Source organism: Leucoraja erinacea, chromosome 17, assembly GCF_028641065.1.
Source record: "Leucoraja erinacea ecotype New England chromosome 17, Leri_hhj_1, whole genome shotgun sequence".
Lineage (NCBI taxonomy): Eukaryota > Metazoa > Chordata > Chondrichthyes > Rajiformes > Rajidae > Leucoraja > Leucoraja erinaceus.
The window spans coordinates 31,752,966-31,825,054 of NC_073393.1; the positions used below are offsets into that span (position 1 = coordinate 31,752,966).

At 42.8% G+C, this 72,089-nt stretch overlaps 1 protein-coding gene across 2 annotated transcripts; it reads left to right on the forward strand.

Moving 5' to 3' along the window:
* Positions 1-1,662: 1,662 nt before the first annotated feature.
* hsbp1b (heat shock factor binding protein 1b) lies at positions 1,663-17,684 on the forward strand. Of its 2 annotated transcripts, none has more exons than XM_055648928.1 (4): positions 1,663-1,841; positions 11,037-11,103; positions 14,030-14,127; positions 16,970-17,684. In XM_055648928.1, the coding sequence occupies exons 1-4, from the start codon at positions 1,791-1,793 to the stop codon at positions 16,979-16,981; spliced, it is 228 nt and encodes a 75-aa protein (XP_055504903.1). In that variant the 5' UTR covers positions 1,663-1,790; the 3' UTR covers positions 16,982-17,684. The 2 variants fall into 2 exon arrangements, with proteins under 2 accessions (XP_055504903.1, XP_055504904.1); XM_055648929.1 differs by having other exon boundaries at positions 1,668-1,835.
* The last annotated feature ends 54,405 nt before the right edge of the window (positions 17,685-72,089 follow it).

Genomic DNA, 72,089 nt, shown 5'->3' on the forward strand with positions numbered 1-72,089 from the left:
TGAATGTCTCGTGGAGAGCTCCCTTGCGAAAAATGACACACTCTCCTTACCCCATGTTTTCTCCTAGTGGCTAGAGGGAGCGATTCCTTGAACGATATAATAATCTGCCACTATAGTTAGTGTCTTCCTTAGTGACCTGTTTGTGACAAAGAGTGACAAAGTACCTGTTCAACTCTGCTGCCATTTCTTTGTTCCCCATAATAATTTCACCTGTTTCTACCTTCAAGGGACCCACATTTGTCTTTACTAATCTTTTTCTCTTAACATACCTAAAGAAGCTTTTACCATCCTTCTTTAAATTCTTGGCAAGCTTACCTGCGTACTTCATCTCTTCACCCCGTATTGCCTTTTTTGTTACCTTCTGTTGTCCTTTGAAAGTTCCCCAATCCTATGGCTTCCCGCTACTCTTTGCGATCTTATTCACCTTTTCTTTTAGTTTCATTCCATCCCTAACTTCCCTTGTCAGCCACGGTTGCCTCTTATTCCCCTTAGAATCTTTCTTCTTGGTTGCCTCTTACTCCCCTTAGAATTACCTTCTCTCTGGTAGGCTCCAGTACAAGCTGCACTAAGAATCCATCTCGGAGGCACTCGACAAACTCCCTTTCTTGGGGTCTAAAACCAACCTGATTTTCCCAGTCTACCTGCATATGGAAATCTCTTATAAGCACAGTGGCATTACCTTTGTTACATGCCAATTTGAACTCCTGCTGCAATTTGCACTCTATACCCAAGCTATTGTTTGGGGGCCTGTAGATAACTCCCATTTGTGTCTTTACAATTCCTCAATGCCATCCACAGCGACTCTACAACGCCAGTCCCTGTGTCACCCCTCACAAGGGACTGAATTTCATCCCTCACCAACAGAGCTACCCCACCTCCTGCCCACCTGCCTGTCCTTTCTATAGGACGTATCCTGAATATTCAGTTCCCAGTCCCAATCCTCCGGCAGCCATGTTTATGTAATCCCCACAATGTCATATCTACCAATCAACTGATTCTCAAACTCATCCACTTTACTTCTTATACTTCGTGCATTCATATATAATCATTTTAATCCATTACTCACCTCACCTTTCACATCAATTCCTATTTCACTTGGCCATACTCTCCTATCCCTTTGTGAGCTTTCTGCCCCGTTAATTGTGAGCTTTCTGCCTTTCTTAACTTTTCCTTACTCTCTTTCCCTTTAACTCCATCCTTGGATTTCCAATTTGTCTTACACTTCCTTATCTAAACACTTCCTTATCTATGTTTAAGAAAGAACTGCAGATGCTGGAAAATCGAAGATAGACAAAAATGCTGGAGAAACTCAGCGGGTGAGGCAACATCTATGGAACGAAGGAAATAGGCAACGTTTCGGGCTGAAACCCTTCTTCAGACTATACCTCCCATTTCCCTGACATCAGTCTGAAGAAGGGCCTCAACCCGAAACGTCACCCATTCCTTCCCTCCAGAGATGCTGCTTGTCCTGCTGAATCACTCCAGCATTTTGTGTCTATAATCTCTCGTTTCCCTTCCCCCTGACTCTCAGCCTGAAGAAGGATCACCTATTCCTCTTCTCCAGAGATGCTGCCTGAATTACTCCCTCCAGCACTGTGTGTGTGTGTCTCTCCCCTCCTCCATGGTTCACCTCCAGCCCAGGCCCAGGCCTACAACACCCAGAAGGCAGTAGAAGGTTCGGCAGTGACGCGGTGGAAGGGCCGTGGCGCCGAGGAGGGTTGGTTGTTGTGGTAACCGGGCAGCGGCTGGAAGGAAGGCTGAGCGTCGTGAGGGGGCTGAACACACTTGTGATGTCGGACACCGACCCAAAGACGGTGCAGGATCTGACCGCCGTGGTGAGTGTGAGTGAGAGAGAGGGAAGACTGGCTGGGTGCGGGGCCCGGGCGTGAGGCCGTGGCGACCGGACTGTGCTGGGGCTCAGGCTCAGGCTCAGGCAGTGAGCGCAGGCCGCATTCTTCTCCCGCATTTGTTTCCTTGGCTGCAGCTTCACTCAAACACACCCCGAGCCCAAGGAAACGGGGCAGGAAACACATTGCACCCGGCAGACCCGGCCACGTAAAGTGATCTTAAAAAAATGCGCAAAACAATAATATTTCTGCAAAATGTTTTGGGGAAAACACCCAGACACAGTTATGTCATTTAATGTTTGTAAAATAAAGCAGTGCTGACTTCCACTTTCATACAACCTTTTATGCACCTTTTCACTTCCTCCAGGTTGATTCTAATCTGTGAACTAATTTGTAAAACCATTGTAAAGATATATTTTTGGTGAATATAAAACAATTGTACTTGTATCAAATCTTGCTGGCTGTTGATACTATTTACCTTTCTGTTAGATGTATTCCAGGTAGTTGAGTGTCTTTTTTTGTGGTGTTGTGCAGCAGTCGCAAAATTAATAAGATCCTGATAGGGGCCAGAGAACATATCTATAGTGCCCTCCATAATGTTTTGGACAGACCCATCATTTATTTTTTTTGTCTCTGTACTGCACAATTTGAGATTTGTATTAGAAAAAATCACATGTGGTTAAAGTGCACATTGTCAGATTTTAATAAAGGCCATTTTTATACATTTTGGTCTCACCATGTAGAAATTACAGCTGTGTTTATACTTAGTCCCCCCATTTCATAATGTTTGGGACACATGGCTTCACAGGTGTTTGTAATTGCTCAGGTGTGTTTAATTGCCTCCTTAATGCAGGTATAAGAGAGCTCTCAGCACCTAGTCTTTCCATCACCTTTGGAAACTATTATTGTAGTTTATCAACATGTGGGCCAAAAGTTGTGCCAATGAAAGTCAACAAAGCCATTATGAAACTGAGATACAAGAATACAACTGTTAGAGACATCAGCCAAACCTTAGGCTTACCAAAATCAACTGTTTGGAACATCGTTAAGAAGAACGAGAGCACTGGTGAGCTTACTAATCGTAAAGGGACTGGCAGGCCAAGGAAGACCTCCACAGGTGATGACAGAAGAATTCTCTCTATAATAAAGAAAAATCCCCAAATACCTGTCTGACAGATCAGACACACTCTTCACGCGTCAGGTGTAGATTTGTCAATGACCACTGTCTGCAGAAGACCTCATGAACAGAAATACAGAGGCTACAATGCAAGATGCAAACCACTGGTTAGCTGCAAAAATAGGATGGCTGGGTTACAGCTTGCCAAGAAATACTTAAAAGAGCAACCACAGTTCTGGACTTGTGGACAGATGAGATGAAGATTAACTTATATCAGAGTGATGGCAAGAGCAAAGTATGGAGGAGAGAAGGAACTGCCCAAGATCAAAAGCATACCACCTCGTCCGCGAAACACGGTGGTGGGAATGTTATGGCCTGGGCATGTATGGCTGCTGAAGGTACCGGCTCACTTATCTTCGTTGATGACACAACTGCTGATGGCAATAGCATAATGAATTCTGAAGTGTATAGACACATCTATCTGCTCAAGTTCAAACAAATGCCTCAAAACTCATTGGCCAGCGTTTCATTCTACAGCAAGACAATGATCCCAAACATACTGCTAAAACAACAAAGGAGTTTTACAAAGCTAAAAAAAAGTCAATTCTTGAGTGGCCAAGTCAATTACCCGATCTGAACCCAATTGAGCATGCCTCTTATATGCTGAAGAGTAAACTGAAGGGGACTAGCCCCGAAAACAAGCATGAGCTAAAGATCGCTGCAATACAGGCCTGGCAGAGCATAACTAGAGAGGACACCCAGCAACTGGTGATGTCCATGATTTGCAGACTTCAAGCAGCCATTGCATGCAAATATATGCAACAAAATACTAAACACGACTACTTTCATTCACATGACATTGCTGTGTCCCAAACATTATGGTGCCCTGAAATGGGGGGACTATGTATATACATTGCTGTAATTTGTACATGGTGAAACCGAAATGTATAAAAATTGCCTTTATTAAAATCTGACAATGTGCACTTTAACCACATGTGATTTATTTATATTATAAATCTCATATTGTGGAGTGCAGAGGTAAATAAATAAATGATGGGTCTTTGTCCCAAACATTATGGAGGGCACTATATATAGGATGACAGATGTACAACACAGAACCCAGGATACTTGGCTCAATTGGTGCATGTTGGTGTTTATATTCCACTTAAGCCTCACCATTTTTGTCTTCATCTAAGTTTAACAATTTAATGCTCATTTTCCTTCTCCCTCAAGGTGTCCAACCTTCCCTTCAATCCATACTGTTTGCTGTCTAGGCAGTGCTGACAGCATTTCCCAACCAGACACAATGGAATATCACCTACAGGTACCCCTCCAAGTTGACTGCTATCCTAACTTGGAAATATATCCACATTCCCTCATTTTCATTGAATAAATCCTGGAACTCTCAATCCTAATGGTATTGTGGGAGTACCTTCATCAGACCCTCTGCAATGGCTCAAGAAGGCTGATCACCACTTCTTTCTCTGAGTCATTTAAGGAGGACCACATATAGAATCAGAAAGTCGTGCAACATGGAAGCAGATTCTTTGACTTGCTTTGTAAAATACTTATTCATCACTAATCTCATTTTCTATGTTATGAAGTCTCAAAAGGTCATCAAAGTACTTTTTGAATGCAGTCGAGGTATCTGACTCCACAGCAATTTAACACATTCCAGATTGTAGCTACTGGCTGGAAATAACTCCTCTAATCTCTTCTATATCTCACCTTTAATTTAGGCCATCAGGTTGTCAGTACCCATGGTAAGGGAAATATTTCTCACATTAACCCTACTTGTATACCTGGGGTTCATCTCAATTAAATTCTCCCTCGACCTCTGCTCCAAAGAAATCATCGCAGTCTTCATTCCAGGCAACTTCCTAGTCAATCAAAAAAACAAACTGCCGGGGGAACTCTGCAGATCAAAAACCATGTGTGGAGGGAAATGGACGGACAATGTTCCGGGTCACGACCTTTCTTCAAGGCTGGAGTAGAGGGGCGATAGCTGATTAGAAAAAAATTGACTAGAGGAGAGGGCGTGGGGTGAGAGCTGGCAAGTGATAGGTAGAAGGTACACAAAAATGTTGGAGAAACTCAGCGGGTGCAGCAGCATCTATGGAGCGAAGGAAATCGGCAACGTTTCGGGCCGAAACCCACATAGGTAGATCCAGGTAAGGATTCATCAGAAGAGGATGGGTGGAGAGAGTGAGAAAAGTTGGAGGTGATAACTGGAGTACACGAGGACCCGGCAGGCCATGGCCAGTAGGGGGGAAGTGACAAAGCCAGTTCCTGTTCGACTGGAGACCGGAGAGAAGGGAGCTGGCGCTGGCAGACGTGAGGAAGAAGGGCGGTAGGAGTGAGAGTGCGTTCCACGCCCTCGAGGTCTGCTGTAAGAGGGACCCTGGGGCACAGAGGTGGATGCGTGAGGAGAGGGACATTGGTTTGTTGGAGGATCTGATTCCCAAGGAGGTGACGGCTGAAGGCCCTGCAGCAGCCTGGGGCTCGCCTGGATCAGGCACACTTATTAGACCCAGAGTGCATTCTGGACTTTGAAAATGGCGGCAAAAACATGGTGCCTCTTGCATGTTGCATGCGGTCAGCGGACTATTTTTGCGAATTTGGGGAAACCACTGTTCATGCCAATGGGTTGTAAATTATCCAAATGAAATATGAAGTGCTGTTCTTTCATTTTGTATGCAGCCGCATTCTGATGGTTGAGGATGCCCAGGACAGCCAAGTTGGTATGGGAAGGAGAATTGAAGTGACTGGCAAAAGGGAGCTCCAGGTGGCACTACCCTTGTTTTACCACACTCTCCCACATTCCCATCATCCCTATCATCCCTTCCTCTGTTTGTTTTGTGACAATATCCCCTCATCTTTCTCCCACCTAACTCCTTATCTGGATTCATCTATCATTCGCCAGCTCTTGCCCCACCTCTTCTCACTTTTTTTCTAATCAGCGATCTCTCTACTTCAATCTTGAAGAAGGGTGCCAAACCAATCCAACTTCTATCCATTTCCCTCCACGCTGCCCAAATTACTGAATTTTTCCAGCAGTTTGTTTTTGCTCATGTTTCCAGTATCTGCAGTCTCTTGGCTCCATCCTCTGTTCCCACTAGTGTAAATTCATCCTTCTTCAATTGTGAGCCACTCACCACGAGTTATGGACAAACTATGAGTTGTCAAGATGAGTGATAAAATCCAGTTGTATGCACACTGTTCCAAAACCAAATTGCTTTGTATGTCTAGAAGGATAAAATAGTGTGCAAAAGGAGTCCCTTTTGCGTTTCTTTGCAAAACTCAAACTAATAGATATCTCCTTATCCATGTCTTTTGAAGTTTTCCGTTTTGAACATTTGAACATTTCAGTTGAAAACCTCGATCACTTCGATCAATTTACTACCCCACTCACTGTCAGGGAGTACGATGTCAGACGGGTGCTCCTGGCAGTGAACCCCAAGAAGGCTACCGGCCCAGATGGAGTACTTGGTAAGGTGCTCAAAGCGTGCGCCCACCAGCTCACTGCCATCTTCACCAGAATTTTCAACCTCTCCCTGGACCAGGCAGTTATTCCGTCCTGCCTAAAATCAGCCACATTCGTCCCAGTGCCGAAGAAGTCTCCCATCACCAGCCTTAATGACTACCGTCCTGTGGCCCTCACTCCGGTAATCACGAAGTGCTTCGAGAGATTGGTCCTCCAGCACATCAAGGACTATCTACCACCAGACTTCGACCCCCACCAATTCGCTTATCGCCAAAACAGATCCACAGAAGACGCCATTACCGTAGCTCTCCACTCTGTGCTGAGCCATCTGGAGCAGGGGCAGAGCTACGTCCGGATGCTCTTTGTGGATTATAGCTCAGCTTTCAATACAATCATTCTGGACATTCTCATTGGTAAACTGGTCACTCTCGGCCTCCCCACTCTCACATGTGCCTGGATAAAAGATTTCCTCACCAACCGGCCCCAGACTGTGAGACTCGGCCCCCACCTCTCCTCCACTCGCAGGTTGAGTACCGGCTCCCCACAGGGCTGTGTGCTAAGCCCCCTCTTATACTGTCTCTACACCTACGACTGTAGTCCGGCCCACAACAACAACCGCATCGTCAAATTTGCTGACGACACTACTGTAGTCGGACTTATTTCAAAGGGAGACGATGCAGCCTACAGAGAGGAAGTCCTGAAGTTGACAACCTGGTGCTCAGAAAACAATCTGGCTCTGAACACGAGGAAAACAAAAGAGCTCATTGTCGACTTCAGGAGGCACAGCACCGACTTAGTCCCCCTACACATCAACGGCGAGTGTGTGGAGAGGGTCAACACCTTCCGGTTTCTCGGCGTCCATATCGCTGCTGATATCTCCTGGACAGACAACACGACAGCGGTCATCAAGAAGGCTCAGCAGCGGCTGCACTTCCTGAGGGTCCTCAGGAAGCACAACCTGGACTCTAACCTGCTGCTGACCTTCTACCGCTTGTCCATCGTGAGCCTGCTGACATACTGCATTACAGCATGGTATGGCAGCTGCACCATGGCAGACAGGGAGAGGCTTCAGAGGGTAACTAGGACAGCGCAGAAGATCATTGGTTGCCTTCTCCCCTCCCTGATGGATATCTACACCTCCCGCTGCCTTAGCAGGGCAAAGAAGATCATCAAAGACAGCTCCCATCCTGCGTTTGGACTGTTCGACCTGCTGCCCTCTGGAAGGCGCTATAGGTGCATCAAATCCAGGACAAATAGACTCAGAAATAGTTGCTTTCCGAAAATTATAACTACTCTTAATTCAAATTCACACATGCACTGACTGCACCGCCCAACACCCGGACTTCCATCTGTATATATGTATATAGCGCGCCGCAGAATTGTGCACCTATATTCCCCCCCCCCCCCCCCCCCCCCCCCCTTCTTCTGTTTTTTTTTGTTTTTCTGTTTCTTGTTTTTTGTACTAAATTATATGTATGCACTGAGTACGAGCAGCTTTCAATTTCACTGTACATGGATAGTGACAATAAATGGCATATCTATATCTATCTATCTCGATCACTTTGCACCTTAAACTTCTAAATCCCAATGAATACAATCCTAGTTTATGTACTCTCTTTCATAATTTAACCTTTGGTGTTATCCTATTAATTTGTTAAATCTATGCTGCTCTAACTTTGTGTAACATGTAAATTAGCCTTTAGGTCAAGTCTTATGGAAATTAATGATCTATTTGTATAGACTAAATTGGAATTCTATTGCTTTTAGCTTTTTACCATTCGGACAATACTTTAGGCTTTTTTTTTGGGACCATAATAGAATAACATTAAAATGGATAAGTATTGGGATCTGAAACCTATGTGAATCTCTAGCTGGAGTATCTGTATTGTCCTTGACCTTTTCCTTAAATTATGGGATAGAAAATTTTATACATACCACACTGACTTGTCACTTTTGTCCATCAACAGATTTACCCAACTTACTATGGAAAGTGGCTGTCAGGTTTTGTTGACATTAATTTTCACTAAATCTCAAACCTGGGTGTCTGTTTCATACATTTTATTTTTATATGTTACGTTCAACTTTATCCAATCAATATATTACAAATATTCACGCAATGTCAGGCTGCTAACTAAACTAGGCTCATACCAAATGTATTTTGGCCATCTCCCCTGTTGATTCAAGGATGTCTTGTGTTAAGCTATCCTAGTTATACAGATGTGAGCTAGTCTGTTTTTAATCTATATGAAAGTTAAAATCCCACATTAACATTTCTGTTGGTTACAATATACTTGCTTACATTTTACTTTTTCAATTTAGAACCATTACCCAGGACCTATATACAACTTGGCTTGTACTCGCTGGAGTTTAGAAGATTGAGGGGGGATCTTATAGAAACTGACAAAATTCTTGAGGGGTTAGACAGACTAGATGCAGGAAGATTGTTCCCGATGTTGGGGAAGTACAGAGCAAGGGGTCACAGTTTAAGGATAAGGGGGAAGTCTTTTAGGACCGAGATGAGAAAAACATTTTTCACACAGAGAGTGGTGAATCCCTGGAATTCTCTGCCACAGAAGGTAGCTGAGGCCAGTTCATTGGCTATATTTAAGAGGGAGTTATGGCCCTTGTGGCTAAAGGTATCAGGGGGTATGGAGAGAAGGCAGGTCGGGATACTGAGTTGGATGATCAGCCATGATCATATTGAATGGCGGTGCAGGCTCGTAGGGCCAAATGGCCTACTCCTGCACCTATTTTCTATGTTTCTATGTAAGACTTGTATAAGTCTGTCTGTATTTTATCCACAAAGAAAACATGAACTGGTTGTGTTTCATTTTATCTTTTCTCTGTGGTGAAGTGATTTCAATGGTATTGTGTCCTGTCCCCCTTCCCCCAACACCTACATTGCCCTATAATTTTCCCTTAGTTTTTGAACGTATTCTAACCTGCTGTATTAAGTTGCCTTTTCAGGCCACTTTGTTGGTGTCTCAGCATTAGCTGCCATGTTGTACGCTTCAAATCAAATTTGCATTTGAAGTTTATTCATTTTGTTCCTTATATTTCAGTATTTGTGTAAAGTTTGACCTGCCAAATCCTAAACTTTATTTCTGTCCAATGCTTCTCATTTTTAATCTGTTATTTTAATTACTACACTTGTTTTAGTTTTCCCATTACTCGTGTTCACTAAAATGCAATTTCTATCGGACTGTTCTCTTTTTCTTTGTTTTTGTTTTAAGTCATTATTTGTTTCAAGCAGCCCTCTCTTCATCACCCATGCACACATATGCACAGGTGGAGTCCTGTGGACATTTGCTTCTGTATCATCACTGCTGATTTAATAACTCCTGAAATAGAACTCCTCTGTCCCACGCTGAAGTAAAGGGAAATGCTTCAGTCATGTATTTTTTTTCCTTGTTGATTTTTAGGTCAAAATGCTAATGGCTACAGTAATAAATCAGTCTATAACCTGTAAAATGCAGTCCCTTTCAAGTGGTATTCTCCAAATACAACGTGTTGCTTAATCTTCCATATCGTTGGTACAAGCATGTAATGCAACGTCTGATTCAGATTCCGTGCACTTTTGTTTCTGATTTTAAACATTTAGATATAAATAAATCATAAGTGTATTTTGTCAACTTAAACTATTAATTATGTTGTCATATAGAGAACTACATTAATTTCAACTTTATACATTATAGAAGTGCCCTTAACCCGACAACTGAAATCACAAATATGGCTATTAACATTTTTACCTTGCCCATTTCTTTGTGTTGTAATTTCCATCCAAGGGCAAATTACTCTCATTTCCATATGCTATTATCTTTGTTTTGTCTCGTGGGTTTAATTTGAAAATGCGCCAGAAGCACAATTTTGTGCTCCTTTTGTTAGTTGTTTAAAATGTTGTCCATTTGGTCAAACATGATAAGTCTTTTGGAAATTAGTGATGACAGGCTCAGTTTAATAAATTGCTTGTTGTGCTCAGTGAATCGCACTCACTTCTGAGTCAGATGATTTGTACGCTTTCAGTAGCAATCAAAGACCTGAGGTCATCTGGGCTGCCATTTCAGTGCAGAACTGAGGTACTATTAGGGTGTCAAGTGTCTGCCAATCAGCATTCTTTTCTAGTATCAAATGAAAAAAACTTAAGGCTTCCTATTAAGTAAGTTTCGGCATTTTTAATAACCCGACTGGCCCATTCCAGACTCCAGGACTATGTCCTGAGAGTCTCACTGAAGCTTACTGCAGCCAACAACAAGGCCTAGTGGGGAAGGAAACAATCTATTGAGTCCTTCTGCTGCTGATCATTGAGGGGGCAGAGTCCAATGGGAACACCCCTCAAACAAGCAAAGGGAAATCATCCCAGCAGACCACATGAGTGGCAAGAATGTTGTGTTTAAAGATGGGTGTGGACACTACTATATGACACTAATGACTGTGTAGACACTGAGAATGAAGAGCTTTGCACAGATTTTGTTTTATACAGTTATTCGACATAAAGTTTATTTTTGAATTTTGGGGGGGAAAAATAAGCAAGTCTCAACATTTTTAATAACTTACAATTGCTAAAACATGGTTCCTTTGTATTTTGCAGGTTACTACATTGCTTCAACAGATGCAGGACAAATTCCAAACAATGTCTGACCAGATAATTGGGAGAAATATCCTTGCTTTCAAAGGCAAAGCTCATACCTTTTAAGATGAGATGAAATAGGTTTAGAGTGGGCAAATACAGAGCATAAAATACCTTCAAAGAGTACTTAGAGTTGTTCTTGGCTGCAAGTTGCATGCAATTCTGTAATGCACATTTATCCTGTCTTGTCATGGTAACTTTTGAGGGAGTTTATATAATGCAAATTTTGTTTAAACAAAAACATTATTTTTGTGATACTGACATTGGTACTCACCTGGGTGATAATATCATGTAAGAAACATCCTAAAACCCACAATCTGTATTTGGGTTTGCCTCTTATGCTAAGGCCACTTTGGCTTACGTGCTGCCTAAATACTTTTTCACTGGTGGCCTTTGGTGGGTTTTCTAAAAATCGCAGAAGTCTTTAAGAATTGAAGTAGCTTAGTGATAAAGTTCTGATGAAGTTATAATCCACCGAGTTCATATTCAAGATTAATGTATTACTGATAAAGTAATTAGAGTCTTAGCATGATACAGTGTGGAACCACGCTCTTCAGCCCAACTTGCCCATACTGTCCAACATGTCCCAGCTACACTAGTCCCACCTACCAGCATTTGGTCCATATCCCTCCAAACCTGTCCTATCCATGTATGTGTCTAACTGTTTCTTAAATGTTTGGATAATCCCTGCCTCAACTACCTCCTCTGGCAGCTTGTTCCATACATCCACCACCCTTTGTGTGAAAAAGTTACCCCTCAGATTCCTATTAAATCTTTTCCCCTTCACCTTAAACCTATGTCCTCTGGTCCTCGATTCACTTACTTGGGCAAGAGACTCTGTGCATCTACCCGATCTATTCCTCTCATGATCTTTTTCACCTCTATATGATCTCCCCTCATTCTCCTGCGCTCCAAGGAATAGAGTCAAAGCCTACACAATCTCCGCCTATAACTTAGACCCTCTAGTCCTGGCAACATCCCTGTATATCTTCTCTGTTCCATTTCCAGCTTGACAGCATCTTTCCTATAACATAGTGCCCAGAACTGAACACAATACTCTAAACGTGGCCTCACCAACGTCTTACACAACTGCAACATGACCTCCCAACTTCTATACTCAATACTCTGGCTGATGAAAACCAATGTGCCAAAAGCCTTTTTGACCACCCGATCTACCTGCGGCTCCACCTTCAGAAAACTATGCACCTGCACTCCTAGATCCTTCTAGCCCTACCGTTCACTGTGTAAGTCCTGCCCATGTTCGACTTCCTCTTTTTCTGCATTAAATTCCATTAACAATTCCTCAGCCCACTTGGCCAATTGATCAAGACCGTACTGCAATTTTTCACAACCATCTTCACTATCTGCAAAACCACCTTCTTTTGTATCATCTGCAAACTTGATATGTTGATCTTAAAAATAATAGCATTGGTTAAATTAAATCAATAGTGAAGAAATTAAGGGGATGTAAGGCTGATGACATGATTGCTTGGGTCCTTTTCAGGAAATGGCTGTGAAGACTGTGGATGGCATGGTTTTACCTTCCAATATTCCATAGATTCTAGAATGGTTTCAATAAATTGGGAGTAAAATGCGAACCCACTTTTTTTTATATAAAGAAAGGAAGGGACTGCTTATCGACTCCACCCTTCCTGAGATCATCTGTGGCTGACCCTGTTTTGTGCTGGCCTTCCCTATACTTCAGCCTGAAGAAGGGTTCCAACTTGTAACGTCACCTATTCCTTTTCATCAGAGATGCTGCCTGCCCCGCTGTGTTCTCCAGCATTTTGTGTCTAGTTAAAGTATTATTGCGGCACATTTCCACCAATACGAACAGACTGTGGTCTGTGAATGAGGAAGTCAAGGATCCAATTGCAGAGGGATGCGCAGAGACCCAGTTCTGCGAGTTTGGTAACCAGCTTGGAGGGGATGATTGTATTAAATGCCGAGCTGTAATCAATGAATAACCGCCTGACATATGAGTGTTTGTTGTCCAAGTGGTCCAGAACGGAGTGGAGGGCCAGCGAGATCGCATCCACCGTTGATCTGTTGTGGCGGTAAGCGAACTGCAGTGGGTCCAGGTTTTTGTCGAGGTAGGAGTTGATTTGCGCCATGATCAACCTCTCAAAGCACTTCATCACCACAGGCGTTAGTGCTACTGATCGATAGTCATTGAGACACGTCACCTTACTCTTGGGCACCGGTATAATTAGTGTGGGAACCTCGGCAAACCCTAATATAAAACAGCATTGTGGAGGAAATGCATAAAAGGATGTTCTATCTTTTCGGTGGAATATTAAAATCTCTCATCTCCCTGTTCATTCAAGTGGACAAAAAGAATTACACAATTACATTTGTCATGGGCCTGTCCCACTTAGAACATTTTTTAGGTGACTAGGCTGTCGCCGGGGTGTCGCCTGTATGGCCGTGAGTAGTCTCTTCAGTCGCCCAAAGAGTCATAGTGTCTTTCTGGTCGCCGCTTGAAAATTTTTCAGCGACAATGGGTTAGGCCAATGAGCCTAGCTTGACTTCTATTGACGTAGTTGCTGTCGTAGGTTGTTGCCAGGTTAACGTAGGTTGTCGCCAGGTTAACGTATGTTGTCGCTAGGTGTCATAGTTTGTCGCCGGTGTTGACTTTGGTTTTTTGTTGTTGGTAAAGTGATGATTCTTTATAGATTTATTATAGACTATTTCAAATTTTATGTCGTAGGGGAGACCAGTCGCCGGTTTTCCGACGACCAGCTATGACTATGACAGTCGCCTAAAAAATAGCCTATGTGGGACAGGCCCATAACAAGTCTATCCCACCACTAATGTTAGTTAGTTGATTCTACATGGCAGTTTCCTTGCACTAACGCATCCATCCTTTAAAAAACAAATATTTAATATTGACTCCTTCCCCAGAAATTCCCCTATAAATGCTTAAAGAATGAGGTTTCCTTGACATTTTTCACTTGATGAGATGAGTGCTCGCATCGACGATCTAGAAAAAAACATTGCTGACCTGATGACGCAAGCAGGAGTTGAAGAAATAGAAGCAGGAGAAAATAAGGTAAATATAAAGTTTTATAAAGCCTTTGTGTCATACTCTTCCTCCCTCTGAATTGTCTAAAATGCTTTAGTTATGGGGCTGTCCCACTTAGGCGACTGCAGGAGACTTTGCAGTCGCCACATGTTGCCGGGGAGTTGCCTTCATGGTTGTGAGGAGTTCCCACATTTTGGGAACTAGTTACGGCCTCATTATGGTCGCTGAGAATTTTTCAACATGTTGAAAAATTAGCAGCGACTAGAATGAAGCCGCCATGAAGATTAGCGAGAACTAGCCATAGGTGGGTCGCAAGGTCCTAGTGGGTTGCCAGGAGATCGAAGGTTCTCGTAGGTTGGAGCAGGTGCTGACCGGTGAATCCATTGACTCATTGGAGGAAAAAAAGGTAAGCAGTAGTTTTCAGAACCAAGGAACCGACCGGTAATGTTGAATGTCTGCCGAACTTCACAGCCGTGTATCTCTGGCTTATTAAAAGTTGTCTCCACTCCTTCCCCATCTCCATCCATCTCCCCCCGCCCCTCCTTTTAAAGGACTTACCATACACTGTGCATTAGCTGTCTTAATTACAGCGCCAGGCCCTCCTGTTCATCGCGGTGTGTGTCTGTTTCGCCTTGGCTTTGCACCATGGGAATTTTTTAGAGAGTGCTTTCCCCCCACTTGCCCTGGCCCCTGCCTTTGCGGTGTGTGTGTGTGTGTCTCCCTCTCTCAACTTTCGTTGAACTTCCCGGTTTTTCAGGCGACTGCCGGCAACTTGACATTCGACGGTAGTCCGCTGAAAAATCGCCTAAGTGGAACCGGCCCATTAAGAATTGAAATGCTGTAGGTGATTTAGTTGGCAAAATCTTTTTAGTTAGTTTAAGGTAGTAGAGAAACAAATGTCAGGATGCTGGCGTGTCCAAGGTCTTTAGGGATTGTGTGCAAAACAAAAAAAAATCCATCCATTAAATAATTTGACTTGATATTTTCACCCTGTGTGCCAGATTCTCGATGTCAGATGTCTGCCAGTGATGGACACTAAAAGAGTAAAAAAAAAGAATAAATTAATTGGAGATGGCAGGAAACCACTATAATTTCAGTTTATAAATAATGAATACAGCTTATTTCATTAATGATCTGCTTAGTTTTGTTTTGAGTTTGGCATGTGTTACATCAGCATAATCTCTAGCTCTATATGCAATGGTTTCATTTGAATACAGTTGCCTGTGTTAGTGCGAGGATGAATCACTTGTGATTGTTATCTCAGGATTTCTGCTGGGTGTCCATTTATGCAGACATTGATGCTGGGTGTGATTGACCAGCTACATCCAAAACAAAACGAGTTATGACCTTGAGCTATTTTTTTGGTGAAGATATTCCACTACGTTGTTGAATGTTTCAGGCTTTGAACCCAGCATTTAGTTTGTTTTAATATTACACATCCAGGTGCTTTTTTTGTTGAAGTTTAACACCAATAGAATTTCTGGATTGGCAATTGATACAGGATTTAAGAACATAGAACAGTATAGCACAAGAACAGGCATTTTGGCCCACAGTGTCTATGCCGAATATGATGCCAAGTTGAACTTATTTCCTCACACATGATCCACATCGCTCCATAACCTGCGTATCGATTTATTTAAAAGCCTCTTAAATGTCACTATTGTATCTACTTCAACCACCACCACCACCACTGGCGGCATGTTCCAGGCACCCACTACTCTCTGTGTGAAAAACAAAAATGTCCTGTTCATCTTTAAACTTTCCTCTTCTGAGTTTAAAGCCCTCTGGGTCTTTGACATTTGTGAGAAAGGTTCAGAATGTCTATCTATGCCTACCATTTTATATACTTAGAAGTTAACTTAGAACGCATCTCCTCTCAGCTTTCAGAGAAAACAATCCAAATGTGCTCAATCTGTATTTATAGCTAGTCCCTCTAATCCATGCAGCATTCTAGTACACCTTTCCATATTCTCCAGAGATGCTGCTTAACCTGCTGAGTTACTCTAGCCCTTTTGTGTAGTAACCAACATCTGCAATTCTTTGTTTCTAGGCCATTGGTAAATCCCTTCTGCACCCACTCCATAGCCTATATATCCTTCCTGTAATGGGGCAACCAGAACTGCATACAATATGCCAAGGTTCCATAAGGCAATTCCAAATTATTTTTTTTACCTTCAGGTGTGCTGTATATTCATCACATTTTATGTTGTTGCCCTTCAAAATTCCTTAAAAATTTAAAAATTCCTGATGTAAATACGAGAAGACAATTAATTTTATCTTGGATTTGTCCAGTTTATATACATTTAAAAAAAAAAGACGGATTATGGAAAGACTGGAAGAAACAATGTTCTACCTATTCAATCATACTTAGTAGTGTTGTTGTACAAAACACACGGACAAGTATTCTCTATAATTGCATTCAGGGATTGATATTAAAAGTATATGTTTTTTCATACTGTAAATATTTCAAATCAAATCTGTCTTGCATTATAATCAAAGATATTAAAATCATGGTGAGTAAAGTTGAAAACTAATAGCCCTCAATTCTCCAAACTGTTAAATTAGATACGTGCTGATGAGCTGGAAAATCAAATGCATTAAAGATTTGGTCATAGCTGCAGTACTTCTGCTAAATGAAATTGGATGTGGTAACCAGTTTATATTGAAAAGCAGATTATGAAAAATAGTTCACATATTACACGGCCACTTGAATGGTGGTATAAAATGGTGGTATAAAATCACTGAAACCCATGCAAAACACTTAAAATAAAAACTGGCCCCCTTCTAAGATAATGCATACTATGTATGTAGGTCTATGTATCTTGCTACTGTCTATTTAAATAGTTTTAATGTTGTTTTCCTTACACAGGCTCCCAAGTAACCCGAAGAGGAAAATAGAAGGAATTTTTTTTAATGTACGCCAATCCAGGTTGATTACTTCAAGAATTCTGCTGTGTTAAAAGTGCATTTCTTTTATATTCAAAGTCATAGGTGTGTTAACAGCTCTATTTGAATAGTCTTTTGTAAGGAAAACACAAATGTACTGCATAAAATTTATTTGTTGGTATCTGACTTTCTTGGATAATTTTGATTGAGCTAATTGAAACTCCATTTCCTCATGACCTTTTTTTGCATTCAAGTAATTTTGACGGCATTTTTTTAAGCATTGGTAGTAGATCCAGTTTGTATATTTATGGCATTATTGCTGTTTTTCTCACTTGGAATGTTCAGTAAAAGACATCTTTAAAAGCCCACGTGTGTTTTACCCCTGACATGAAAAGTCAGTTAGCTGTAATCCTTCATAATGTAATTGATGGGCGGCTCCTGTTCCTAAGCATTTGCAGTCATAATCGTTATTAATTTGGCGATGTCAGGAAGGTCTTTTAATGGCAATGCCATATTCCATTTGCCATTTTGTGCTTGTACTAAACGTTTGCATTGGAGATTGCTCAAAACGTGATAAATGGTGCTTGGGTTATATTTATGGACATCTATTTTTGATTTCCTCATTAACAATAACCATCTTAATTACAGATTACTTCTAAGTAGTGGAAATATTATAAGATAAAGGTGTCCTAAAGAAAGACATTTCCATTGTTTTCATTAACAGACTTGTCACTTCCATATGCGAGCTATTGCTGTTGTTTTCATAGGATCTGCTGCATTTTTCTTTAAAATTCTTTGTGAGAGGCATTTGCATAATTTATCCAGTAGGATATAGGTCATGATTAATTTAAATATTATTCAAGGAAATTTGCCTAAAATGTTTAATTGTAGCAGAGTTGCTGATTTACATTCATAATACTTTAAGTATCTTATGTGTCTTGTATCAATGTTAAAAATACAGTGTGTTTTAAAAAAAAGTTACATTGTGTGGTCTTAACTACTTGTAGCTAGCAAATTAAGATATTTGACTTTGTCATTTCATGATTGTATCTCCACCAAATGTTTAAACAACGGATCCAAAATTGGATTAATGATTTATACATTTCATTGTTTAAGAAAGAACTGCAGATGCTGGAAAAATTGAAGGAGACAAAAATGCTGGAGAAACTCAGTGGGTGAGGCAGCATCTATGGAGCGAAGGAATAGGTGACGTTTCGGTGCGAGACCCTTTTTCAGAAGAAGGGTCTGAAGAAGGGTCTCGACCCGAAAAGTCACCTATTACTTCGCTCCATAGATGCTGCCTCACACGCTGAGTTTCTCCAGCATTTTTGTCTACCTTATACATTTCATTGCCTCTGTAAACCTTAAAACACTTGTTTTTTACAGTACCACAGGCATTAAACTAATTAAACATAAACTAATGAATTCATAGTTATTACATTAAATTGATAGTCGTTCCTATTTGATGCACTAAACAGAACTTGAGTTTAGAAATAATTAACTGCTGTGCATACTTTCAACACTAAAAACAATTTATATTTTTATGTTCAGACCGCATCTCGGGCATGTCTTCAATTACATTGATTCAGTGATTCTTACATAGACAATACATTTTTAGATATGTCCTCAAAACAGAAATAAATGGAACTAGATTCATAGTGTTGTACAGAATAAAAACAAGCCTTTTTGTTCATAGCAACATAGAAACATAGAAAATAGGTGCAGGAGGAGGCCATTCGGCCCTTCATTGTGATCATGGCTGATCGTCCCTGATCAATAACCCGTGCCTGCCTTCTCCCCATATCCCTTGACTCCACTAGCCCCTAGAGCCCCTGGAGTTCATGGCGTCTACCCTGACCATCATACCTACCTACACTATTCACACTTGCCTGCAGTCATTCCATTTCCCTCTATGCCATGTTCATTCAGATACCTGTCCAGATCTATCTATCTATACATAATTAAAACTCTGATCTTGTGCTCTTCCAGTTTGCGCGGTTTTTCTATTTCCGCTAAAACGGTATGTGATAGCCCTACGTTTTTTTTGTCAGCTCACTCACCGTTCTGTGCTGCGAGTGCAACAAGTTCGTTCGGATCGGTAGTATATTGTAAAAGTTAGCGAGGGTTAAGAATTGTAAAAAACGTGCGCAGATTGGTCTCTTCTCCTGTCACTCCCCGGGACGGTCCTCCCCTTCCTGCGCCATCGCGTCTTTACTGAAGCTGAGGGACGGCGGAGGTCTCCAACCAGGTACAATTTTCGGGAGGGCCGGAAGCGGCCTGGCGTCGGAGATGTCGCCAAACGGAAAGCGGAAAGTCTGATCCTGGCGGGGGAGAGCGTCCACTGCCCGCTGTAAGTCCCAAATGCACCACCATCGCAACACCCCGCACCTTCAGCCCCTTCCCCTCTGGTCCCCCTCGTTAACTCCTGCCCCTCCCTCCCCTGTGATACCCCCGTCTCCCCCATGGCTCTTCCCCCGTGTTTTCTCCGAACTTTTCCCCCACCTAGCTGCTGGTGCTTCTGGGCCGAGCCAAGGATCCGAGGCCTGGCTCTAACGGCACCAACGGCTGATGCAAGAAGGGAGAGGAGCGACAACCTGGAGATCCTGGGGAGGTGAGGAGGGAGTGTGGGGGAGGAGAGGGGACAGAGGGAGAGGAGGGGAGTAGGGAAGGGAGAGGAGTTATGGAGGGAGGGGGGAGTGACAGAATGACTGAGGGTAGGGAAAAGGAGAGGTTAGGGAGAGATTTGGGGAGAGTAGGAGGTAAGGGAAAAGAAGAGGGAGGAGGGGGAATAGAGGGAGAGGGGAAGATAGGGAGTGGGAAATAGAGGGAGAGGAGGGCAGTGGGGGAGGTGAGGACTAGTGGGGGGGAGGGGGGGGGAAGGAGTGGAGGGTTAGGAAGGGGTAGGGAGGGGGAAGAGGAGTTATGGGGGGGGAGGGAGTGACAGGGTAGTGGAAAGGAAAGGGAGAGAGTGGTGAGGGTGGGATTGGGGAGGAGAGGGGAAAAAAGAGAGGGTGAAGCGGAGGGAGAGAGGGTGCTAGGGATGAGGGGGAATGAGCTGCGCCTGTGCAGTTGGGGGCTATGGGCGAGTGGTGGAATTTTGCATTGGGGGCCAAGCCTCCTGTGTGACGGACCCAACGGGTCCCACTTAGTCTAGAAACTGTTAAATCTTGCTACTGTTCCTGCCTCCACCACCTCATTTGGCAGAAGATAGACACAAAATGCTGGAGTGACTGGAGAGAAGGAATGGGTGATATTTCGAGTCGTGACGCTTCTTCAGACTCGTGTTTCGGGTTGAGACCCTTCTTCAGACCTCCTTTGGCAGATCATTCTAGGATGCACTTATTTTTTGAGTGAAAATGTATCCCTCAGATCCTCTTGAACCACCTCCCTTTCACCTTAAACCACAAGTTTAAGACATTCCTGCTGTAGAAAACAGACTTTGGCTATGCACCCTGTCTCAGCCTCTCATAAATTTATGTGTCTCTAATATGTTACCTCAACTTCCTTCGCTCCTCGGAATAGTGACCTAACCTATCTTGCCGTTTCTGGCAGTGCTATTCCCAAACCAACCTGTGATGCAACCCAACATTATGCTTTCTGTGGTGCATCTGTAAAAGTTGGTAAGAGTCATTGGAAACGCGCTGAATTTCCTCGGTCTCCATGGGATGTAGAGGTGTTGGTGTTCCTATTTGGCTTTTGCATCAATGTGGCTGGCCCAGAACATATCATTGGTTATAGCAATGCCAAGGAACATAAAGTTCTCAACTATTTACATTTTGGCACCGTTGATGCTGATTGGGGCATGTACTCCACTATGCTTCCAAAAGTTGATATCTAGCTCCTTTGCCTTGTTGATATTGTGAGGTTAATGTCCTGAAACCATGTACCTGTACTAAGTTCTCTGTCTCCTTCCTGTACTTTGTCTCGTCATTGTTCATGATTCGGTTCACCACAGAGGTGTCATCTGCAAATTTGTCGATGGAGTTAAAGCCAAATTTGGCCATACAGTCATGAGTGTTTAGGGACTTTAGGAGTGGACTGAGAATGCATCCTTGTGGGGCACCGGTGTTGAAGGTTATTGTGGAGGAGATGTTGTTGCCTACCCCTACTTGAACTGTGGTATTAAAGGCAGAGCTATAGTCTATAAATAGAAATCCCTATTGTCCCTTTTGTCTAAGTGTTCCAGAGAAGTGTTTTGGGGCAGGGAGATGGCATCTGTTGTGGACCTGTTGCAACGCTAAGCAAACTGCAGTGGATCAAGGCTGGCTCTGAGTTTGGTGTTAACATGGGCCATCACCAGTCTCTCATGATGGTGGAAGTCAGAGCCACTGGATGGTCGTCATTCATGCACACTACCTGACTTTTATTTGGCACCAGGATGATGGTGGTCTTCTTGCAACAGGTGGGGACCTCCATATGCAGAAGTGAGAGGTTAAAGATATGTGTGAATACCTCTGCCAGCTAATCCGCACAGATGCTTAGGACGGGGCCAGGGACTGCATGTTGACCAGTTAAGATTGTTATCAGTTAAGTTAAACCACTAATTATGTGCATGATTAAGATTTATGCAGATTTAAGATTTGAGACTCTTGAAATTTGGAGCATTGTTAACTGTGGACCAGACTTTGGCCTGGAATTCTACACCACTTGGTAGCAAAGCCATTAGACATTAGAGATACAGCGTAGAAACTGTCCCTTCGGCCCCTTGAGTTCGCGCCTACCAGCGATCACCCCATACATTCTCCGACACACTAGTGACAATTTATGATTTTACCAAAGCCAAATAACCCACAAATCTATAATCGCTATAGATGTGCTTGGGTTTGTTCGCCTAACTACGTAACTTCGTAAGATTCCAGACATTTAGTTAATTCATTCCAGACTAACTAGGAAAATGGCCAAGGGAGAGCCAGTGGATGCAAGACTCGGTGCTGGGACCGCAGTTATTTACAATATACATCAATGATTTAGATAATTTAGATGAAGGGATTCAAAGTAACATTAGCAAATTTACAGATTACACAAAGCTAGGTGGCCGTGTAAACTGTGAGGAGGATGGTATGAGAATGCAGGGTGACGTGGACGGTTTGGGTAAGTGGGCAGATGCAGTTTAATGTGGATAAATGTGAGGTTATCCACTTTGGTAGCAAAAACAGAAAGGCAGATTATTATCTAAATGGTGTCAAGTTGGGAAAAAGGGAAGTACAAAGGGATTTGGGGGTCTTTGTACATCAGTCAATGAAAGTAAGCATGCAGGCACAGCAGGCAGTGAATAAAGTGAATGGCATGTTGGCCTTCATAAGAGGAGTTGCGTATAGGAGCAAAGAGGTCCTTCTGCAGTTGTATAGGGCCCTAGTGAGACCACACCTGGAGTATTTGGTTCCCTAATTTGAGGGAGTGCAGCGTAGGTTTAGAAGGTTAATTCCCGGGATGGCGGGACTGTCATATGCTGAGAGAATGGAGCGGCTGGGCTTGTATACTCTGGAGTTTAGAAGGATGAGAGGGAATCTTATTGAAACATAAGATTATTAAGAGTTTGGACACGTTAGAGGCAGGAAACATGTTCCCGATGTTGTGGGAGTCCAGAACCAGGGGCCACAGTTTAAGAATAAGGGATAAGCCATTTAGAACGGAGATGAGGAAACACTTTTTCACACAGTGAGTTGTGAGTCTGTGGAATTCTCTGCCTCAGAAGGGGTGGAGGCCAGTTCTCTGGATACTTTCAAGAGAGAGCTAGATAGGGCTCTTAAAGATAGCGGAGTCAGGGGATATGGGGAGAAGGCAGGAACGGGGTACTGATTGGGGATGATCAGCCATGATCACATTGAATGGTGGTGCTGGCTCGAACGGTCGAATGGCCCACTCCTGAACCTATTGTCTATTGTCTATAATTTGACTGCCATTAGTGCAGTGCAAATAAAGAATATATTATAAGAAGTTTAATAGATGTGCAAAACTGGTTCCATGCAGTTGCAATGGATAATATATGGCAGGTTGCATGTGGAGACCAAGAAAAGATGTGAAATATATTTTAAGGGTTAAATGTTAATTTACACGAGGCCCAGTGTAAATTATCTTAAACCTACTTGTCAATGGACAGCAAAGGAGCTTTAAATTGAAAGTACGAATATATCAATTTGAATAAAAAACAATGAGTCGAGAATTTGTTCTGCCTTTAATTAAAGCATTCCAAATTTAATGGGAAGATTCTTCCATTCTATTCCTCTCTTTCTCTCTGGCAAGTGTAGATGGGGAGGAGGGCAACATTCAATGATGTTTTATTTTGTTCTTTTTGGATATGCAAGGCCCCTTTCTACTGATAAAATCTCCTGTTTATGAATCATTTGGGGTGGAAAGAATGCAACATTCACGGAGCCCACCCTGTTTCGACTAATGCAATCAACCCGACCTGCACAAACAAGATCAAATAGAACAAGTTGACCTACAACTTTAGGCTGTGCATGCCATACGCAAGAAGAAGTATGAAACATTGATATGGAATCCTATATGGTTCTGAAAGCAAATTAAAAATTTAGGAGACTGGCTGGAATTTTGGAACATTAAAATATGACCATTATAGAAGATTCTTGAAATAAAAGTACTATCGGTATTTATTTTAAGTTCATGAATTGAGTCATTTGTAGTAAGATTTAAAGTTCCAGCAACGTAGAAGGTGAAAAGTTAAGAAGCAGGTGTGGGGGAAAAAAGAAGACACAACGTGATAGCGTTGACTCAGCAGGTCAGACAGCGTCTCTGGAGAACATGACATTTTGGGTCGGGATCCTTCAGATGCAGGAGAATTAGCTGAAGCAGTGAAGTATAAATTTCATGGAAGACCCACAGTGCATTATAGTCATATTAATCTTCCTATAGATATAATGTGGGATGTGCTGGATGTTGATTACCAATGTTATAAGATTGATTAAAAACTTTGGAGAAACGTATAGAATATTACAAGTAGATATTCCCTTAACGTATGGCTATCCAATTATAGCTCCACAACCAATTGAGAGTTTCTGTTGCTTTGATTATAAGGATGCAAATGTTCTTGCTGGGGTACAATTTTCCTTGCACGACAGATTGTGGAATTTCAGGAATTAGTAATGTACAGCACAAGTTTCCATACTAGTGTTAAAAACATTTTTTTATTGACAAGTACACACCGATGAAATAGATGATTTGCTATAACTTTATGAAGACATCTTCAATTATTTAAAGAGAAGACGCAAAGTGCAGATGCTGGTATCTTGATCAAATACAAATTGTTGGAGAAACTGAGTCAGGCTGCATCTGTGGAGGGAATGGACAGACAACGTTTCAGGTTGAGACGCTTCAGACAACATATTCAATTATTTAAAATGTGCTACTCTCAGGTGAGATCATAGACATTAAAATGTACTGTTTTGTGAACTTGTGAACTTATTTTCAGTTATATTAGTAAAGTTGCATCAGGGTAGCATTTAAAGGAATTCTCGATTCATTTTCAACACAAGTAGTGAAAAACAATTTCATTATAAAACGCTGTGTGACAGCACCAATTTATGAAATGTGTTTACTAATTGTGCAATTAAATTTGAGCTGACCTCCAAACATTGGTTTCCAGAGGAGAAGCAATGCAATTGTGTGTACAGTTGTGAATAGGTTGCCGATTGCACCCAAAACGCACCCTTCCGAAGTTTTAAAAGCATAATTTTGTGCAAATGGCAGGTTGGAGCCATTGGGAATTTCTAGTGATGGTCTCTTCATCCTTGCAGTGACGATGGATGTTTTAATGTCATTGGCTTCCCACAACCTGGGAGGCAACAGACTTCAGCAAAGATTATCTGCTGTGGGGATGGGAGGGTAGGTAGAGCTCCCACCTTTCAATTGCAGTATCCTTCCTTAACTAACCCACCCGAAGCATGATGCAGGTGCACATTGGAGCTCTTTGTGGTTCTACAACTTCTTGGATTAAACCAGCATATCTCTCTTAAGTAATGACCGTCCCCCGTTATGTTGTGGAAAGGTATACTGAGTCAAAAAAACTAAAAGCATGTTAATGTTCATCAAAGATAAACCTTCAGTCTGAAGAAGGGCCTCGACCCGAAACGCCACCCATTCCTTCTCTCCAGGGATGCTTCCTGTCCTCAGTTACTCAAGCATTTTGTGTCTATCTTCGATTTAAACCAGCATCTGCAGTTCTTTCATACACTTCACGTTTATTGTTCACTTGTGTCAATTCACAATTACTTAAATTCTTTGTTTGAAATGCAATTTTTAAAAAAATTCTTCCAAGGAAAGTCTACCCTTATTGATTGGAAAACTGATAGTAAAAAAAACTTGAGGCTTGAACTAATGACCCTTTTACTTCAGTGCATCCATTATACTTTCCATCATTCAAAGTATGGCTTATGATTCATCTATTTTTAAGCTGCTATTTTATTTATGATTTAATCTTAATAAAGAACGTACTCATTAGTGGTCAAGTGGCAGAAATGTTAATAATTCATGAAATTCAGTTTAACGATTCGGTTCTCTAGACTGCATGATTGAAATCAGCCAGACTTCATTTAGAATAGGATGACATTAGCTAATGAATTCACTTTTTTTTAATATCTTGACTGCCTTTATCCAAATGCAAATTGCGACAAACACCTATGAAAACGAGCTTGACACATCAATGATAGTGATATCAAAGTGAAATGATGTGTTTATATGACAAAATCCATTGATATCACACTTGGGTTGAATTCAATGAATGACGTTTATTTAAAGCTTCTTGTTTCTTCTGTAATTCAGTAAGTAGCTTGCTTGCCTCATTTTCAGACTGTGAACAGATAATTGATTAGAGGTAAATATCACGAGTTAATAATTCATTGAAAATTAAAATTTAAATCTCTTTGTCAACTTGTCTATCACTTGTGGGTGGTTACATGGCCATTCTTTCCCAGTACAGCCTGACACTTAGCTTAGAGATACAACATAGAATCATGCTCTTTGGCTCACTGAGTCCATTCCAATCATCGAACACCCATTCACATGAGTTGCTGGTTACCCCACTTTCTTATCCACTCCTTATACAAGTTACAGAGGCCAATTACCCTACAAACTCATGTGGGCGAAAACTGGAGCACCCAGCGGAAATCTATGAAGCCACAGGGAGAATGCAAACTCCACACGAACAGCGCCCGAGCTCAGGATTGAACGTGAATCTCTGGCAATGTGAGGCAGCAGCTCTACCAACCAGACATTTTGCAAATGACCACCAATCCTCATCACTCAACAGCATCTTCAACACAGTTAGGGTCGCCGCTGACCAGACATTTAAACAGGTCCAAAGTCCAAGCAATGTTAAGAGGCTATTATTTTCCTTTCAGTCCCTCTCGTGATACCATAAACCCTATTCCTCTTGATAAGGCATCAATCAGGAATGCACAATTAAATATTCTGGCCTTGTTTTCCTACACTTTGCCATCAAACTGCTATGTCCCATTATTCTGTGAGAAATGAGCCCAAACCCATTCCAACAGCACTGGCAAAATGCAACCTATTCAGCTGTAGAAGTCTGACCTTCCAATGAGCCATAAATCTAAAGCCCCTCCTCACCCACTCTCCCCATGCAGCCATGTGACCTTGCCTCCTATTCCTATATCTAACTGGTATGTGGCACCAGAATTAACCCAGCTCCAGCTCAATCTGTGGTCTATCACCCTAAATTTATGTTGTAGAACCTCTTCTGTCTTGTTACACAAGTTGCTTAATCACAACCTCTGGTAGTTTATCCTATTTCAGAAGTCCCTGCAGCAATTCTGTGATAACCTTGATCCTGGCACCCGCAAGGCATCACATTATCTTGGATTCACATCAGTGGTTATAGAAGTACTGTTCTATTCCTCTATTGAATTTCCTACCTCTATTGCCCTTGGACTCTTGCTCCTCTCCCGTTGTGCAGCTGAGCCATTCACAGTGCCCCAATCATGGTTCTGATAGGGCTCTCTGAGATACATTCACCTCCACCATATTCCAACACCGAGAAACTGTTTTGGATAAGATGCATTCTTGAGGTTTCCCTATCTATCTACCTTCCTCCTTTCCTCTCTGTAGAAAGCATTTTATTGGAGTGCATCACAGCATGGTTGTGAACAGCTCCAGCCAAGACCGCAAGAAATTGCAGAGAATTGTGGATGCACAAACCAACCTCCCTACCACTGACCCCATTTACACCTCACGCTGCCACGGTAAGGCCACCAGCATAATCGAGGACGAGTCGCACCCCGGCCACTGTTTCTTTTCCCCTCTCCCATCAGGCAAGAGGTACAGAAGTGTGAAAACACACATGTCCAGATTCAGGAAAAGTTTCCTCTCAGCTGTTATTAGGCAACTGAACCATCCCACCAACAACTAGAGAGCAGTCCTGAGCTACTAAGTACCTCATTGGAGACCCTCAGACTCTCTTTGGTCGGATTGTACCGGACTTTATCTTGCACTAAACGTTATTCCCGTTATTCCCTTGATCAGGTATTTGCATTCTGTGGATGATTGTAATGTATCGTCTTTCAAACTGTCCAGAGGTAATGCAGTCCTTCTCCAGCTGCCATTTCTTAAGTATCCAGGATGACCAATCTAAAAACATGGCTGCATTAGTTTCAGTCTTACTGTCGTGCCTCCAGTTAGCAATGAAGTTTCAAATTCCAGTGGTCAACCTGGCAATACTGAAAGTGCCTCATGCAGATGTAAACTGTGACCTGCAGTCATTGGAAACACACTTGCTCCCAATTTGTACATGAACATATGTCTATGTCCTGTGAGGTTAAGAAGTTTCTTCTACTTTGCTTGTGAAGCCGAACTCCATTCCCCAACTATTTTGTCATCTCTACCGTGTCTGGGTGTCATGATGTGAGGGCCTTCAATGGTTGATGTCCTTCTTCAATTGTGACATAGCAAAGTGGCAGCACCTGTGCTAAATTTAATATGGTCCCATCACTAACTTTTAAAAATTTTTTTAAGGATTCTGTAATTATTTAGGAAAAGCTAATTAATGGTTGGCGCAGCAGACTGGGAAAATATCCAATTTCTCTTTTTATCAGTGAGGTGCTGCCCTTCAGGTGAGCGCCAGGGGAGAAGGTGGGCTGGAAGCCTCTGTGTTTTGATATCCAACTATTTGATCTGCTGATCCCCATCTTGCAGGAAGGTTCGCAGCCGCATTTCATTGAGTTGCAACAGTCTCAGGAAAATTGCAGTAGGACATAATGAGCAGCTGCCACAAGTTGCAGTGACTAATGTTAACCTCGACGTTATCTAACAAGGTAGAGACGCAAAGAATTTTGTCAGGAGAATTATTGTAGGTGTCATTTGGCGGTGATTTATGCTGGGGAGGATCGTAGCTGGAGCAAACAAGAATCTATCAGAAACCTCAATAATGATATTTCCCAATAGGCACAAATCAACTCAGTAAGTCAAATCGATGTATGATTAATGTTATTTTCAACTGCACAGTATTGGACTCTTTTTGGAAAATACAAATAACCTTTTTACACCAGTGTCAAAATGCACAGTTTGCAGTGTACTTTTTAATGTTATTTTGAGATTATGTTGACTGTATATCCATTGCACACTCATTCACTTTACATTAAGGAGTTTAATGTCATTTTTTGCACAACACAAATGTGTAAATGTTTAATGGATTTTGCACTGTGCTCCAACTTGAAAATTTCAATCAATTGCTCTTAACTGAGTCACCCCCATGAATCTGAGTGAGCTGACATTAACTCTCACTTATGGCCCTATGGTGCAGAAAAATGCAATATGCTCAAAAGCAAACCTAACAAAATAGGGGTGGCATGGTAGTGCAGCGATAGAGTTGTTGCCTTACGGCATCAGAGACGCGATTCGATCCTGACTATGGGTGCTGTCTGTACAGAGTTTGTACGTTCTCCCCGTGACCATGTGGGTTTTCTCCGGGTGCTCCGGTTTCCTCAACACTCCATAGATGTACAGGTTCGGGTCTTGACCCGAAACGTCACCCATTCCTGCTCTTCAGAGATGCTAGCTATCCCACTGAGTTACTCCAGCATTTTGTGTCTACCTCAGGTTTGTAGATTAATTGGCTTCGGTAAAAATTGTGAATTGTTCCTAGTGTGTAGGGTAGTGCTAGTGTACTAGAATCGTTAGTACACTCGGCCTCGGTGCTTCTGCACTGTATCTTTATCTCGAAACTAAACCAAACTTCATAAAATAGTTGCAGTTGCTATGTGTCCTTTGATATTTTTAGATTACTTTTATGTCTGAGCATATGGATACTGTAACCACAGTGTTGCTGCCATCTTATGGCAAAAAAACATTACCACACCATAAGCATCAGGAATCTAACAATTTTCATCTGCCACCCAGTTTAAATGCATAACCAATTCACAATGTGCATTTGATAATCTGAATATGTCATTCAATTTGCTGATGGCTTATAGACATTTTTGTTGGTGTTGCTACAAATATTCATCTTTATGCAATGCAGACAAACACCTCAATGTCATCCCTAGGTTAGTACCCAGTAAGTAGTCAGCTTGGACACAAAGTGCTGGAGTAACTCAGCGTGTCAGGCAGCATCTCTGGAGAACACGGAGGTCTATCTGATGCAGCCTGATCTGCTGAGTTGCTCCAGCACTTTGTGTCCTTTTTCGTAAACTAACCTCTGTAGTTCCCCGTTTTCAACAAGTAGTCAGCTTGGTTGGGTTTGATTTACAACACTGACAACAATTCTGTTCCATGTGCTTAAAGCCCTGTCTCACGGTAGGAGCTGACCCACGAGGTACCCCGAGTGAAAGACTCGTGGTTGTGTACGAGATCCCAAGTGTATGATCAAGAGTTTAACCGAGTTCCCACAGGTATGACAAGTTTGCCGTTTCCTGCGATGTTCCAAGTTCGTCTCCCGAGTTACTAAGTTCCTCTCTCGAGTTACTCTTGAGTAACTACCAGGGTAGTGGGAGATGGTGACGGAATTATTGAATGGAACACAAGCCTTGCTGTACTGTAGACTCAGCAGAAACCTGGTGGGTATGAGAGTTTAGAGCGATAGAGGCCAAATGTGAGACAAGGTCATCCCTCAGCCTCCTGCACTGCAAAGAAAAAAAAAAACTCAACCCTATCCACCTTCTTCTTGCAACCCAAGCCCTCCAGGAAGGACCTAGCTAGGCATGAACAAGTTGGACCGAGGGGGCAGCAAATTTGTTGCGAAATTCGATTTAATAACAACCGCAAGATTTTAAACTGGAAGCTTGCGCATTTGGTGTTCATGAATGTTGAGCGTTCCCGAGAGCTTGTGAAACGAAACGGAAAATGCGATGGATAAAGTTGCATGTTAAAAACTGCAAGTTGTTAGAGAGTCGCCCGAAGCAAGAGGTGGGCAGCACTGGAGCAGTGATACCCGAAGCGTTTATTTCTACTTTAGTGCCAGCATAGTTCACAACACGCGAGGATTATGTGTGTCATGTATTCGTGTGAATGAAGCGTGTTGGGGGCCGGGCAGTGTGTAAGATGGATAACAATATCATGGGACAAACTGGAGTCATACATAAACAATAAAGAATAGGACTCGAGAATAGAAAACTCACCACTAACCAAAGCTTCGGCGGTGGCCATGTGCATGAGCGTATCGAATGGAGCCCTCCACTAATGGTTTTAAAACCATTATGTCTATCTCTGCTGATAAATCAGACTCGGTCAGCTTGAATCCAGCTTTGTTGCACCCGTGACCCGTAATGTTATAATAGCCCATGGCATTCCCGAGTGCTCCAAGGACCATGGCAGCCTCGTACCTCCTCATTGTACCGGCTTCCTGAAGCCTGAGCAAGAAGCGGCCATCCCTCGACTGGGTCGAGTCCCCACACCGGGCTCTCCTGTAGTGTTGAAGCGTGTGGGAAGGAACTGCAGATGCTGGTTTAAACCCACGAGGAGAGAGAAAAAGTAACTCAGCGGGACAGATAGCATCTCTGGAGAAAAGGACATAAGGGTCTTGACCCAAAACATTACCTATTCCTTCTCTCCAGAGCTGCTGCCTGGCCCGGGTCGCTGAGTTCCCTGTGGGTAAGTTGAAACTTTGTTTTTGTTTATTAATGTTCAGAGTACCAAGTCGCAGATAGACAACATAAGATGGAGTAACTCAGCGGGCCGAGGGCAAGTAAGCATTGACATAAATGAAAACATGAGCATAATAAAATAGGAACAGGAGTAGGCTGCTCGGTTCTTCACTCCTGCCTTTCTGTTCAGTGTGATTGTGGATGATCTACCGCATGCCTCATCTCCTCTTCTGTGCGAGTCCCCTATGGCCATCAATTCCCTGATCTTTCAAAAATGAATCTACTTCCTTTTTAAATACTCCCAGTGATCTACTCTCCACAACCTCTTGGTGAGAGAATCCCAGAGATTCATCACCCTGAATTTAATTAACCATCCCTAACCTTATGACTACATCTTTTAGTTTGAGATTCTCTCATTAGTGGAAACATAGAAACATAGAAAATAAATGCAGGAGTAGGCCATTCAGCCCTTCGAGCCTGCACCGCCATTCAATATGATCATAGCTGATCATCCAACTCAGTATCCTGTAACTGCCTTCTCTCCATACCCCCTGATCCCTTTAGCCACAAGGCCCACATCTAACTCCCTCTTAAATATAGCCAATGAACTGGCCTCGACTACTTTCTGTGGCAGAGAATTCCACAGATTCACCACTCTTTGGGTGAAATTTTGTTTTTCTCATCTCGGTCCTAAAAGGCTCCCCCCTTATCCTTAAACTGTGACCCCTTGTTCTGGACTTCCCAAACATCGGGAACAATCTTCCTGCATCTAACCTGTCCAACCCCTTAAGAATTTTGTACGTTTCTATAAGATCCCCCCTCAATCTTCTAAATTCTAGCGAGTACAAGCCGAGTCTATCCTGTCTTTCTTCATATGAAAGTCCTGCCATCCCAGGAATTAGTCTGGTGAACCTTCTCTGTACTCCCTCTTGGAGATCTCATGGATTATAGTCATGGAGGCACAACTCATCCATACCGACCAGGATGCCCCATCTCAGATAGTCCCATTTGCTCCCCTAAACCTTTCCCATCCATGCTCCTGTAAAAGTATATTTTAAATGTTGTTATAGTATCTGCCTCCTCGGGCAGCTCGTTTCACATACCAACCACCCTCTGAGTGAAAAAGTTGCCCCTTGTGTTTGTAATAAATCTTAACTCCCTCACCTTAAACATATGTCTTCTTGTTTTTGATTTTCTCTACCTTGGGTAAAAGATTCTGTATGTTCACCCGATTTATTCCCCTCATGATTTTATACACCTCTATAAGATCACCCCCTGAACATCCTGCAGTTCAAGTCCTAGCCTGCCCAATCTCTCCTTATAATCCAGCCCTCAAGTCCTGCCAACATCCATGTAATTCTTCACTGCACTCTATCCAGTTGAACATCATTCTTCCTATAGCAGGGTGACCAAAACTGAACACAGTATAGGCACCTTGCATTTTGCGTGGTTGATTTACGCGCTTGTCTAATTCCTACCTAAGTTTAATTTCCGCACTCCTATTTTTGGAATAATGCTCTCAAGTGTATGCCTGGCAAACTTACACATCAGCTTTCAAAGATATCTTGTAAGTTCTGTTTTGCTTAACAGAAAGAAAACTCAAATAATTGACTGCAGCTTTTGGGTTATGTGTTTAAATGTATCCACCTTTGGGATATATTTTTCCAATTATGGAGCATTCTCCATTTTATGCACTGACGATTAGCATCATGCGTTATTAGGTGAAGCATTTTATAGATGGAAAGGAAAGCTTTATAATGTGTGTGATTTACCCTCAATTATCACAATAGGCAGTGTAGTTGCATGGTGTGCCTGGCATATATTTGATATATGCGCTGCTTTTCAAGCCCTTACACCCCCATGTAAAAAGCAAGGGGCCTGTACTCCAAGTATGTCCTCACCACTGTCTTGTACAACTGTAAGTCTGTAACATATGTCCCAACTTCTAAACTCAGTACTCTGACTGATGAAGGCCAACGTACCAAAGGCCATCTTTACCATGCTATCTACCTGTGACATCACTTTCGGGGAACTATGTATCTGTACTCCTTGGTACACAAAAATCTGGAGAAACTCAGTGGGTGCAGCAGCATTTATGGAGCGAAGGAAATAGGCAACATTTCGGGCCGAAACCCTTCTTCAGACATTTCGGCCCAAAACATTGCCTATTTCCTTCGCTCCATAGATGCTGCTGTGCCCGCTGAGTTTCTCCAGCATTTTTGTGTACCTTTGATTTTCCAGCATCTGCAGTTCCTGCTTAAACAACTGTCTGTACTCCTTGTTCTCTCTGCTCGACGATGCTCCCCAGGGCCCTGCAATTCACTGTTTAACTTTCCAAAAAGTAGCACCTCACACTTATCTGCCTTAAACTCCATTCGCCATTCCTCTGCCCATTTGCCCAGCTGAACAAGAACCTGCTGTAAGTTTTCCTAACCAAAACAGATCTTGTTTTCTGAAAGATCATGTTCTCTAAGGACATACATGTTTCAATAGACAATAGACAATAGGTGCAGGAGCAGGCCATTTGGCACTTCAAGCCAGCACTGCCATTCAATGTGATCATGGCTGATCATCCCCAATCCTGCCTTCTCCCCATATTCCCTGACTGCGCTATTTTTAAGAGCCCTATCTAGCTCTCTCTTGAAAGCATCCAGAGAACCTGCCTCCACCGCCCTTTGAGGCCGAGAATTCCACAGACTCACCACTCTGTGAGAAAAAGTGTTTCCTCATCTCCGTTTTAAAAGGTTTACTCCTTACTCTTAGACTGTGGCCACTGGTTCTGGACTCCTCCAACATCGGGAACATGTTTCCTGCCTCTAGCGTGTCCAAGCCCTTAACAATCTTATATGTTTCAATGAGACATCCTCTCATCCTTCTAAACTCCAGAGTGTTCAAGACCAGCTGCTCCATTCTCTCAGCATATGGCAGTCCCGCCATCTCGGGAATTAAGCTTGTAAACCTACGCTGCACTCCCTCGATAGCAAGAATGTCCTTCCTCAAATTAGGGGCCAAAACTGCACACAATACTCCAGGTGTGGTCTCATTAGGGCTCTGTACAACTGCAGAAGGACCTCTTTGCTCCTATATTCGATTCCTCTTGTTATAAAGGCCAACATACCATTCGCTTTCTTCACTGCCTGCTGTACCTGCATGCTTACTTTCATAGACTGATGGACAAGGACCCCCAGATCCCGTTGTACCCCTTTTCCCAACTTGACGCCATTTAGATAGTAATCTGCCTTCCTGGTTTTGCTACCAAAGTGGATAACCTCACATTTATCTGCATTAAACTTCATTTGCCATGCATCTGCCCATTCGCCAAACCTGTCTAAGCCACCCTGCATTCTCAGAGCATCCTCCTCACAGTTCACACTGCCACCCAGCTTTGTGTCATCTGCAATTTTGCTAATGTTACTTTGAATCTTTTAATGTTACTTATGTTTCAATAAGATCACTCCTCGTTTTTCGAAACTCCGAAGTATATTGATCCAAACAGCAAGAGAAATATGTAAATAAATAAATAAAGAATGCTGAAATTTGATAATCTGGAGCAGTCCCCAAAATTATGATGTCATTCGTTATCCTAAAAGCTATAATTTATATCCTAATTATTTACAATGCAGCGTGTTCAATAGAACAATGTCAGGTACATCATTTATCTTCGAAATAGAATCTTCTCTCTACTCCGATTCATATGAAAATAAGTTTCCTCCATTTTTAGTCCTTTTTTGCAACAAGGTAAGGTATCCGAGGTTGGAGAGACAGCATTTGGAGAGACAGCATTTCGTTGTCTCAAATTGAGACAATGACAATAAATTTGAATACAATACAATTTTAACCCATCATCTAAATGTTCTGGACTTTAATTAATTTATGATTATATTAAGCACATTTTTCTCTGACAAATATAATTCAATGAAGTGACAATATTTAAGCACAAATTCTGCTTTGGGGTCAATCTAGAAAGTACATTAAGTGCTCATTCTTCCTAGATAAACAATTTGCACTTGCATAGTGCATTTAATGGTGTAAAAGATGAGAGTTAGCAAAATAATTGAAGCTGAGCCTCGCAGTGAGTTAATAGAATGGTTGCTTCAAACAATTACCTCTTTACCTGACCTTAAGAGGTACGTGAGACACAGACGATTAAAGACCTGAGAGGGATGCAGGAACATTAAAGGACAATTATGTTGAGATGAGAGTGGAAATGTCACGAGATATATCTTGGTTAAATGAGTGGCTGTAAATATGGATAGGGGGGCCTGTACAAATGGAGACATTAAGTGAAGACTAGAGGATGATGCATGGAGTCTTGCAGCATGGAAACAAGCCCTTTGGCCCATCATGTCCATATAGCCATCAAGGTCCTATCCATACTAACCCATTTTTCTAGCACCATCCTTTAAGTTTCTCTGGTATTCACCTAAATACTGTTTGCATGTTAGAGTGAAGAAGTATTTCCTCAATCCCTGTTAAATCTGTTTCCTCCTGCCAGCTTCATACCAACTTGGCTTGGACTACGCATTTGCTCCTGATCTATGGGCCTGATCTATAGATCCATCAGGTGGTGCCAGCAGCCTCGCCAGCAGTTGTTCGTCCTTTCAACTTTTTTTTTGTTTTAGTATGTCTAAAAGTGTGGGGGGTGGGGGGAGGGAAGGGGGTAGTAGCAGGGAGTAGGGGGAAACTAATTTTCAGTTACTTACCTCGATGGAATGCGACTTTTCTCCTTGTCACATTTTCGCCTTCCCTCGCGGCCTAACAGCGGGATTAGTGCGGCCTTTCCCGGAGTCGGGCCCAGAGCTTCAGCAGTGATCCCTTGCCGGGGATTGCCAAAAGAAGTGCTCTGATCGCTGGCCTGCGGACTATAACATCCTGAAGCCACGGTCTGCGGATCTTCTAGCCGCGGGCACGGCGTGGACTTTCCATCATGGAGTCTGGGATCCCTCGCCAGAGAAGACCTCTGACCCCCGGCCTGCAGCCTGTAACATTGTGAAGTCGCAGTTTCCAGTAGGAAGCGGCTGATTCGGGACCTCCAAGCCGCGGAGTGTTCGTCCATGCCGACGTCGGAGTTTTGAGCATTCCAACGAGAGGGCCTGTGCATCGGGCTATCCGTAGCGGCGACTGCGGAGGGTTCATGGCTCCGACCACGGATGAACAAAGGAGGACTGACTGAATATTATTGCCTTCCGCCTCAGTGAAGAACGTTGATTCCACTGTGGTGGATGTTCATGTTATATTCTATTGTGTATTGTGCTCTTTTTGATTGTGTGGCTGCATGGTAAAGGGGCTGTCCCACTTTCACGACCTAATTCACGTCCTTTTTTACTACTGGACATTTTTCATCATGTTGAAAAAACGTCCCGACCTACTTGATACCACGAGTACCTACGACTAGCATCACAACCTACCTACGACCTCCTACAATCTCGTGGTGACCATGCTGCGAGTACGAGTCGAGGGCAAACTCGGCAGCAGGTCGTTAATTAGGTTGTGGAAGTGGGACAGGCCCTTTACCATGCAGCCACACAATCAAAAAGACTGTTGTTTGTTTCCAAAATTTAAGTATTCATTTTTTTGCCGTTATTAGGTCGTAGCTGAGGAAACGTCTTTGAAATGTCGTTAGCTTAGAACAGGCCTCTGACATACCTTATATGATCAGTTTTATATCGGGGTCCAATTTAGTTTTAAGTATTTTGGAAAAGGTATCAAAAACTCCCCTCCAGAAGTTTTGTAACTTTGTGCAGGAAGCAAAAGAATGGGTTATAGTCACTTCTTGGTGGAGACATTTATCATAGAATAAACATTCTTTTGAACAGGATCATTGATCCTACTGAAAATGGTATGAGGAGGTAAGTTCTTATTTTAATTGTTTGTCTGCGACTTAATATAATTTTAATTACATCTGTTTATTAAATTGCTTGAGAGTTTCTAAAAGTTAATTCTAGTTGAATAGCTTTTAAATGACTATATTCTGGGGATATTTAACTGGTGTTCATATCCTTTGACAATTGGAGACATGCGGAGGTGTTCTGAGGTTGAGGTTGAGGCCTCAGGAGGCTGATGTCCAGTTGCCACTGAGGTCTTGTTATACTTCACCCCCAGGACAAGTAGATGAGGATTGGTACGTGTACCAGATTTTGGCTCGTGTACTGAGATGTAGTGAACAACATTAGACATAGGAGCAGAATTAGGCCATTCGGCCCATTGAATCTGCTCCGCCAGTCGATCATGCCAGGATCTTTTCATCCCAAAGAGGAAGAAAGGGGAGAATGAAGTAACTCTGACTGGCAAAGGAAATCGAAAATAGCATAAAAACAAAATAGCATTAAAGCACATAATATGGCAACGATGATCACAAAGCTAGAAGATGGTACTTTTAAAATCCAACAGAAGACAAATACAAAAAGCAACATTGTTTGTATACAACCCAGTCAAATCATACTATGCATGAGTACAATCAAGCCATGCACAAATCCAACAGGTAGTGCAAATAAAATAAATCGTTAGAGTGTAGACTACAGTGTTACAATTACTATAGAGTAGATTTTCTAAAAGTTCAAGGGCCATTATGAGGTAGGTTGGGAGATTAGGTCCACACCCTTAGCTTTTGGGTTGAGTATTAGTTAAGAATTGCTCAAAATTGCTCACAGGCTGTTCATCAGGTACATTCCTTAGGGGTTTCCAACTAATTTGGATGACAATTATGCAGACAGTTGACTTCTTAAAGAGACAAATCAATTGCCAATACAATGCATTCAGAAAGTATTCAGACCCCTTCACTTTTTCCACATTTTGTTACGTTACAAACTTATTCTAAAATGGATTAAATTCATTTTTTATCATCAATCTATACACAATACACCATAATAAAAAAGCGAAAACAGGTGTTTAGAAATTTTTGCAAAGTAATTAAAAAGAAATAACTGAAATATCGTATTTACATAAGTATTCATACCCTTTACTCAGTACTTTGTTGAGGCATCTTTGACAGCAATTACAGCCTCAAGTCTTATTGGGTATGACGCTACAAGCTTGGCACACCTGTATTTGGGTGATTTCTCCCATTCTTCTCTGCAGATCCTCTCAAGCCCAGGTTGGATGGGGAGTGTTGATGCACAGCTATTTTCAGGTCCCTCCAGAGATGTTCGATCGTGTTCAAGTCCGGGCTCTGGCTGGGCCATTCAAGGACATTCACAGACTTGTCAACAAGCCACTCCTGCGTTGTCTTGACTGTGTGCTTAGGGCCGTTGTGCTGATGGAAGGTGAACCTCCGCCCCAGTCTGAGATCCAGAAAGCTCTGGAGCAGGATCTCTCTGTACTGTGCTCCGTTCATCTTTCCCTTGATCCTGACTAGTCCCCCAGTTCCTGCCGCTGAAGAATATCCTCACAGCATGATGCTGCCACCACCATGCTTCACAGTAGGTATGGTATTGGCCAGGTGATGAGCGGTGCCTGATTTCCTCCAGACGTGATGCTTAGCATTCAGGGCAAAGAGTTCAATCTTGCTTTCATCAGACTAGACAATCTTATTTCTAATGCCTTTTGGCAAACTCCAAGTGGGCTTTCATGTGCCTTTTACTGAGGAGTGGATTACATCTGCCCACTCTACCATGGAGTGCTGCAGATATAGTTGTCCTTCTGGAAGGTTCTCTCATCTCCACAGAGGAACTTTGGAGCTCTGTCAGAGTGACCATCGGGTTCTTGGTCACCTCCCTGATCAAGGCCCTTCCACCCCGTTTGAGCCGGGCGGCCAGCTCTATGAAGAGTCCTGGTGGTTCCAAAGTTCTTCTATTTAAGAATGATGGAGGCCACTGTGCTCTTCAGGACCTCCAATGCTGCAGAAATTGTTTTATACCCTTCCCCAGATCTGTGACTCGACACAATCCTGTCTTGGAGGTCTACGGACAATTCCTTCATCTTCATGGCTTGGTTTTTGCTCTGACATGCACTGTCAACTGTGGGACCTTATATAGACAGGTGTGTGCTTTTCTAAATCATGTCCAATCAATTTAATTTACCACTAATGAACCAATCACGTTGTTGAAACATCTGAAGGATAACCAATGGAAACAGGATGAACCTAAGCTCAATTTTGAGTGTCATAACAAACAGTCTGAATACTTATGTAAATGTGATATTTCAGTTATTTATTTTTAATTACTTTGAAAAAAATTCCAAACACCTGTTTTCGGTTCTTCATTCTGGGGTATTGTGCGTAGATTGATGAAGAAAAAAATAATTTTATCTATTTTAAAATAAGGCTGTAACGTAACAAAATGTGGAAAAAGTGAAGGGGTCTGAATATTTTCTGAATGTACTAAATGCTGTCATACAGCACATGTGTTTTTTGAACTGATATGCGGACTACTCTATGGAGAGGTTTACCAAGAACTAATTTCAGTTTCCAACATATATTGAACTCACACCATAGTCTACAATGACTAATACCATGGGACATGCACTAGCAATATATAGCAAAATTACAATAATAATTAGAGGGACATTTTCATATTTGTCTTTCCATATCGATGCAGGAAAAACGGGCGACTTAATTGACTGATCTGAGACTTGGAATGAGTTTGAGAGTTAATATGGATATATATAGTTTAGTAGACAAACTATTTTAAAGATATATTATTCTTAGAATGGAAATAGCCTTGAAACACCATAATGAGATGTGTGTGATCCTCTACAATATTTTGGAGCTTTCTAAGGTAGATCATATTTTTAAGTTCATGTGGAACAATAACAGATTCAAAGTGTAAAGCATCCATTACATCCATTCCAAGGTCCTTTCTATAATAAGAGCAACAAACATATTGAGACTAAAATTAAAGTGAGGGTCATCAGTGTAACTTTATACTAAGGCAATTTCATGGATGTGTTTAACTGCTGATTCACTGCTAGAGAAACCAAATGTCGTGCCCAGTGTAGCTTTCAAAACCTTTGCAAATGAATCACAGTTATAGCCTTTGCTGTGTCACAGTCTGTAACACAATCTGTAGCTACTGGATTTTAATTCCTGCTATTAATGACCTTGTGAGATTGATTGATCATTGCCACCAGATTTCCAAACCATTTTCCAGTTGTAATTTGTTGTGCATGATGCAGAAATCAACAGAATCATTTTCGGAGGGGTATGGGATGATTGCACTCTTGTATGCTATGATCTGCTTGGATAGCATGCAAAACATTTTTTTACTGTATCTCAGTGTACATGACAATAATAAATCAGTTCCAATGCAAACCTTCAGACTGATTGCTTAAGAAGATAAATTGCTTCCACAGATCATATCATATTTTGATGCCCTGGAGTGAATGTGACAGCATTTGATCCCAAACTTGCAATAATTTTCAGTTTCAGCAAGAGTAACTTTATCATTCTTGGTATTGGTGTTGTTATTGGTGCTGTTCAAATTTACCTGGTGTTATCGCCAAGATTTCTGCCACCAACAAACACAAAATGGATGATATGATTATTCACGTCATTTTGCAGGAAACAATACACTTCAGGAGGAAATGATTTGTGAAATGAAAGAACTTGAAGAACACCGTAGAGCACAGAACATAATACAGTACAGGGACATGCCCTTCGGCTCACAATGTCTGTGCTGAACTTGATGCCAAGACCAACACTGACTGCCTGTACATAATCCATAACTCACCATTCCCTGCATATGCTTATCCAAAAGTCTCTTAAATGTCTATGAAAAGTGTTCATAGTATTTTCAGGTAATTGGACCTGACAGTGAAGTGAACTCTGGACCAGTCTCCAGAGATGACCTCAGTTTTGTCAAGTCCCCTAGGTCAGTTAAAACTGCCCAAAGGTGCTCATCACTAAGAGAGCCAACACTGCACGCAGAATTTAGGGAGGCAGCCCATATATCAGGAGTCCTTAACCTAAATACTTCAACAATCTGGCATCTTCACCTCTCATGCTTGGGTTCTTCATGATGCATTTGCCAAAAGGCTCAATATAACACACACACACACACACACACACACACACACACACACACACACACACACACACACACACACACACACACACACACACACACACACACACACACACACACACACACATCATTATATACGCACATGTGCTTACAATCTGCACACATCTTTTACTTTGCTTTTACTGTTTCATGTTTGTATTTCTACATAATTGATTTTTGAAAAATAATGTTGATTAAAAAATGCTCTATTTTAACATCTAGTTTGGAACATGCCACTGAATGTAGGAGACTTTAAATAATCCCTGTGATAAACAAACAGTGAATTTACTTGTGTGCATTAACAATACAGGGTGGTGCAGTGTCACAGTTGGTAGAGCTGCTGCCTCATAGCATGAGCCCCGGGTTTGATCCTGACCTTGGGCACCGTGTGGGTGGAGTTTGCATGATTTCCCTGCGACTTTGCGGGTTTTCTCTGGGTACTCTGGTCTACTCGAACATTCCAAAAGCATGCAGGTTTGTAGGATGATTGGCCTTCTGTAAAATTGCTTCTCGTGTGTATGGAGTGGATGAGAAAGTGAGATAGCATAGAACTAGTTTGAAAGTGTGATTTGTATTTGGCAAAGACTCAATGGGCAGAATGGCCTGTTTTCATGCATACAGCAACTGTGCATTAATACTATATTGCATTGAGATGTACAGTGAATGCATTTGAATGTAATTAAATGTTTCAAGCTTATTTGTACACTGTATCAATAGACACTAGATAATAGGTGCAGGAGTAGGCCATGTTTCAATAAGACTTCCTCTCACCCTTCTAAATTCCAATGTATACAAGCCCAGTCAATCCATTCTTTCAGCATATGATAGTCTAGCCATCCCGGGAATTAACCTTGTGAACCTACGCTGCACTTCCTCAATAGCAAGAATGTTCTTCCTCCAATTTGGAGACCAAAACTGCACACAATACTCCAGGTGTGGTCTCACCAGGGCCCTGAACAACTGCAGAAGGACCTCTTTGTTCCTATAGAACTTCCCTTGTTATGAAGGCCAACATGCCATTAGCTTTCTTTGTTTCCTGCTGTAACTGCATGCTTACTTTCAGTGACTGATGTACAAGGACACGCAGATCTCATTGATTCCCCTTTTCCTAACTGGACACCATTCAGATAATAATCTGCCTATCTGTTCTTGCCACCAAAGTGGATAACCTCACATTTATCCACATTAAACCGCATCTGGCATGCATCCTGGAGAGATATTATTATTACTAATTTGTGTTTTATATGGGCAATGGGCAGATGCTATAGAACTGCACGGGAAGGTAGACACTCCCGCCCCCATGAGTCTCGGGCAGATGGGGCTCGTCAGCCTGGGAAGGCTGTCCATCTAGGAGAGAAAAAACTCTGATTTAAAGTTGGCCATATCCAGTCATGGAAAAGGCTCCAGCAGTAAACCTCAAGAAAAATCCGGAGTCGGATTGCAAAGTTGAATGCCTTTTAGTCTGGTGCTCGATTTCCTGTATTTTACTATTTCGCATGAAGTTGCTCTCTTCTATTACCCTGAATTATATTGAAACTAATGAGTAAAACGCAAAGTGCTGGAGTAACTCAACTGGTTAGGCAGCATCACTGGAGGCCATGGATCGGCAATAGGTTTCGGGATGAGACCCTTTTTCAGACTGATTGTGGGGTAGAGGGGAGAAAGCTGGAAAAGAGGTTGTGGCGGGAAATAAACCTGGAAGTGGATCTAAATGCAGCTTTGGCAGAAGATAAAGTCCCACCCTTGGCTGTGAAAGTGTCAGAGATACATCCTCACCGCACCAAATGAAGCTCTGCTCCCATCCTGCTGGGCTCCACATCTGGCCCAGGATAAGTGAGGGCATTGGCAAATCAGGAGTGCTAATTCCAATCACTACGTCTGGGCTAACATGATTTGGGCTGGTAACTTAGTTTGGCAGTGGTTCCTTACACCATTACACATCTAACAATAGCCATTCTCCAAGGATTTGACCCGTTAATACAGATGAGGTCCTTATTTGCTGAATATAATCATTGCTCCAAACGGACAAAGATTGTAATTAAATTCTTGAATTGTAGCGCTGCTGGTACTGTTTTCTAGGAAAAAGATTTGTCAGACTGCCATTGTTATCTGATCTACCATTGAACTAAATAATGCAGTGCATACATCTCTCTCAAAAAGTGAGGAAAATCTATTTCAATCTGTTGTGATTGTTATATTGCAGACTCCAAGATAATGAACATTATTTTGCAGAGGATACAGAGCTCTCTCTATTAAGAAAGCATTCCATTTAATCACATTTGAACATACTGTCAAACAGGCAAACTCAGGGAATTGGGATTGTTTAGATTGCTTTTGTATGCACTGTTAGTTCTTTTCAGAAGACACAGTTCTTGGTAATTGATCCTTTGAGAAATGATTTTTTTAAACAAAAGAGGAAGTCTGGTGTTATGGTGATAAAGAGATATTTGATGACCTAAGATTGATCTGTAAATAGCACTGCCAGCATTAATAGAGAGAGGGCATGTTACAATAGGCTAGAGCTTCCGCCTCATCTGTTGTGTCATCTTTGCACAAAGTGGCTGAATTGCAGAACTTCACAAAGAACTTTGTAAATACTCAAAATACTTTTAAAACACCAGAGGAACTGTTCGTTGTTGAATATTTATCATTCAACATTGCTAATGACACATACTTTCCTTCCTCCTTAGACACAAAAAGCTGGAGTAACTCAGCGGGACAGATAGCATTGCTGGAGAGAAGGAATGGGTGACGTCAAGACTTCCTTATTCTTTCTGTTCCTTTTCTTGTGCGCTTATTTTCTCTTCTCCCTCTCCATCTCTATTTCTATTCTCATATAATTTTTAATATTTCCTCCTGTTGGATCATTTGATGTAAAAAGTATTACCAAGTATTTACAACTTTCACAGCTTTTTCCGCTTCTACCTTCTCCCAATCTCCTTCATTTAATGCTATTAACTTTATCTTTCTCTCACATAATATTCCCTACCATAAGCCAGGGTGCAGCCATAGAGTCAAACAGTCATACTGCATGGAAACAGGTCCGTCGGCCAAACTTGCCCACACTGACCAACATGTCCCATCTACACTAGTCTTGATTCTCCAGCCTACCTCATTGGATTGTTAATCTCTGGAACTGTTACACTACAATGTTGAGAAACAATGTTCTACACTCTGGTACATTTCTCTTAGCTCTACCTGTTGTACTTGTGTTTGGCTTGATTGTATTAATGCATAGTATTATCTGACACAAAGACTCAGCAGGCTGCGTGGCCGGATGCACAAAGACTCTGGTGGGCCTTGGCCTGTAGGGGGAAGCCATCTAGTCATCCCCTAATCACACCCCAAAGACCAGAGAGGAGGGAGCTGTTGACGACGGACATGAGAAGCAAGGCAGATAGGAGACTGAACCATGGTCTTGCTTTATGTGCCCTCAAGGTCGGCTGCGGGAGGCACCCCCGGTGCATAAAGGTGGATGGGTGAGGAGATGGATATCGATTACCTGGATGATCCACTCACCTGTATTACCTGCCACCTGCACCCGGGGAGCGCACACCATTTTAAATGACCACAACTGATACAAAATAGTGGCAAAAATTGAACAAATATAGTTAGAGAAGTTATAACCATAAAACCATATAACAATTACAGCACGGAAACAGGCCATCTCGGCCCTACAAGTCCGTGCCGAACAACATTTTTTTCCCTTAGTCCCACCTGCCTGCACTCATACCATAACCCTCCATTCTCTTCTCATCCATATGCCTATCCAATTTATTTTTAAATGATACCAACGAACATGCCACCACCACTTCCACTGGAAGTTCATTCCACACCGCTACCACTCTCTGAGTAAAGAAGTTCCCCCTCATGTTACCCTTAAACTTCTATCCCTTAATTCTGAAGTCATGTCCTCTTGTTTGAATCTTCCCTATTCTCAAAGGGAAAAGCTTGTCCACATCAACTCTGTCTATCCCTCTCATCATTTTAAAGACCTCTATCAAGTCCCCCCTTAACCTTCTGCGCTCCAGAGAATAAAGACCTAATTTATTCAACCTATCTCTGTAACTTAGTTGTTGAAATCCAGGTAACATTCTAGTAAATCTCCTCTGTACTCTCTCTATTTTGTTGACATCCTTCCTATAATTGGGCGACCAAAATTGTACACCATACTCCAGATTTGGTCTCACCAATGCCTTGTACAATTTTAACATTACATCCCAGCTTCTATACTCAATGCTCTGATTTATAAAGGCTAGCATACCAAAAGCTTTCTTTACCACCCTATCTATATGAGATTCCACCTTCAAGGAACTATGCACGGTTATTCCCAGATCCCTCTGTTCAACTGTATTCTTCAATTCCCTACCATTTACCATGTACGTCCTATTTTGATTTGTCCTGCCAAGGTGTAGCACCTCACATTTATCAGCATTAAACTCCATATGCCATCTTTCAGCCCATTTTTCCAAAATGGTCTAAATCACTCTATAGTCTTTGGAAATCTTCTTCATTATCCACAACACCCCCTATCTTGGTATCATCTGCATACTTACTAATCCAATTTACCACACCTTCATCCAGATCATTGATGTACATGACAAACAACAAAGGACCCAACAGATCCCTGAGGCACCCCACTAGTCACCTGCCTCCAACCCGACAAACAGCCATCCACCATTACCCTCTGGCTTCTCCCATTCTTATGTTATATAATTCGGCCATTTGGCACATTGAGTCTGCTCCACCATTCGATCATGACTGATCTATATTTCCCTCTCAATCCCATTCTCCTGCCTTCTCCCCATAACCTTTGACCCCCTTACTAATCAAGAACCTATCAATCTACGCTTTAAAAATACCCAATGACGGCCTCCATAGCCGTTTATGGCGATGAATTCCACAGATTCCCATCCTCTGGTGGTGAAGTGACTGGAAAGTAATTTCACCATGGATATGCTATTCTTTTCACAATGTTATTCTTTTCACAATGGCAGGCAGTGACTAGTGGGGTACCCCAAGGCTCAGTACTGGGACCCCAGCTATTTACAATATATATTAATGATCTGGATGAGGGAATTGAAGGCAATATCTCCAAGTTTGCGGATGACACTAAGCTGGGGGGCAGTGTTAGCTGTGAGGAGGATGCTAGGAGACTGCAGGGTGACTTGGATAGGCTGGGTGAGTGGGCAAATGTTTGGCAGATGCAGTATAATGTGGATAAATGTGAGGTTATCCATTTTGGTGGCAAAAACAGGAAAGCAGACTATTATCTAAATGGTGGCCATTGGGAAAGGGGGAGATGCAGCGAGACCTGGGTGTCATGGTACACCAGTCATTGAAGGTAGGCATGCAGGTGCAGCAGGCAGTAAAGAATGCGAATGGTATGTTAGCTTTCATTGCAAAAGGATTTGAGTATAGGAGCAGAGAGGTTCTACTGCAGTTGTACAGGGTCTTGGTGAGACTACACCTGGAGTATTGCGTACGTTTTGGTCTCCAAATCTGAGGAAGGACATTATTGCCATAGAGGGAGTGCAGAGACGGTTCACCAGACTGATTCCTGGGATGTCAGGACTGTCTTATGAAGAAAGACTGGATAGACTTGGTTTATACTCTCTCGAATTTAGAAGATTGAGAGGGGATCTTATAGAAACTTACAAAATTCTTAAGGGGTTGGACAGGCTAGATGCAGGAAGATTGTTCCTGATGTTAGGGAAGTCCAGGACAAGGGGTCACAGCTTAAAGATAAAGGGGAAATCCTTTAAAACCGAGATGAGAAGAACTTTTTTCACACAGAGAGTGGTGAATCTCTGGAACTCTCTGCCACAGAGGGTAGTTAAGTCAGTTCATTGGCTATATTTAAGAGGGAGTTAGATGTGGCCCTTGTGGCTAAGGGGATCAGGGGGTATGGAGAGAAGGCAGGTACGGGATACTGAGTTGGATGATCAGCCATGATCATATTGAATGGCGGTGCAGGCTCGAAGGGCCGAATGGCCTACTCCTGCACCTAATTTCTATGTTTCTATGTTTCTATGTTTCCTTGTGACACGTTTCCTAGGTATGAGTGGCATTGCAGAAAGAGGTTTAATCTGACATACTCAGTGAAGAGCTTAATTAAACATAAGACACCTGAAATATGATTTTTTTTTCACACAAAACTTTTAAGATTTATTCTCAGAATGTGGCATTGCTTTGGAAGTGATTGTATGTGTCTGAATAGATTTAAATGGTTGTAAGTTCAGTTAATTCATCTGTTTCATTTTCACAGATCTATTTCCAATGCTTTTTTTCAATGGAATGAGTGGATTTTTGGTTGAGTTTGGCAGGACATTTCTTTAAAGCCACAATGGTGCTGCATTGGGCAAGGCTTCTTTTTTGTCCATAGTCCCGTTGTGGGAAACAAGTACTTGAAAAGAAGACACAAGAGTCTGCAGATGTTGGAATCTTGAGTGAAAATAAACTGCAGCAGGAATTCAGTTGGTCAGGTAGCTTTTGAAGAAGGGTCCCAACCAGAATATCATCTGTCCATTTCCTTCTACGTTGTAAGGAAATATGAAAGATGCAAGGAGTTTGGGCGGCACAGTGGTGCAGCAGTTGGGTTGTTGCTTTACAGCACCAGAGACCCAGGTTCGATCCTGTCCACAGGTGCTGTCTTACAGAGTTGTACATTCTCCCCGTGACCACACAGGGTTTTCTCTGGGTATTCCGGTTTTCTCCCAAGCTGGGGAAGATCAATACTGTTGAACCTGTGACTTACTTTTAGATTAGACATTAAACCAAAGCCTTGTTTGCCCTCTTGGGGGCTCCGGTGTCTTCCCACAATCCAAAGACGTACAGGTTTGTAGTTTAATTGGCTTCAGTAAAATTGTAAATTCTCCAGAGTCCAGGATAATACCAGTGTATGGGGTGATTACTGGTCAGCACGGACTCAGTGGTTTGAAGGGCCTATTTCCGCGCTGTATGTTGAAAATTTAAAGTATAAGAAATAGGAGCAGGATTAGACTGACCACTAGAATCTGCTTCATTCAAAACTTCATGAGTGATCTCTGCCTTAATTCCTCTTTTCTACTTAATCTCTAAGATATTTAATTTCCCTGTAGTCCAATTTGTCTGCCCTTGCCTTGAAACCAGCCCCATTTACAGCTCAATTGGTGGCGTTGAATCAATATGTTCTCGGGCAAGACTCACTTCATTAACATGATCACAAAAACATGGCCTGATGCTCCACGGCAACACTACATCACGGAAGCAAGTATTATCATCGCATTAGTGTATTTTGGAGAATTTGCAGCTGGTTGACAAAGTTTATATACAATCTCCTTTCTTAGTGATTATCGAAGTAACATGACAAAGCAAAAAATGTACTCCAATTTAACAAAACAGATCCAAATGTTTTGATCCAAGGCTTTGGTTTATCACTTGGGGCTGTACAGTGGTGCAGTTGGTAGAGCTGCTGTCTCACAGCTCTAGCTGCCAAAGTTCAATCATGACCTCCAGCTCTGCCTGGATAGAGTTTGTATGTTCTCTCTGTGACCACATTGCTTTCTTCTGGATGCTCAGGCTTCTTCCCACACCTCAAAGACATGTGGGTTTGTGGGTTCCTTGGGTACTTAAAATTGCCCCAGTTGTGCAGGAGAATGGTAGAAGCAGAGGAGATTAAAATAGTTAAGGGCAGGATTAAATGGATGCCCTGGGTCACAGAGGCGGTCGGGCGGGAGAGGTGAGGGACGTTGGTTCATGGGCCAAATCGGTCGATGGTGATGGAGAAGGCCATGCAGCAGCCTGGGGCCTACCTGGATCGGGATCCACTCCAGTACATCGAGCACGTGGACTGGACTTTGGACTTTTTGTAAATGGCATCAAAATATGACGACTTGTGCAGGTGTGATCCATACAAAAATAATTTAATTGTGTTGTGCACGGGTAACAATAAAGCACCATTGAACATTGAACGTTGATGCTTGTTGGTCAGCACGGAATTGGTGAGCTGAAGGGCCTATTTCCACACTGTATCTCTGTATGACTCTAGGACTCTTTTAAAACAAAGTGAAAAATCAAACGAACTGGATCAAGATCATCATGAAAAAAGGGTGAGTTATAACATGAGACAAACATGTGTGATTTGATGTTGAGTTTGACTCTTTAGCTAATTATTCCCCGCAACTTCACAATGCGAACTGGGCAACTGATTTGTGGCCGTCAGCAGTTTTGTGTGTGGCCCAAGAACGCAGCTGAATAAAAATTCATCTCCACGTTTCCCTCGGGTAGAAAGCAATAAAAAAAATATCATCAAGCAGTGCAGGGTTAGTTAAGCACTTTTTAAGTATCTTAACTGTCCTGGAAATGATGATAAATTGAACACACTGAAGCAGTTGCAGTGAGCAGAGGATTTGCAGTTTTTCTAGCAGACAGTTTGGGCAGGAGAGCACGTCCTAATAAGTGTGTTTTATCTGATCTTGCAGGTATAGTTCCTGCTCCATGGCACCAGCTATTTGGGTCAGTGCTTCTCACAACCACTGATTTTGGATTTGGCAAGAAGTTTTGGGTGTCAAATCAAGAAATTGGCATCATGATGAAAACTACTGAGGTGAATGATTGCCTGCTTGCTCCACACTGCATCACTGCTATTTAATGGTCAGCTAGTGATCTTACAAAACTCACATTGCTGCTGTGCAGTTGACAGATATCTCAGCGTATAAATCAATCAGATTTTGGTTGCAAAATCAATGCAAAGTTCACCAGTTTTATTAGGGGGGCTGCCTTGGTCCAAGCTCTCTGGGGTTGAATCTTCTACCAAATTTGTTAGGTCACTTTTATAAGTGTCCCAAGCAGGTTTGGACTGTAGACTGTAGAGATACAGTGTGGAAACAGGCCCTTTGGCCCACCGAGTCCCTGCCGACCAGCGACCATGCTCACACTATCCTACACGCTAGGAACAATTTTCATACAGTCATGAGTGACAGGAGCAGAATTAGGTCATTGGATCCATCAAGTCTACTCCGCCATTCAATCATGGCTGATCTATCTCACCCTCTCCACCCTATTCTCCTGCCTTCTCCCATTAACACCTGACACCCGTACTAATCAAGAATCTATCAGTCTCTGCCTTGAATAGCAATTGACTTGGTCTCCACAGCCTTCCGTGGCAATGAATTCCACAGATCCCACATTTTAAACCAGCCAAGTGAGTTTATTGTCATGTATCCCTGATAGGACAATGAAATTCTTGCTTTGCATCAGCACACAGAACATAGTAGGCATTTACTACAAAACAGATCAGTGTGTCCATATCCATATTACTAAAACTCTGTTCTTGACTGGTTTTGGCGATCTGTGCTGTGATTTCCGAGAGAACGCCGCCACCTACGGCCGTCATTTTTGGCCACCTCGCTCAGAGCCCCCCTCCGCCGTAAGTGTGCCGAGGATTTTTCCCGTCGATGAAATATGACAGAGATATTAATGATTTTACAAAATTCTCCATTCTCTCTGCTGCCCCCGCTGGCAGCAGGGGGGAGGGACTATAAAACCAGGAAGTGTTGTGCCTCAATCAGTCTCTGCAAGTGGTGTGCCTCAATCAGAGCAATGAATGACACTGACAAATGTCTACAGCACTGTGAGTACCCTTAATTTGGTTTGAAAATGAAAATATGGTTCGAGGTAAAAAAGCACTGCCTGCAAATGGTTGTTTGAGTTTGGGTTGAAGTAAAAAGGCACTCTCTCTCTCTCTCCCCCCCCCCCCCCCCCCCCCCCCCCCCCTCCCCCCCCCCCCCCCCCTCCCCCTCCCTCCCCCCCCCCCCCCCTCTCTCCTCCTCCCCCCCCCCTCCTCCTCTCTCCCCCCCCCCCCCCCCCTCTCTCCCCCCTCCCCCCTCCCCCCCCCCTCTCCCCCCCCCCCTCCCCCCCCCCCCTCCCCCTCCTCTCCCCCCCCCCCCCCTCCCCCCCTTTTCCCTCCCCCCCCCCCCCGCTCCCCCCCCCCCCCCCCCCCCCCTCCTCCCCCCCCTCCCCTCCCCCCCCCCCCCTGAAACCCCCCTCCCCTCAACACACCCCTGCCCCGGGTTGGGGTGTGTGGGACCTACAGTAATTGTCACTTTCTGCAATCTCCTTCATTCCTGGATGTTTGAGTTGCTGAACTGGTGTAGAACATCTTACAGAGAGTTTACAGGTTATGTTGGTCTTGACATCATGTTTGGTGGGTTAATTGCCACAGACATGGTGTATTGAAGGGCCTGTTTTTGTGCTGTACTGTTCCATGTTCTATATTCCTGTGCATTCAGGAAAGGCAAGCAGGAGACATAACTGGTAAACTCTCTGTAAGGTGTTCTACACCAGTTCCGCAACTCGAACATCCAGGAATGAAGGAGATTGCAGAAAGTGACAATCACTGTAGGTCCCACAGGTACTGATCTCATCACCATCAAAGACATCTATAGGGACGCAGTCCCCAAAAAGGCAGCCAGCATACAGTGATTGTCACCACCCTGCCACACTCCTTCATTCAAGGATGTTTGAGTTGAAAACTGAACTGGTGTAGAAGCTGCTTACAACCAGAGTATTACAGGTTATGTTGGTCTTGACATCATGTTTGGTGGGTTAATTGCCATAGACATGGTGTATTGAAGGGCCTGTTTTTGTGCTGTACTGTTCCATGTTCTATATTCCTGTGAATTCAGGAAAGGCAAGCAGGAGACATAACTGGTAAACTCTCTGTAAGGTGTTCTACACCAGTTCAGCAACTCGAACAGCAGAAAAAGCTGCCATGTAAATGGGTGGATGGGGGAGGGGTTGTAGGGCCACAGGGAACATGACAGGCTCATGTGCGCCTGAGCTTTCATCAAGAGATTGAATGGCCCTGTAATCCTTTGTTTAGTTTAGTTTAGTGTAGAGATACAACAGGGAAACAAGCCCTTCGGCCTACTGATTCCACACCGACCAGCAATCCCCGCACACACACACAATCACAACACAATACAATTTATTTGTCATTTGGACTCCGTTGAGGTCCAAACAAAATGTTGTTTCTGCAGCCATACATTACAAAACGAAAAAGACCCGAGACACAACACAATTTACATAAACATCCATCACAGCGCTGTGATGGAAGGCAAAAAAACTTATCTCTCCCCTGCACTTCCCCCCGATGTCAGTCAAAGTCAAAGCCCCCGGCTGGTGATGGTGATTGTCCCGCGGCCATTAAAGCCACGCCGGGTGATGCAAGGTCGCACACCGGGTCTTGGTGTTCGAGCCCCGGCGTGCGCTTGCAAAGTCCCGCGGCCATTCCAAGCCACGCGGGGCGATGGTAAGTGTCCCAGCTCCAGGTGCTCTTCAACCCCGCAACTCAGGCGGGAGAAGTCGCCGTTGCGGAAGCCCCGAAAAGCGGTCTCCCACGAGGGACCCGCGGGCTTCCGGTGTTGCCGTCCGCCAGACTCGCGGTTGTAGCCTCCAAATCTCCTGGGGTCGGGTCGCAGCAGCGCTCCACCACAGCTTCACCCGCTCCGGACTCGGCCAGCTCCACGACGGTGAGCAGGACCGCAGCTCCGCAACTGGAGCCCCAGGTCGTTCCTGTTGGAAGCCGCTCCACTTTGCAGCCCCAACGACAACGGAGACCCGACAAAGAAAAGGTCGGGTCTCCCATGCAGGGGAAATATTTTAAAGTTACCCCCTCCACCCCCAACCCCCCACACACATACCCCAACAACAAAAAATAATAAAAACTACATAGAAACGAGACAAAAATAATAAAAAGACAGACGGACTGCAGAGGCCGCTGCTGACAAGAGTCGCACCGCCCACACTAGCACTAAGCTACACACTAGGGACAATTTACAATCTCTACCAGAGGCAATTAACCTACAAACCTGTACGTCCTTGGAGTGAAGGAGGAAAACCGGAGCACCCGGGGAAAACCCACTCAGTCACGGGGAGAACGTGCCAACTGCGTATGGACAGTAGTATTCAGGATCGAACTTAGGTCCCTGGCGCTGTAAGACAGCAACTACTACTGCGCCACTGTGCCGCCATCTTGTGAGGTGCAGGCTGATCATGGGGCCAATGATCAGAACAAAGAGTCTGTGATCAGCGAAGGGAGTGCCTGTAAATCAGGGTCTATGCAGCACATCGAAGTGCGAGTGTAGAGCTTCTATCTCCCATCTCATTCCAACCTTGGCTGAAAGTGTTCCCATTGATGTTGTGAGTGAACAGTGAAGGTCCTGGACCGCACACAAACGCTCCACTTTGTACAGGTGTGAGAGGGAAAACGGGCTGTGTGACTAGGGTTACCAACTGCCCCGTATTAGCTGGGGCATCCCGTATATTGGGCTAAATTGGTTTGTCCCATACTGGACCGCCCTTGTCCCGTATTTGACAGCTAATACTCAGGTCGAGGGGATTATCGGGTCGGAGTGCTGTGACTGGCCCCGCCTCACCCGTGGCCCCGTCGGTCGTCAGCCCGGCCAGCTTTCCAACCTACGGACCTTCGGTTACCGCTGACACCACCACCCTTCCTTCTCATGGCCGATCATCGGTTCATGAGTTGGATGGGTGCCGGACTTTGCGTGCAGCAGAACACAAAACCCAGCCGGCGGGCCGCGTGACGTTGCACGCAAAGTCCGGCGCTCGGGCCAAAACTCCTCAGCTGGCCCTACGGCTGGGCTTTGTGTGCAGTCCAGCACCCGGGCCAACTCATCATTCACTCAGCCAAGGCCAAGTTGGTCAATGAATTGTCATCGGGAATTTGCCCCTTATTTTGACCTTTTGTCCCTTACTTGGGAGTGAGAAAGTTGGCAACCCTAACAGCGGGACAGGCAGCATGTCTGGAGAGAAGGAATGGGTGATATTTCAGGTTGTGACCCTTCTTCAGACTGATCTACATATTTAAAATATACCTTGATAAACACTTGAAGTGCCAAACCCTTGGAGGTTTATTGGCAAACAGCTGGATTAACCAGCTTTATTTTTGCCTGGCATGGGCAACGGAGGCCAAAGTGTATCCATCTGCGATGTCAATTTCTACGTTTTTATGTCTTAAGGGAGAAAAACTAATTAAGCTGTCATACCTTGCCCTTCAATGTTAAGAATAAATCTTTCTTGGACTTAAAATGCATTTAACATTTCTGCTGTAAGCTTGTTGAATAATGAAAAAAAAAACATCAATTCAAGTTTTGAAAACCCTATTTATTTCATGAATAATGCACTATATTTCATTGCTTCAAGTGAAGTTTAGTAAAATATGTTCAAACATAGGATTGCAGGCATCAATAAGTAGTATTTCGAATATAAATGTCAATTCCTATTAAATCTAATTAAATTAAATGAGCACTTCATTATCCCAGTTGCATTGATGTACAAGTTGCATGTTCCTCTTCAACACTTTCCTACGATATCTAGAAAATATTTCATGCCTATTTTTGCAGTTATTAAATCAAATTCATAATCTTAAAATAAAACATTAAAGTGCAATGGATTCAATGGAGAAATCCTTTCATGATAGTGGGACGACAATGTATCGATAAAACAAATGGAATCAGACTAACATTACTCCAGGGAGAGTGTTATACATGTAAGGTAGCATACAAGTATGAAGGGAGGTAGCAAATATAAAGGGTGAAACAATGCTTTTATATTATGGATTAAAAAGCTGTTGGAGACATTGTAACTCTTCTCCTTAAGCACCACTGCAGGATCAAGGAAGACTTACTTGCGCAAAGTTTTGGGATTCTAACGACGTCAGTAGATACGAGGGTCCTGACCCAAAATGTTGCCTACCTATTCCCTCCCTCTACCTGACCTGTTGAGTTACTCCTGCACTTTGTGTTTTCGTCAAGATCCCAGCTGTCTTTGTGTCTCCATCGAAGACTCATTCTAGTTGGGGCAGCTGGTGGTTAATAGGATGCGTGGGTGCGGTTTGTGACCTGGTGCACCACTCCGCTGCACATGTGTGCACATAGATGTTCACATGGATAGGTGCAGAATATAAGGTGCCGGCTGATGGAATGTAGAAACAAAGAACTACAGACGCTGGTTTATACCAAAGAAAGGCATAAAATGCTGGAGTAACAGTGGATCAGGCAGCATCTCTGGAGAAAAGGAATAGTAGCAATGTTACAAAATTTTGAGATTTAAAAAATCAAGTCTGCAATTTATCCCATCAGACAAAGCATAACAATAAGTTTAATTTGACACCAAATTCACTTTCATATCTCAAGTATTAAAAAAGTTATGACCATTTTCATACTCGGAAATTAGCATCTTGTTCCCTATTGATTTTCAATGGACATTACAAAAAAGCTGTGATCTTGGATAGTCAAACGCCCATTTCTTAAGGAAAGATTAACATTTTTAAATAGCCTAAGTGTCCAAAGATTATTCACAAATAATTCACAATATAACATGATTTTTATATCTAATTTACATTAATTTATAGGCCAAATGGAAGGAATTTAGTGTTCAATTGCTGTAAATAAATGCCCATTTAAATCGGCTTTCTAGTGGGTTCATGTGGAACGCGCTGGTTTAGAATGTTGACAGCGCGCTGGATTAGTGCCCTCAAATGCCGAGTAAAATACTGCGGGATATAAAAAGCCCAAAATGAACTATTCGTTATAGATAATTTGATATTCAGGGTTATATATATGCCCCATTTAATGTAAAAATAAGGTACATACCTTTAATTGTTTGCTTTATAAAACCCTGGGGCTGCGAGAGGTTGCCGAATCAGAGAGTAATTTTAAAACTATTAGAACTATATTATCGAGGCCTATAAAACTAATAATACCTTTTGCGACCGGGTCTTGCAGCGATTTTTCGTTAATGATTTACTAGGCTGAACATGTGCGATTAGTACAGCCTAGTAAAAATCGCGTTTAAAACCCGCCCCCTCCAAACAGCGCCAAAATCGCCGACATGGCTGAGGGCAGATTCCTAATGACGATTCAGGTAGGTTTTGTAACATGCCTAGGAATAGGTGACATTTCGGGTCGAGATCCTTCTTCAGATTATCTTGCACTAAATGTTCATGTTCATAAGTGATAGGAGCAGGATTAGGCCATTTGGCCCATCAAGTCTACTACACCATTCAATCATGGCTGATCTATCATTCCCTCAACCCCATTCTGCTGCCTCTTCTCCCCATAACCCCTGACACCCGTACTAATCAAGAATATATCTGTCTTTGCCTTAAAAATTTCCATTGACATGGTCTCCACAGCCTTCTGTGGCATGAATTCCACAGATTTACCACCTTATGTTGCCCCTTTATCATTTATCTGTGTAGTGTGGACAGCTTGATTGTAGTCAAGTACAGTCTCTTCTTTGACTGGACAGCGCACAAACAAATGCCTCTCACTGTACCTCGATACATGTGACAATAATAAACTGAACTTAGCAAATATAATATAGACACAAGGAATTGCAAATGCTGGTGTTGATTTTCTTTTATGTAACCGAAGCATGAATTGAGACACAAGGAAATACAGATTCTGGAATCTTGCATAGGACACAAAAAGCTGGGCAGCATCTCTGGAGAACATGGATAGGCAATGTTTCGGGTGGGGACACTTCTTCCCCCTTTTTTGGGGCTTTATCTCATTTGTACTTGCGGTACCCACCATGACCACAGGGTGGCGGCAAAGCAGCACTCTTCTGAGATTTGTTTCAGGAAAGGTTTTGTCATTACCATTCTCAGCCGGGATGTTCGACACACACCATCACAATTTTCGATACCGTCTCTGGGATATATTGTGAAACATCTCCTGAGTGATTCAGACAATTAAATCATTGCTCCAAGACTCCAAAACCCTGGTTGTGGTTGATAACCAGAATCCCCAAAAGCTATCCATCAAACGTGCTATCTCCCTGCAACAGATTTTGAATGTTGGAAAGTTGCAGGATATGAGAGTCATCACAGCCCCCAAGGCATGCGGTAATATCATGGAAGCTGCTTCAACAAATGTCACAACCACGTGCACTTTGATTGAATAACGTCCTTTACTCTTTCTGTGTGGCAAATGTCTGCAAATGTGTGCAATTGGTGACATTGAAAAATAACACGTCAGAGAATTGGCACAGATTGCTGGGCTTGGTGCCGGAAATGTATCTAATTTGTCATTTAGAGCAGACTGCTATATGCATGGTGTTGTAAGCAGTGTGGATGAAGGCATTGAATTAGCATTAGTTATGCATCAACTTAAAGAAGACAAAACTGTGTTAAATGTATTTCGACACAGGCCAGCATGTGGAAACTCACTTGAGATGGAAGGGATAGAGCAAAGTACCTTCTAAATAGTGAATAACAAACAATCTGCTGGAGGAATTCAATGGGTTGAGCAGCACCTGTGGATAGCGAGGAATGTTTGACATCCCAGCATCAGGGTCCAGCATCCTGCAAAGTCGATACCTGATGCAGGGTTTTGACCTGAATTGTCAATTATTCCTTTCCAGCCACAGACACGGTTTGACCCGCTGAGTTCCTCCAGCAGATTGTTTCTTCCTCAAGATTCGAGCTTCATGTGTCTTGTAAATAGTGAGGATTAAAGGGACGGAGGGAGGGGGGCCTGTGCATATATATTTTCAGATGGGCAGCTGCAGAAAATAATTAGTGCTGGCCGATGGAATGTAAAAAGAAAGAACTACAGACGCTGGTTCACAGCAAAGATAGACACAAACCGCTAGAGTAACTCAGCGGGTCAGGCAGCATCTCTGGAGAAAAAGGCTGGGTGATGTTTGATGTCGTGACCCTTCTTCAGACCGATGGAATGCTGGCCTCTATATCCAGAATACAAGGTTGTGCCATGGCTGGGATGCAGTGTGCTGAGACCACCTGAAATACTGTGGGAAGTTCTGTGTGGTGTTTGCACGTTTCCCCCCGTGACCGCATTCCTCCCACATCCCAAAGATATGCGGGATTGTAGGGTAATTGTCCTTGGTAACATTGTCCATAGAGTGTCGGGAGTGGGTGAGAGAGCGGGATAACATGGAACTCAAGATTCAATTTAATTGTCACATCTACCAATTAAGGTACAGTGAAATTAGAGTTACCATACAGCCATACTATAAAAAAAACAAAAATACACACAGCATATAAAATAAAGTTTAACATAAACATCCACCACAGTGGAATCAACATTCCTCACTGTGATGGAAGGCAATAAAGTTCAGTCATCTTCCTCCTTTGTTGAATGGGCGATCAATAATCAGGATAGACTCAGTGGGCTGAATGGCCTGGGAGGATGCCTTGGAGAGAGTGTTCAAGTCAAGTCTGGATTCAAAGGGTTAATTTATGAAGAGAAATTGGAGAAACCAATGTAATAATCACTGGAATTTGGAAAGTGATTTGGTCAAACTTTTAAAGATTTTTAACAGTAAATGGCACGGTAGATGGACAGCAAATATTCCTGAGGCTGACAGCCAGAAACTGACTGCTTAATCTAACATTACAAGTCTGCCCTTCAGGAGTGAAATTATGAAACACCACTGCAGGCAGAACTCACTTCCAGAAACTGCAATTCACATTGGATCAAATGTTAATTGTTGCTCTGAGATTGATGGAGTTTTGTTAATCATTTGCAACATCCAAACTGAAATTAAATGATACATCCGTCATGCAGTCATTGACTGGGGACACAAGCTTGAGGGGCTAAACATTCTATTCCTCCTCCAATGCTCCCCCAACCTCAATGATATGCTGATGGATGTTCCAACTGTGTTTATTCACCAAAGACGCAATTTTCCGCACTCATGTTCCAGAATTTCTGAGGTGCTTTCCAACTGACTGAGACTGTCTATAAGCAAAGTGTGAAAATGACTCCTCAAGTGCTGATATTGGTCATGATGCTTATAGTATAAGTTGCAGCATTTGCTGCTTATATCATTGAGAGGTTTTACAAATGCCTGACTTTTGGACACCCCTGCACACGAGCGAGGTCCCGTCGTATTATTAGATTCAAAAGTCTGACGTCTGTACAAACCTTCGTTCTTGTGAACCTCAGAACTAGCTTTGGCTCCTGCTCCACCTTTAATAAACTCATTCAAATCAGCCTGATCTGCCTTAGAGGCCATTCGTTACGGTGCTGTGGAGGTACGGTTACCCTGTGGAGTGACTTTTCTGCGTTCTCCGACATTCAATCTCTGACAAATTGGATAATTGATGACCGTAAAAACGGACCCTGTTTGTTATCCAGGGCAACCTGCATACTCACGTTTGTGGAAGAACAAATGGCAACTCTGATACTTGCTGAGTATCAACCAAGGGAGAAACTTTTCATTGACAATTCCGACTGCCAGGTTTCTTGGGGTGTGGGACAGGAGTGGTAGAGTCGTGTTCTTTCACAACTCCAGAAATTTACCTCCTGTCTAATCTAATCACTCTAAATAGCTAGTCGTCTGTCTAGTCGTCTGTCTAGCCATCTGTCTTGGTTGCAACAGGGTCCATGGACCTTTATGTCTTTCAGGCCCCGTCCGTGATCCCGACCTCATTCACACGAAGGACCAGGAGGAGATCCTCCTCTCCCATCCCGATCTGTCCTGCCCATCCCCAGGATGCCTGTCTTAAAAGTATACTTGCGACATAAGGAAATGCAGATCCTGGTTTATGAAAAAAAAAAAGACACACAAAGTGCTGGAGTAACTCAACGGGTCCAGCAGCATCTCTGGAGACCATGAACAGGCGATGTTATGGGTCAGGACCAGGTTGAGGTGGGAGTGTTCAATTGTCATATGTAATGGCAACATTACATGGGCAACACATTGGCGTAGTGGTAGAGCTGCTGCCTTACAGTGCCAGAGACTCAGGTTTGATCCTGACTACGGGTGCTGTGCTGTACGGAGTTTGTACGTTCTTCTCCATGACTGCGCGGTTTTCTCCGGGTGCTCCGGTTTCCTCCCACACTCCCAAGTACGCACAGGTCTGTAGGTTAATTGGCTTTGGTAAAGATTGTAAATTGCCCCTAGTGTATAGGATAGTGTTAGTGTGCGGAGATCGCTGGTCTGCGAGGACTCGGTGGGCTGAAGGGCCTGTTTCTGCTAAACTAAGTTAAACTAAACAATGAAATTCTTACTTGTTGCTGCTTTACAGGGCTATTAATGCAATGGCACAACTAAATATACAATGATCAATAATTTAATAAGTTAATAATCTGTAATACTTGATAACCAGATCGCAATAGCGCAAGACAGAAATGCATGGTGCAACCAAAACAAAGTCCTTAGTATGTCATAATTTGTTGAGGTGGGGTTGTGGTTATTGTTGTGCAGCGTTCAAGAGTCTGATTGTTGTTGTGAATCAGCTGTTCTTGAACCTAGAGGTCACGGTTTTCAGACCTTCTTCTGTACCTTCTTCCCGAACAGTGAAAAGAACAGAAAATTTGGAGTGGAAGTCTTAGCCCCACATTGGCATCTTGAAAATCTTCCAGGACAGGTCAAGAAATAATTGTGGCGAGGAATTGGAGCCTTGCATTAAAATGTAGTCTCATATCCTCCTACTTGATGTCTGCCATAAATAAAACTTAAATTGTTTCCTTAAAAAAATAAAGCACCTCAACCATGTGTAAAATATAATGAGAATGCGTGATTCAAAAATTATAAGAAAAAAAAGGTGGTGCAGAATGTTCAGGCACTTCCTTTTTGTGATAGTCTTAAAGTCATCAGTATTGGTGATAATGCGTATACAAATAGATTAATGAAGATTTATTGCTAGCATTAGAAGTTACAATGCACAGGCTGGCCACCAACCAGTTTATGTTGTAATTTATCTTTCATGCCAATAAATAGTTCTAATCACGTTTATCTATCCGAGTCCCATATTCTTTCAATTTGAATCATCCACTTTTTCAAATCTGAGATACTAATATGGTTTTTGCCTCAATCCTTAATCGTGAAAATACATTCCACATCCTCATCATGAGTAGAGGCTCTGCTGGTCTCTGTTCTAAATTTCCTGATTTAAATCTTGTGTCATCTATCACTTGTCAGGCTTTGGCCCTCTCTCACCTCTTTTCCAGCTTTCTTCCCACTACTACAATCAGTCTGAAGAAGGTTCCTGACCCGAAACGTTGCCTATCCATGTTCTCCAGAGATGTTGTCTGACCTGCTGAGTTATTCCAGCACTTTTTGGTTTATTCAGTCTTGTGTCCATGCCCATTGCAGATGGAACCCCAAATCTGCGACCCTCTCAATGCCAGTACCAGAGGCAGTCACTTGAGTCTAAGTAAGTAAGTAAGTTTATTGGCCAAGTATTCACATACAAGGAATTATCCTTCCAGAATATAAATCACTTCTATTACCAGCAATAAATGGTGAATAAAATCAGAAATAATGGCTCTTATTATAAGGATTTTATCAAGCTAATCCCTATAAGAAGTTAAGAACAAAAGAAAATACATGTAGGGATAATCCACTTGGCTCCTCCAGACTGTCCCATCCATTCAATGTGATCATGGCTGAACTGCCTCAGGGCAGCACAATGGCGCAGCAGTAGAGTTGTTGCCTTACAGCACCAGAGACCCGGGTTCGATCCTGACTACGGGTGTTGTCAGTATGGAGTTTGTACGTTTTCCCTGTGATCGTGTGGGCTTTCACTGGGTGCTCTAGTTTCCTCCCACATTCCAAAGACGTACAGGTTTGTAAGTTAACTGGCTTCAGTGAAATAAAATTATAAATTGTCTCTCGTGTATAGAATAGTGTTAGTGTGCGGGGATCAATGATCGGTGCGGATTCGGTGGGCCGAAGGGCCTGGTCCACGCTGTATCTCTAAATTAAGCAAAACTAAATTAAGATAGACGCAAAATGCTCGAACATCACGTCACTCACTCGATCTCCGCGCGGCCCCCGCTTCTGGTTTGGTTGCGCTCGCCGCATGCAGTTGCATGCTGGTGGGACCAGCCCTGTACGGGGATCATTCGACCTCCGTGTGACCTCCGCGTGACCTCCGCGTGACCCCCGCACGACCCCCGCTTCCGGTTTGGTTGCGCTTGCCGCATGCAGTCGCATACTCATGGGACAGGCCCGTTACTCCAGAATTTTGTGTCCATCTTCGGTGTAAACCAACATCTGCATTTCCTTCCTACTTAGTAATCTCAGTAGTATCTTGTCTAGAAGAAAGAGATCCAATGGCACAGTTTAAAGAGCTGGTAGCTCTCCTGGTGTCCGGTCCATTTATTTCATTGCTGTCTGTGGCAGCTTGAAAAATGAAAATATATTGCTCTTTCCTACATTAGGAGCGGCGCCTATGTTTCAAAAGTACAATTTTTGCTGCAGAGTGCTTTGGGACATGTTGAAAATCATGAACAGTGCTGTGTTGGTGCAATTTCATTTTTCTTTTCCCATTCTTTCTCAGGTTTACTTCTAAATTGCTAAAGCTTACGGCGCTAATGGATTTAAACAATTACACGTTGCATGATTTGACCAGCAAGGTAGTATACACATTCCGTGAGATTTTTGTAAATGCTTTAAACGATCCTGAAACTGCTTTTCATGCAGGTATATTCACCAAAGAAGTATGAGTGCTTTATTTCACAGAACTGCACAGATTTATTGTCATTATTCACTACCTTAATAACTAAGACTGTTATATTCAAAAGTTGTAAAATGATTTCCAACAGCAGAGTGGAGTAATTTGTGTTAATAATTAATAGAGGTCTGATGATAAATTGAACAGATTTCCGTGTATTATAGGTCATTTGTGTCCCTTCCATTGATAAAATGCACTCAAGGGAAAATACCTCACAGTGGCGATTATATTTTGTAAAATTGTTCACGTTGTAACCAGAGAAAATCTAATAGACTCCCACACCTACATCATTAAACCATATGGCCAACGTCATATCTAAGTTATCCATCAGCCAATATAATATCTATTTTTACTAAAAACAGAAAATTCTGGAAATTCTGGTAGTTAGGCAACAGTTAATGTTTCAGATCAATGTCTCAAGTCAAATCGAGTTTATTGTCAAATACACGTCTGGCGAGGTACATGTATAATGAAAACCTTGCTTGCAGCAACAGCAACACAGATGCAAAGACTCAGACAACAAACCAAAACATAATGTGTACACAAATTACACCTAAATTCTAAAAAATCAGTGAAAAGAGAAGGACAGCACATTAGTGCAAATCGCAATTAGAAAATAAGTCCACCGCAGTGCAAGAAGTGGTCCGTGGTATTTCATGGCCAGAGTAGGATTGGGATTGTGCAAGTTGATTCAAGGACTTGATGGTTGTAGGGAAGTATCCGCTCCTGAACCTGGTGGTGTGGGACCTAAGGCTTCTGTACCTTCTGCCCGATAGTAGTAGCAGGAAGAGGGCATGGTCTTGATGGTGAAGATCCTTGATGAGAGATGCTGCCTTCTTGAGACGGCACCTCATGTAGATGCTTTCGATAGAAGGGAGGTCTCTTGTTGGATAAAGAGGAGCTTGCATTTATATGGTCTTTCATGTGATCAGGATGCTTTCAGTAGATACTGTTATGCATTACCACAAATGGCAATTGGATAAATAACAAATTAATCTTTTCTTTTTAGGTGTCCTTTGAGGGATAAATGATCGTCGAGACACAATGTTTAGTTTAGTTTTTTAGTTCAGGGATACAGCACGGGAACAGGCCCTTCGGCCCATCGAGTTTGCGCCGGCCAGCGATCCCCGCACATTCACACTATCCTACACACATCAGGGACAATTTACACATACACCAAGCCAATTAACCTACTTACCTCTATGTCTTTGGAGTGTGGGAGGAAACCGAAGATCTCAGAGAAAACCCACACGGTCACGGGGAGAACGTAAAACTCCATACAGTCAGCACCCGTAGTCAGGATCGAACCCGGGATTCCACCGCTATAAAGCAGCAACTCTACCGTAGTGCCACCGTGTCACCCCACGCTCTTTTCCCACAATTTATTCAGCCAAGCCCACTTGAATATAAGGAATGAATTGCCTATTTTTAAGAGACAAAGCACGATTTCAAAAAGGGTCCACCAGCAGTGAACAAGAGAAATCAAAGATAATATGACATCAAAGGAATCATTTATTACGTTGCCAGAAATAGCGTAAAGCCTATGGATTCCAAATATTTTGAAGCTCAACAAAGGAGGGAAAGACTTTGATAAAACACGCATAGATTAAACTGATGGGAAACGTGAAAGCAGAAGATCAAGAAACTAATTTTTAATAATGTAGAATATGATTTGAGCACATTGAATTGAAGGGAAGATGTTATCAGACAGAAAGAAAAACTGCAGAGAAATAGATATGTTTCAGGTCGGGCGGGCTGTGACTAATAGTATACCGCAGGGATTGGTGCATGGGCCTCAGGTATTCATGATCTCTATCAATGAATTGCCTGAGGAGACATTTATCAACATTTTTTTTCCATCAATATTAGAGTTTGATAATTATGAGAAAAAACCAGGTGGGATTGTGAGTAGAATAGGGGATCTTTAAGAGAATGGGTGAAAAAAGGGTAGTTGGAATGTAATACACGGTAGGACTTTTCCCCATGGTGGAAAAAAGTCAAAGACTAGAGGGCATAGCTTTAAGGTCAAAGGGGCAAAGTATAAAGGAGATTGTGCAGGGTGGGCTTTTTACATAGAGTTGTGGGTGCCTGGAATGCACTTCCTGGGGTGATGGTGGAAACAGATTTGCAACTAAGAACTAGTGAAAACTAAAATGTTTTTGACTCTGCAGGGAATGGAGCGATATCTCCACGTGCAGGCAGACTAGGCTAGCTCAACTTGGTATCATGTTCGGCACCGACATTGTGGGCCGAATGGCCTGTTCCTATGCTGCACTCTTCCATGTAATGTGGAAAAATGTGTTAATTCACATTGCTACACAAAAGAGAAAGCAGAATAATTTTTAATTATTGAAAGTTTGGGAAATATTGAAAATCAGAGGGGCCTGTGTGCACAAAATTAATTGAAAGTTAACATAAATATTGTAGGCAATTAATAAGGTAAATATTATGGTGGCCATTATTATGAAAAATTTCAGAGTTCAGAGTAAAAATATTTTACTGCTATTATAATGAGTCATGGTCAGACCACACCTAGAGATTTTAGTGCGCTCCTTAACTTAAACTAAATATGCCTGCTATAACATCTAAAATGTCTGCTATAAAAGGATTGCACTAAAGATTCAGCAGACTGATTCCTGAGATGGTGGTTTTGGCACACGTGGAGAGGGTGAGAGGTATTCTCCAGAATTTAGAAGAATGAGATGTGATCTCATTGGAACGTACAACATTCATACATAGAATGGATATGCAGTGAATAATTCCCTTGGCTAAGAAGTTCTAGAACCATGAATCAATGCCATTTGTGAGATATTTTTGCACTCAGTGAGTTGTGACTACTTGTAATTCTCCACTGTGGCAGGTTGTGAAGACCATCAAGGTATATGGGTATACTGCAGGAAAATGGCAATGAGGTAGACTAACTATGACATTTAGAGTCTCTTGCTCTGCTCAAGATAATGGTTTATTCTCCTTGTCATGGGTCTAATTTACAAGGAAATAAGTTCTAGCCTGCCAAACCTCTCCCTTTAACTCAGACCCTCAAGTCCTGCCAGCATTCTCATAAATCCTCTCTGCACTCTTTCCAGTTTAATAACATCCTTCCTATAGCAGGGTGACCAAAAACTAAACTATCTGCAAAACCATTGCGTCTGTTTGGAAATGTTATGACAAATACACCCCATAAAGAAATATTACCCAGTCAGGATAATGAATAAGGACATAAAGTTGACTTCCACATTTGAGATTAGTTTACTTTGACTGAACTTGCAATCATCAAGTTATTTTCCAAGTAAACTTTAACAAAGAAGCAAATCCTGGAAGCAATGAATATTCTTGCATAATAAAAAGAAAATCTTGAATATGTTATACAGTATATTAAACCCAAATTCTGAAACGGATGTAAGGTAAACCCCTTGAGGAACTTTGATGTTTAAGTATAAAGGCACTTTGCTTAGAAATCAGTGGATCAATGAGATTCTGCCTCATTGCACAGAGGTGAGCTACCAAGGACTATTTTGATCTTGGAAGTAACAGACATGGCATTGTGCATTTTTGTAGTTATGAATGAAATGTGTGGGTGTCCTTCTAGCAGAGGTTAGATTTGGGATCTCACTGGGCACTTGCCTAGGCTCAAATGGGTCTATGCTCAGGGGAGTTGGGGTAATAGAGCACATACACAAAGGGAGGGCAATAAATTCCTACATTTATACGGGTTGGGTGTAAGGAGGAGCGGCAGATTGGAGTGCGATCGGCAGTGATGGAGTTAATATGGTGATATGCAGAACTGCTAGTCTGGGGATAATGGGTTATGATTGTAAGGAGAGGGTGAATTTGGATATATTTGCATTGTGCCAAATTTGCAAGAGGAGTCCAGAATGGGGCTTAGATTAGCTTTCTCAAGCGGTGAAATGCTTAATTCATCCACCAAGTTCTCATTTAGCTGCCTTTGGTCATAGAATGAATCAATTTCCATTTCTATTCATCCTTTTACAGACTAAACCTATATTTAGTTTGGATCTTTTTGTGCACAGTATAAATCTGTTTTAGTGCTCACTATCGTATTGAGCCATCACTTAGGTCTGTAGATTGAAATGCATTTTGATGGTTCAGTTTTATGACATTGAAATTTATTTTATTTCTGGAGAGGATCACGAAAACAACTATTTCATATCACCTGGGGAATATGACTGCACACTTCCTGTTAAAAGTCACACTTCATAGAATCATAGAATCATAGAGAATGGAATCCCTTCTGGCCAATTTGTCCATGCCAAGCAAGATGGCCATCTAAGCTAATCCGATTTGTCTTCATTTGGTCTATACCCCACTAAACCTTTCCTATCGTGTTGTAACCAAATTACTTTTAAATGTTATTGCACAGCACTTTTTTCTGGCAGCTTGTTTCATGCATCCACTGCCATCTCTGAGAAATAATTGCCCCGCAGGTCCCCTTTAAACATTTCTCCTTGGCCTTCTAGCTTTTGATTTCCCTTCCCTGGGAAAAAGATTTATTTCATTCACATTAACTATGCCCCTTGAGATTGTATACAGCTCTCTATGGTCACCCCTCAGTCAAGGTTTAGAATCCCAGCCTTCCCAACCTCTCCCAATAACTCAGACACTCAAGTCCTGGTCACATAAAATGTGCTGGAAGCAACTGCAGATACTGAAGGAAGGCACACAATGGAGTCTGAAGAAGGGTTCCAACCCAAAAAGTCACCTATTTCTTTTCTCCAGAGATGCTACCTGACCCGCTGAGTTACTCCAGCATTTTGTGTCTATCTTTAACATAGCCGTGAAACTTCTTTTCACTTTTTCCAGCTTAATCACATCTTTCTAATACTAGGGTGGTCAAAACTGTACACAATTCTCCAAGTGCTGCCTCACTAACATCTTGTGCAACTGCAACATGATGTCCCGGCTCCTATACTCAGTACAGTGAGGGATGAAGGCCAGTGTGCCAAACGCCTTCTGTACTTTCCACACAGTGACCTCATTACAATTGCTGCAGCGGGAATACTGAGGGTGAGGCTGATGTTGAAGCATTCCAGTAAAGTTGAACCAAGCTGTTCTATCGATCGACACCTGTAGGTCAATGTGATCTTCACACTACACTTCTGAATTGGATGGCCTACAAATTACTTAGTTCGATCTATGGGCATCCAAACCCCCCCATCCCCAGTGGCGGACACCAGGGTGTCAGCTTGCCCGATGGGAAGTGGGCCCCTGATGAAGTGGGCCCCCTATATCAAGTGGGCCGCTGATGAAGTTGGCCCCCTTTGTTTCCTGGCAACCAATATTTTTAGACCCAGTCCGCCACTGCCCATCCCCCCAACATCAAAAGAACATGGGGTCATCTCACTACATCGCTCCATTGCTATCCGTCGTGTAACATCTTTATTGAAATAATACTCGGGACCAACATCATGTACAGCATTGTGCTTATTTTGTATGAGCATTGTTAAATCAGTGCAGATTGCCAATTTAGAACAAAGGTTTCATCAAAAAAATAATTAAACGGTGGTCATGCGGCAGAAAATCAAAGAAAAGGACAAGAGGAATGGTCAGGTTTCTGTACGGAAACAATTGGGCATAACAGTGGCACGTAGTGGGTCCACTGCCTCACATTGACAGAGATATGGGTTCAATCTTGACCTTGTTATAGAGTCATACAGCATGGAAACAGGCCCTTTGGCCCAACTTACCCATGCAAACCAAGGTGCCTCATCTACACAAGTCCCACCTGCCTGCATTTGGCTCATATCCCCTCTATACCTTTCCTGTCCATGTAGCTGTCCAAATGTTTTTTTAATTTTGTTATAATACTTGCCTCAACCACCTGCCCTGGCAGCTTGTTCCATTGTTCCATCACCATCTGGGCGAAAAAAGTTGCTCCTCGGGTTCCTATTAAATCTTTCCCCTCTCAACTTAAAACTATGTCCTCTGCTTCTTGATTCCCCTATTCTGGACAAAAGGCTCTGTCCATCTATCCTATCGATTGCCCTCATGATTTTATACACCTCTATAAGATCACCTCGCTTCCCCCTGCGCTCTAAGGAATAGAGTCCTAGTTAGCCTAACCTTTCCCTATAGCTCAGGCCACAGTCTTGGGGACATCCTCGTAAAATGTATGTTGTCTGGATCACATTTGCACTTTCCAGCTGTGAGCACATGCATTGAGTACTGCAGTTAATTTGCCACTGTAAATTGCTCCTCTGGAGTCGGCGAGTGGTAGAATCTGGGGCCAGTTGATGAGAATATGGGGAGAGTAAGATGGAATTAACGTCGGATTAGCGTAAATGGCCGATTGTTGTATGGCATGGACACAATGGGCCATAGGAGTTATAAACCTGTAGCTATTTGCATGTTATAGGTCTCTCTGGTAAATCTGTTCTGTAATATATTATAACATATTTCCTGTTCGCTGAATATACCATTACTACAGAATGTTCCAATGAATTTCCACTCAGATTTACGTGTATACAAGCCAACATTTCTGATTTCTTGACTTTACTGAGCTTAGGATCTGACACATGAGCTGATCGTTCTTGCACTATGAATACCAATTGGTTACATGAGAAGGAGTTAATCCCTCCCAGAATCCATCCTCCCCTTCAATAGCGCAATGAAATCGGCTATCAGCATTTTGCAAGACCCTGACTTGGCAGCTCGACAAGAGAGGCTGGAAGTTATGCCAGACACACAAGAACGGATGCGCCTGTCTCTCTGTATCCCTTGTCAGTCAGTTAAAAATCTGAAATAAAACTCTCTGTGAAACTATTTTCCAAAAACCTCTCTCTGCTGGCAGAGCTGCCGTCTCAGGGCGCCAGCAACCCGAATTTGATCATGTCCTTGGGTGCTCTCTGACTGGAGTTTGTACGTATTCCCCATGACCGCGTGCGTATCCTCCGGGTGCTCCAGTTTCCTCCTACATCCCAAAGACGTGCAGATTTGTAGGTTGTAAATCGTAAACATTTTCAACCTTGTAAGTCGCCCTTTGTGTGTAGGCTGTGGATTCAAGGGTTAGATAAGAACTAATGTGAATGGGTGATCAATGGTCGGCGTGGAATTTTGGGCCGAAGATTATAAGATCTTCAGATGATAAGTGATATGAGTAGAATTAGGCCGTTTGGCCCATCAAGTCTACTCTGCCATTCAATGATGATCTCTCCTAACCCCATTCTCCTGCCTTCTCCCCATAACTTCTGACCCGTACTAATCAAGAATCTATCTATCGGTACACGTGACAATAAATTAAACCAAACTAAACTAAACTAAATTAAACTAAACTAGTTCCATGTTATCCCACGTTCCCGTCCACACCCTACACACCAGGGCAGTTTTACAGAAGCTAATGAACCTACAAACAAACCCGCACATCTTTGGGATGTGGGAGGAAACCCACTCGTTCACAATGAGACCGTGCAAACTCCACACGGGCAGCATCCAATGCCAGGATCGAACCTGGATTTCTGGCACTGTGATGCAGCTGCTCTACCAGCTGTGCCACAGTGCCACCAGGGATGTGCGGGTTGGTTGTGGAGCTGCTCCTGAATCGGTGATGTATGACACCAGGCTTCTCTGCATCCTACATCATTGTGGATCTGGGAAATGCTTCACGTTTTCCCGAATCCAGCTGCAAAAATGTATTGCCAGAGGACAGTGTTGTATAGTGGGGTGAGTTGGTAGAGGGCCTGTAATGTGGATGTTGAGTATAATGCCCATATTATCTTGTGCTTCAGTGAGAAAGTCGATGACTGCTCATGGGACTGCATCCAAGCATGTGCGAACAATGCAGACTTCAGCTTGACTCCTGAGGTTTGGAGGGTAGCTGCTGCCGGTTGAACAGTTTCCCATCACTTCTGAAGAATAGCTCCACTCCTGCGGGACATGTTGGAGGTGAGTTGTAGCATTGTGCTGAGAAGATTTTTCTTTCTATCTTCCATTTTCCTCTGGTGGTGCAGTGGTAGAGTTGCTGGCTGACAGCCTCAGAGACCCGGGTGCGATCCTGAATCAGGGTGCTGCCTGCACGGAGTTTGAGTTTTCTCTGAGATCTTCAGTTTCCTCCCACGCTCCAAGGATGTACAGGTTTGTAGGTTAATTGGCTTGGTATGGATGTAAATTGTCGCCAGTGTGTGTAGGGTTAGTGTTAATTTATGGGGATCGCTGGTCAGCACGGACTCAGTGGGCTGAAGGGGCTTTTTCTGCACTGTATCTCGAAACTAAACTAAGCCAAATTCAAAGATTATAACTGGTGTCGGGATCAGGAAAGTAATTCTGGTGTGTGGCTGGGGCTGGCATCAGGAATGTGGTTCAGTATCCACACTGTCATTAAACTCACACTGTGTTCAACACAACACACCTCCATGACTCACTTAGCAACAACCTCCATCAATAAGAGCTCAGAACTTAGCATTTACAAACCTGTCACCCCCTCCCATGTAGACAAAATGCTGGAGTAACTCAGCTGGAAAGGCAGCATCTGAAGAAGGGTCTCGACCCGAAACATCACCAATTCCTTCTCTCCAGAAATGCTGCCTGTCCCGCCAAGTTATTCCAGCATGTTGTGTCTATCTTCGATTTAAACCAACATCTGTAGTTCCTTCCTACACCCCCTCCCAGGTTTACCACTCTCAGTACTGTTCGTGTTAATCGCCTGTTGCACTACAGATGTGTTCAATTCCAAACAGTGTAAAGGAACCCAGCTGCAACATTTTACATGGCTTGGTGTAAAATTAGAACATGCCTTTTCCAACATGGATATCGTGGGTATTGAATAATTCTAAAGCCAGCTATAATGCTCCCATTGTAGTGAGAGCAGAAGTCACCCATCATCTGGAGACCCAAGCTTCTTGCATCATGGTTCCAACCTTCACAGAGGCGCTCATGCCCAAGTGTCTGCCTTTGGTGCTCTGCAGCGATTCGGCAATGATGGGCCCAGCTGACACTCAAAAGAAGTGACCTGTGATTGTTATCATCCATCAGTGAATTATGGGATTGTCTAGTGGTAATCTCCTTTCCAATTACCAACATCTCCAGCTGAGGCCACACACAAATTGGAGGAACAGCATCTCATATTTTGCTTGGCGAGCTTACACCCCAACGATATGAGCTAACTTCTCCAACTTCTTACATACACGCCCCTCCCCTTCCCCTTTTCCTCCCTTGCCCCTTCCTCCACCCGAGTCATTTTACCAGTTCCACAGTTCTTTGATCAGCCATGATCACATTGAATGGCGGTGCTGGCTCAAAGGGCCGAATAGTCTACTCCTGCACCTATTGTCTATGTATCTATGTATCCATGTTGTTTTTCTTGAGATCGCACCTTCCCTGGACAACTATGGACCTACCTGACATCGTCCTGCCTGAGGCCATTTGTAGCTGGCCCTGATTGGACCCGGTCTTTTCTCACCTCCATCTCTTCACACTTCCCCCACCCACTCCACCCCTTACTTTCAGTTTGAAGAGGGGTCCCAACCTGAAACATCACCCATTCTTTTTCTCCAGAGATTCTGCCTAACCCATTGAGTTACTAAGTGTAACTTAGTGCCTAATTTT

Bases quoted from the DNA above. Each gene is read 5' to 3' on its own strand.
- hsbp1b (XM_055648928.1), top strand. From the start codon at position 1,791: ATGTCGGACACCGACCCAAAGACGGTGCAGGATCTGACCGCCGTGGTG. The intron at 1,842-11,036 runs GTGAGTGAGAGA...TGTATTTTGCAG, and splicing joins ATCTGACCGCCGTGGTGAGT to GTTACTACATTGCTTCAACA. The intron at 11,104-14,029 runs ATATCCTTGCTT...GACATTTTTCAC, and splicing joins TGACCAGATAATTGGGAGAA to TTGATGAGATGAGTGCTCGC.